The 62,767-nt window shown below is 38.2% G+C and overlaps 11 protein-coding genes across 20 annotated transcripts; 4 read left to right on the top strand and 7 right to left on the bottom strand.

Annotated features, from left to right (window-relative positions):
- The first annotated feature begins 554 nt into the window (after window positions 1-554).
- LOC112170334 (myosin-15) lies at window positions 555-14,152 on the top strand. Of its 5 annotated transcripts, XM_024307588.2 has the most exons (38): window positions 555-940; window positions 1,028-1,174; window positions 1,882-2,027; window positions 2,125-2,281; window positions 2,605-2,663; window positions 3,011-3,167; window positions 3,443-3,592; window positions 3,714-3,850; window positions 4,131-4,277; window positions 4,376-4,477; window positions 4,819-4,876; window positions 4,975-5,076; window positions 5,165-5,202; window positions 5,290-5,416; window positions 5,500-5,673; window positions 6,033-6,164; window positions 6,916-7,025; window positions 7,280-7,340; window positions 7,521-7,698; window positions 7,819-8,024; window positions 8,317-8,436; window positions 9,075-9,173; window positions 9,394-9,615; window positions 9,829-9,968; window positions 10,140-10,254; window positions 10,566-10,613; window positions 10,703-10,792; window positions 10,923-11,093; window positions 11,202-11,348; window positions 11,433-11,600; window positions 11,781-11,915; window positions 12,300-12,370; window positions 12,459-12,558; window positions 12,635-12,691; window positions 12,782-12,838; window positions 12,951-13,031; window positions 13,124-13,206; window positions 13,514-14,152. In XM_024307588.2, exons 1-38 carry the CDS (start codon window positions 821-823, stop codon window positions 13,668-13,670), a joined length of 4,569 nt encoding a protein of 1,522 aa, XP_024163356.1. In that variant the 5' UTR covers window positions 555-820; the 3' UTR covers window positions 13,671-14,152. The 5 variants fall into 5 exon arrangements, 4 of the variants coding, with proteins under 4 accessions (XP_024163356.1, XP_040364124.1, XP_024163357.1 ...); XM_040508190.1 differs by lacking the exon at window positions 12,635-12,691; XM_024307589.1 differs by lacking the exon at window positions 555-940 and having other exon boundaries at window positions 1,041-1,174; window positions 1,846-2,027.
- Window positions 14,153-14,283: 131 nt separating this feature from the next.
- On the bottom strand, window positions 14,284-15,744 carry LOC112170337. The gene is made up of 2 exons (XM_024307596.2): window positions 15,329-15,744; window positions 14,284-14,949 (listed from the first exon to the last, which is right to left on the bottom strand). Exons 1-2 carry the CDS (start codon window positions 15,589-15,591, stop codon window positions 14,496-14,498), a joined length of 717 nt encoding a protein of 238 aa, XP_024163364.1. The 5' UTR covers window positions 15,592-15,744; the 3' UTR covers window positions 14,284-14,495.
- Window positions 15,745-18,078: 2,334 nt separating this feature from the next.
- On the bottom strand, window positions 18,079-20,355 carry LOC112174024 (endoglucanase 16). Its single transcript, XM_024311718.2, has 5 exons — window positions 19,977-20,355; window positions 19,355-19,765; window positions 19,178-19,255; window positions 18,931-19,080; window positions 18,079-18,821 (listed from the first exon to the last, which is right to left on the bottom strand). The coding sequence occupies exons 1-5, from the start codon at window positions 20,184-20,186 to the stop codon at window positions 18,219-18,221; spliced, it is 1,452 nt and encodes a 483-aa protein (XP_024167486.1). The 5' UTR covers window positions 20,187-20,355; the 3' UTR covers window positions 18,079-18,218.
- Window positions 20,356-23,292: 2,937 nt separating this feature from the next.
- LOC112170154 (fatty-acid-binding protein 2) lies at window positions 23,293-27,754 on the bottom strand. Of its 2 annotated transcripts, XM_040509661.1 has the most exons (12): window positions 27,521-27,754; window positions 26,681-26,960; window positions 26,344-26,590; window positions 26,028-26,235; window positions 25,647-25,722; window positions 25,431-25,533; window positions 25,145-25,213; window positions 24,534-24,570; window positions 24,372-24,446; window positions 24,232-24,283; window positions 23,940-23,984; window positions 23,293-23,832 (listed from the first exon to the last, which is right to left on the bottom strand). In XM_040509661.1, exons 2-12 carry the CDS (start codon window positions 26,859-26,861, stop codon window positions 23,735-23,737), a joined length of 1,191 nt encoding a protein of 396 aa, XP_040365595.1. In that variant the 5' UTR covers window positions 26,862-26,960; window positions 27,521-27,754; the 3' UTR covers window positions 23,293-23,734. The 2 variants fall into 2 exon arrangements, with proteins under 2 accessions (XP_040365595.1, XP_024163096.1); XM_024307328.2 differs by having other exon boundaries at window positions 23,355-23,832; window positions 26,344-26,960; window positions 27,521-27,750.
- Window positions 27,755-30,076: 2,322 nt separating this feature from the next.
- On the bottom strand, window positions 30,077-34,831 carry LOC112170155 (guanine nucleotide-binding protein alpha-1 subunit). 3 transcript variants are annotated; one of them, XM_024307330.2, is made up of 14 exons: window positions 34,519-34,829; window positions 33,752-33,927; window positions 33,493-33,565; window positions 33,124-33,161; window positions 32,949-33,038; window positions 32,703-32,774; window positions 32,380-32,487; window positions 32,144-32,245; window positions 31,949-32,004; window positions 31,597-31,731; window positions 31,055-31,148; window positions 30,863-30,922; window positions 30,694-30,773; window positions 30,077-30,424 (listed from the first exon to the last, which is right to left on the bottom strand). In XM_024307330.2, exons 2-14 carry the CDS (start codon window positions 33,836-33,838, stop codon window positions 30,247-30,249), a joined length of 1,173 nt encoding a protein of 390 aa, XP_024163098.1. In that variant the 5' UTR covers window positions 33,839-33,927; window positions 34,519-34,829; the 3' UTR covers window positions 30,077-30,246. The 3 variants fall into 3 exon arrangements, with proteins under 3 accessions (XP_024163098.1, XP_024163102.1, XP_024163100.1); XM_024307334.2 differs by having other exon boundaries at window positions 30,247-30,424; window positions 33,752-33,819; window positions 34,519-34,831; XM_024307332.2 differs by having other exon boundaries at window positions 30,247-30,424; window positions 33,752-33,903; window positions 34,519-34,830.
- Window positions 34,832-35,756: 925 nt separating this feature from the next.
- Window positions 35,757-37,492, bottom strand: LOC112172269 (2-hydroxy-6-oxononadienedioate/2-hydroxy-6-oxononatrienedioate hydrolase 1). Its single transcript, XM_024309546.2, has 4 exons — window positions 36,648-37,492; window positions 36,371-36,469; window positions 36,207-36,274; window positions 35,757-36,112 (listed from the first exon to the last, which is right to left on the bottom strand). Exons 1-4 carry the CDS (start codon window positions 37,293-37,295, stop codon window positions 35,992-35,994), a joined length of 936 nt encoding a protein of 311 aa, XP_024165314.1. The 5' UTR covers window positions 37,296-37,492; the 3' UTR covers window positions 35,757-35,991.
- An 872-nt stretch (window positions 37,493-38,364) lies between these two features.
- Window positions 38,365-41,235, top strand: LOC112170148 (serine/threonine-protein kinase RIPK). 3 transcript variants are annotated; one of them, XM_024307320.2, is made up of 6 exons: window positions 38,365-38,544; window positions 39,289-39,665; window positions 39,798-39,933; window positions 40,018-40,154; window positions 40,448-40,571; window positions 40,662-41,235. In XM_024307320.2, the coding sequence occupies exons 1-6, from the start codon at window positions 38,508-38,510 to the stop codon at window positions 41,093-41,095; spliced, it is 1,245 nt and encodes a 414-aa protein (XP_024163088.1). In that variant the 5' UTR covers window positions 38,365-38,507; the 3' UTR covers window positions 41,096-41,235. The 3 variants fall into 3 exon arrangements, with proteins under 3 accessions (XP_024163088.1, XP_040364295.1, XP_024163089.1); XM_040508361.1 differs by having other exon boundaries at window positions 38,412-38,544; window positions 39,048-39,665; XM_024307321.2 differs by having other exon boundaries at window positions 38,422-38,544; window positions 39,128-39,665.
- A 1,220-nt stretch (window positions 41,236-42,455) lies between these two features.
- LOC112170149 (G-protein coupled receptor 1) lies at window positions 42,456-45,615 on the top strand. Its single transcript, XM_024307322.2, has 9 exons — window positions 42,456-42,638; window positions 42,943-42,974; window positions 43,071-43,240; window positions 43,418-43,512; window positions 44,182-44,283; window positions 44,385-44,441; window positions 44,735-44,878; window positions 44,981-45,051; window positions 45,170-45,615. The coding sequence occupies exons 1-9, from the start codon at window positions 42,456-42,458 to the stop codon at window positions 45,273-45,275; spliced, it is 960 nt and encodes a 319-aa protein (XP_024163090.1). The 3' UTR covers window positions 45,276-45,615.
- A 133-nt stretch (window positions 45,616-45,748) lies between these two features.
- Window positions 45,749-46,472, bottom strand: LOC112170150 (copper transporter 5.1). The gene has a single exon (XM_024307323.2). The coding sequence runs from the start codon at window positions 46,343-46,345 to the stop codon at window positions 45,896-45,898; it is 450 nt and encodes a 149-aa protein (XP_024163091.1). The 5' UTR covers window positions 46,346-46,472; the 3' UTR covers window positions 45,749-45,895.
- Window positions 46,473-49,159: 2,687 nt separating this feature from the next.
- On the bottom strand, window positions 49,160-49,606 carry LOC112171833. Its single transcript, XM_024308949.1, has one exon. It carries the CDS (start codon window positions 49,604-49,606, stop codon window positions 49,160-49,162), a length of 447 nt encoding a protein of 148 aa, XP_024164717.1.
- A 5,027-nt stretch (window positions 49,607-54,633) lies between these two features.
- Window positions 54,634-59,076, top strand: LOC112173227 (polyadenylate-binding protein-interacting protein 7). The gene is made up of 6 exons (XM_024310815.2): window positions 54,634-54,949; window positions 55,539-56,374; window positions 56,633-57,086; window positions 57,188-57,258; window positions 57,665-57,789; window positions 58,357-59,076. Exons 2-6 carry the CDS (start codon window positions 55,616-55,618, stop codon window positions 58,646-58,648), a joined length of 1,701 nt encoding a protein of 566 aa, XP_024166583.1. The 5' UTR covers window positions 54,634-54,949; window positions 55,539-55,615; the 3' UTR covers window positions 58,649-59,076.
- The last annotated feature ends 3,691 nt before the right edge of the window (window positions 59,077-62,767 follow it).

A 62,767-nucleotide genomic window follows, 5' to 3' on the forward strand; every position in this document is an offset into this window, starting at 1 on the left:
ATGCAACTATGTATCTGCCAAGAGAAAACTTGAGTGTCACCCGTTGCACCTAACAAGGCAACAATTCTCATCGTCATTTTCATTGAAAAAGAAAGAGCCATTTCGACAGTCCCATTAAACAGTACTATGCGCTAGTAACAATTCTCTCAAAAATTGGTAACTCCGAAAACACTGTCATCTCCAATGTACAATCGGCAGCAACGACTTTATACAAACAAAAATGCTCTATCAAATTTCTTTTTTTCTTGTTGTTGCCAATGGGAATTTTCTCAAAGTTTCCTCTTTAGATGGAACCCCATAATGACGTGCGAAAGAGGTAATAAATAGGAAACAAAAAAATTACTAAATCCAGCAGACAATGCGAATCTGTACGTTACAAGATTCAAACCCTTCTTCGAACAAATACAAAAAAAGTAGAGTAAAAACGGAAATTTCGTAACGTTCTCCGTTCTAGTAAGTTCTAAGTTAGGTCAGCGCGGCCAAAACTCGCACGTGCCTTGTGGTAGTGGTTTAGCTGCCCAAACAAAATGAACCGCCATTCATATTGAAAACCCTCTCTCTCACTCTCTGGGCGACTATCCCTGGTGACGTGTCCAGTACACTTTCAAAGTGCTGCTTCGCCATTTTGGACTCTCCTACTCTCCACCTGTTAGGGCGGGAACCCAAAATTTTTCACCCAAAAACCTCATTTCCCTTCTCTCTCTTCCCTCTCGCCTTTTGTCTTTCTCTCCTTTCTTTGTTTGTTTGGCCCTCGATTTTTGGCTTCTTCAACCTCGAGAACTCTAGGGTTTTCTCGTTCGGTCCTCTCCGGGAGTCCGCAATGAGTCTCCGGAAGGGCGCCAAGGTCTGGCTCGAGGACCGCGATTCGGCGTGGGTGCCGGCCGAGGTCGCCGACTTCAAAGGCAAGCAAGTCCAGCTCGTCGCCGCCTCCGGGAAGAAGGTCCGGATTTTTTTTTTTTTTGCGTGATTTGTGGAATTGCGGTGTTGACTTGTGAGGTTCTGACTCTGTGTGTGTGTGTGTGTCTAGGTTTTGGCTTCGCCGGAGAAGCTGTTTCCGAGGGACGCCGACGAGGACGAGCATGGGGGAGTGGATGACATGACCAAATTGACGTATTTGAACGAGCCGGGAGTGCTTTACAATCTTCGGAGGAGATATGCTCTCAATGATATATATGTGAGTGAAATTTCTTCATCAATGTAGTGCTACTGGTAGTTAATCAAAGGGCTTTTTGAATTTCTTTCTTGATTGTGGTTAATTCGGTACTAATTTATGATTTCTGGGCTTACTACTTGGTGGAGTGATGGAATCCATGTCCCAATTTCCATGTTAGTCGAGTATTGTAACTAAATGGTACTGTTAAAGTGACAGTGTTTAAGTTTCCTGTCTTAGTTGACAGTGTTTAGTTGCTTGTCAAATGCATTATTAATTGCTTCGCGATGGTTTACACTTGGCAAGCTACTGGTTCTTGTTTAACCCTAGATAAGACTAAGATAATGCTTTCAATCTCATGCATTCTATAAAATGTTAAAGGTATTCCAAATAAGGGCTTGAGTTCACCCTTTGAGAGTTGACAGGGTTTAATTTGACTGCTTAAATGTACAGGCAAGCACGTGTAATGAGTGTGTATAAGACTTGATAATTAACATCCCTTATTTGACTTCTTTGTTTTGGGTTGGGGGTGGGTTAGGATAAAGACGTAGTATTATTATTCGATGCGGAAAGGGCCATATACATAATGTTCATTCATTATTTCAAATGAGATACTATACCATAACGGTTCTTTTTATGTTTCTATTTTAGGAAATGCATTCATATAACCTTTTTTCTCTTTTTCGGGATTGCAGTGACACTCAACATGAATTGTTTTCTTTTGTCGTTAGACATATACAGGGAGCATTTTGATTGCAGTTAATCCATTCACTAAGCTTCCCCATCTATACAATGTACATATGATGGAGCAATATAGGGGAGCTCCTTTTGGCGAGCTAAGTCCCCATGTTTTTGCTGTGGCTGATGCATCTTATAGGTGTGCTAACTTTTTCTTCTTATATGAAAATTGACTGCTGACCTATGTTACGTTGCCATTACATTTAATGACTTAAGCTAGCTTCTTTATAATCCAGAGCAATGACGACTGAGGGTCGAAGCCAATCAATACTTGTCAGTGGTGAAAGTGGAGCTGGGAAAACAGAGACGACAAAACTGATTATGCAGTATCTTACTTATGTAGGAGGCCGAGCTGCTAGTGATGAGAGAACTGTTGAGCAACAAGTTCTTGAAGTAAGATTTCACATTGATTCAAACAGGTTTACTTTACCAACTATTTGCAATCTGGACAAGACTATGCATAATTTTTTATTCTGTCGTAGATAATGGTTTTTCATATTTGCCACTGAATTTTGGCAAAGAAGGTAGGGTTGAGGTATATGGATTCTCTTTTTCAGTTTGGACTTGGGGGGTCTTCTGGTTGGCCTGAAGCCTAGGAAAAGGAGATGATATTTACCTGTACTGAGAAGTTCAATTACCATGGTGTTCTAATAATTTTTTTTTCCCCATCTTGTTGTTGTTATTGTGTCACTGATTTTATTTTATGCATGGTTCAGTCAAATCCCCTGCTGGAGGCTTTTGGGAATGCGAGGACTGTTAGAAATGACAATTCAAGGTGCGGTATATGCTAGTTCTTATCCCACACTCTCGCTAATTTGATTATGCAGAAGCTAGAAATTGCTTGTTACTGTTCAGTGTTATGTTTTAGCTAGAATGCTAGTATGAAGGGAGATGATATAGATTGTCCTTACCCAAACCTTTCTGCCCTCTTGTTATAATGATATTATGTCATCATAAGAACTTCTTGTTTATTGCATTTGAATGAACTACAATAAGGTTGTTATAGTCTGTAGAGTTATTCTTGCAGCTTTATATCATGCATTTTTCTGTTGGATTTATTCAATGTTACTAATATTTAAACTAAAATTAGTTTTATTTGCATTTTCATACTTCTACGAGCAGTCGTTTTGGCAAGTTTGTTGAGATTCAGTTCGATGCAAACGGGAGAATATCTGGAGCTGCAATTAGAACTTACCTGTTGGAAAGATCCCGTGTTGTGCAGATAACAGACCCTGAAAGGAATTACCACTGTTTTTACCAATTGTGCGCATCTGGAAAGGTACTCTCTATCATGTGTGGATGGATTTTTCTCATGATTACCATTGTACATAACAGTATCTAAGCATCTATGTTCATGTATCTGTTTACATTGTGTCTATATACGCATGCATGCATTTATTAGCACTTTTAAGGACTATGGTGCTAATGTTCCTTGCCCCTCAGGTTGTTTCAAGTTGTTCATGTGTTTGCTTATGTCTGTGTCCATGTACATGACGATAGGTCTTGAATTTATCTTCAAGCTTATATTGTTCATTGGTTGTCTTATTTGTCTAGGATGCAGAAAAGTACAAGTTAGGCCATCCAAGCCACTTTCACTACCTGAATCAAAGCAAGACATATGAACTGGATGGAGTGAGCAATGCGGAAGAATATATGAAGACAAGAACAGCAATGGATATTGTTGGCATCAGCCACGAAGAGCAGGTTTATAAACACTGTCCAAGAGGATGGCTTTTTAAAATGAACAGTTTGATTTTCCCCCTTTTGATAGTTTGTTCGTGGATGTTAATGTAAATCATATGTTTTATTTTTATCCAATCAATAGGAAGCAATATTTCGCACCTTGGCTGCAATTCTACATTTGGGAAATGTTGAATTTTCTCCTGGAAAAGAGCACGACTCTTCAGTTCTAAAGGATCAGACATCCAGCTTTCATATGCAGATGGCTGCTAATCTTTTTATGTAAGTGATTTATGTAGCTTGACTTGAACTTTTATCTTTTCTGAACCGGCATTAGCAGATTGATGGGTAATCTGACTAAATGTGATTGTGGGTCTTTTCTTTTAGGATGTTATATTGTTCTTTATAGGTAACCCTTGGAATTTAATATTTAATGAGTAGAGTAACTTAATTGTTAAACTTTTTTTTTTTTTTTGCTATAGGAGCATTCCAAAATATCCAGAACTGTATAATAGGGTGCATTTATTCTTTCATTTTTTAACCTGGCTTCTTTATAAATCAGGTGTGATGAAAACCTCTTGTTAGCAACATTATCTACTCGTACAATCCAAACTCGTGAAGGAATTATTATTAAAGCTCTCGACTGCAATGGTGCTGTTTCTAGTAGAGATGCATTGGCAAAGACTGTTTATGCACGATTGTTTGACTGGTATGCTTTAACTCCCCCCCTTCAGAGCTGTTCTATTTTTATCTGACTCTTTCTAAAGATTTCTTTTTCATTTTCCTTGGAATTTGATATTTTCATAGGCTTGTCGAGAAGATTAACAGGTCTGTTGGGCAAGACTTGAATTCCCAAATGCAGATAGGAGTATTGGACATTTATGGTTTTGAATGCTTTAAAGACAACAGGTGAGATTGTTAAATCGTCTGTGTTGAAATTTAGTTTATGCCATTACTATGCAATTTTGCTTTACTGTTGGAGTAGTCATTAAGTGCCAACACAGTTTTGTGTGGTTTATTATCATGGTACATTGGTACTCTGAACATACTTGACATGTCCAGAAGGTTTATGAGCCTTCACTTCATAAACTTTCATCGAAGGTTGTCTATTAATTGGTGATAGTCACCGACTCATAGTCTTTGCACCTTAATGTTATTCCTTCATCATTTATCATCATTATTATAAGAATTGATTGTCATTATGATTGTTCTTTATTCCTTTGATTAATTAAGGTATCTCTCTTCCACAGTTTTGAGCAATTTTGCATTAATTTTGCAAATGAGAAGCTGCAGCAACATTTTAATGAGGTGTGTGTTTCTGTTTTATGAAATTAATATACTTTTATCTTCTGTTGTTAAGTAAGTTTGTGTTACTAATAATCCCACTTCTCTCACACTTGCTCCAGCATGTATTCAAGATGGAGCAGGAGGAGTATAGCAAAGAGGAAATCGATTGGAGCTACATTGAATTCATAGACAACCAAGATGTTCTAGATTTGATTGAGAAGGTTGCCCTTCTGTCTCTCAAGTTTGGTCAATACCTAATTTCTAGCAATTTATACATGGACCTTAATGTTATCCTACATTGATTTGCAGAAACCTCTTGGGATAATTGCTCTGTTGGATGAAGCTTGGTAATTACACTAAAATTTGGTGCATGTTATACTCTCTTTAGCGGTTCCATGATTTTTGTCCTTATCCTGATTTTCTTTTCTTTGCAGCATGTTCCCGAAATCAACACACCACACATTTTCAACCAGGTTGTTTCAGAGTTTCCGGGACCATCCAAGGTGGGAGAAGGCAAAATTTTCGGAGACGGATTTTACCTTGTCCCATTATGCTGGAAAGGTATATTATTTTCATGACCTATTTGTGCATCTGTTGATCCACATATTTTTACTAACTAGTCTACTAATTCACTACTTCTGTAGGTCACTTATCACACAGATTTCTTTTTGGATAAAAACCGTGATTATGTTGTGGTGGATCATTGCAATCTTTTGTCTTCCTCGAAATGCCCCTTTGTTGCTGATCTTTTCTGCTCACTACCTGAAGAATCTTCAAGATCATCGTACAAGTTTTCTTCTGTAGCCACTAGATTTAAGGTATATTTAATTTTGGGTGTTTCCTTATTTAACATTCATTGGATGCATGACGTAATAAAAGAAATTAAATGGGAGAAGGCTATTACCATAAGAATATTCTCTTTTATTCTCCATATGTGGCTGGCTATAAATTTATTTCAAGAGCTTGCGTCGGATCGATATCTGATTCATAATTAGACAGTTTATTGGAGAAACAAATAGTGTTTTGCTGATTTAGTTTTGAAGTGATCTTTTCTCCAACTGACCTACATCCAACAAAATCGATGATATATTAGAGAATAGATGTGTGTGTGTGTGTGTGTGTTTGTTGAAGTGTTCATGCTGCTAATATTTCCTCCATGTTATTTTGGGATTTCCAGCAACAACTTCAAGCATTGATGGAAACCCTCAATACAACAGAGCCTCATTATGTACGCTGTGTTAAGCCAAACTCATTGAATCGACCGCAGAAATTTGAGAATCTGAGCATCTTACATCAATTACGTTGTGGGGTTAGTACAATCAAAAACTTTTGTTGGGACTGTTGACATACTTATAGATACCAAAGTTGCCTACATAATATTTTTTAAGGTTGTACTTTGAAGATTTTTTTGATGGTTTGAAGGATCTTACACTTTAGCGTTTAGGGTTTAGGGAACCAAGAAAAGGGAAAACAAAAATAGAATCAGCTATTCTTACATTAATAAAGGAAAATGGTGGTCTCTCTCTCTCTCTCTCTGTGAAGCAAGTGTACCCAAAATTTCATTTCAAGTGTAGTATTTGGCTGCTACATCTACATTATGATGTATCAGATATGACATAGATAAACCATGCAAATTGTTATGATGATTCTTGGTTCAGGGATATGGCAGGGGTTATTATTATTTTCTAAAGAAAAACGAGCTTGAGCACAGTGTTTGGTTTTTAAAAGGGATTTGGATGTTAATTTAAGATGTTAAGAGCTGGTACAAAAACAGGATGAAACATGGTTAAGAAAGAAAATATTTAACAAATTTGGTATGTTATTTTATTGTGTTTAATCAAACTGTATCTTAGCGCTTGGACCTGTATGATATGGGTCTTATTATAGCTGTTTGGTGTTACGAATCTGTATCTGGGGAACAAGGAACAAATCTATACCAACCAATTAACTATCATGCACTTGTTGTAGTTTCCCCACTCACTGACTTGGTGCATTTTGTTTTTAATTGATGGCACATTGATAAAGCTGTTTCATCCAATGATTCTCTTATTTGACTTTAGGGTGTTTTAGAGGCTGTTCGGATAAGTCTGGCAGGTTATCCCACACGTAGAACTTACTCAGAGTTTGTAGATCGTTTTGGATTATTAGCTCCTGAATTAATGGACATAAGGTAGATTCATTCATCTTTCTTAATGTTTTCTAATGTTCACTTTATTTGTTTTGGTTGTTCCATTTAGACATCCACATAGTCAAAGCTGGATGATTCTATTTATCTGTTTTTGTTTGTTTTAATTTATAATTTTCTTTTATTCTTCTATTACTTCATTTTTTTATCTTCCAAAAGTTTTTTGCACAATTTTTTTCGCCTTCCCTTATTCTGCATACTAATATCGTAAACTTCTTTGATTTATTATGTCTATGTAGCTATGATGAAAAATCTACAACTGAGAAAATTCTGAAGAATTTGAAGCTTGAGAATTTTCAGGTACTTGTCCTATAATCATGTATCTAGGCTGTTCTCAATTTATTATTGCTCATGCATGTATTCATTTATGTTTGAAAGCATTGTGAGTGGGCATGTATCTGTATGGTGAACACTGTTAATATTTGAAAATTATCATGTGTAGTAAATAATTGACAAGGATCTCTGTTCTTTCTTTTGAAGTTGGGTAGGACCAAAGTGTTTCTTAGGGCTGGTCAAATTGGTGTTTTGGACTCCAGACGCGCTGAGGTCTTGGAAAATGCTGCAAAGCGTATTCAATGTCAGTTGCGAACATTCGTTGCTCGCAGGAATTTTGTTTCAACTCGAGCTGCTGCATTAGCACTTCAAGCTTTTTGTAGAGGTTCTTTCGATTGCTTCTGCCAGATTTCATCAGAAATGCAAAATCTTATTCTTCCTGTCACTTTATTGAGATTTTTTATATATTGATTTTCTATTCTTTTTCTGTTTTTAATGTTTGCAGGATTCCTTGCTAGAGCACTTTATGCTTTAAAACGAGAGACAGCTGCTGCTATTTTCATACAGAAACATGTCCGAAGGTGGCTATTGAGGCATGCGTATGTTGAATTATATTCAGCTGCTGTTACCATACAGTCCAATATTCGTGGTTTTTCAACCCGCCAAAGATTTGTGCATGGAAAAAAACATAAAGCTGCAACTATGATACAGGTAAACAAATTTCCTGTGTTATAATTTGCCTTGTGCAGAGTAGTAATATTATTTAAGGTTGTGAAAGTGGCGTTATAAGTGCAGCCTCTGCAATGTTTGGTGTGCTTTTAATCTTTGGTGCACTTGTCTTGGGTTGGGGGAAAATTGTTAGTAATAGCAGCATGCTGTTACTTATAGAGTTGTGTTCTATTCATACATTCATATATGTCTTCTGTGTAATGTCATCTGGCTGGCTTCTGCTTCATATGCCATCATAGCTTGGTTTTATTTTGACATAATATAAATTTGTTAGGCTCGGTGGAGGATGCGCAAGGTTCGCTCAGCTTTCCAACACCATCAAGCTTCTATTGTAGCAATACAATGTCTTTGGAGGCGGAAGTTGGCTAAGAGAGAGCTTCGAAAGCTTAAACAGGTGAGTGAAATTACATTGCTTCTCTTACATACAAATATGCATAAAAGGTATCTAATGCAGCAGCCACAATTTGGTTAGAAAAGAAATATCCTCTTTGGAAGCCGAAGACTGAGCCCCTTTTTTGGTCCAAAGGGAAGTCTCGGTGGTAGTTTAAGGGTCTTGCAAGTCATTTTTCAGTTATATGAAGAGTATTTATGAGTCTAGTAATTCAGAGTGTATTTAAGTATTAAGGTGAGTACTCAAGAGTCTTGAGTGTGTCTTTATGTCTATTTAAGTCTATTTATGTCTTTTATTTAAGGGTCTTATTATTATTAAGTCTTTAATTGAGTCTTCTGGTGTTCTAGGAGTCAAAGGGTAATGTATTTTAAGCTTGTAAATATGGCTACCTATTGTAAACCCAAATCAGATTGGAATGAAATAAACTCAAGTTGTTGAAAGGGTTGGTGCCTGGTTTTCTCCCTAACCTCCCTCGACTATTTTTCCCTTGTACAGCTAGAAACCCTCCGTTTCTTCTAAAACCTTTCTGCTCTCTTAATCTCTCGACATTCCCCAACCCACCATAATCATACTTTCACCAACTGTTGCTCTGTTCTGCATCAGTATCGCAACACCATTAATTTTTCATTTACTATTTGCAGCTGGCAAATGAAAGTGGTGCCTTACGTTTAGCTAAGACTAAACTTGAGAAGCAATTGGAAGATCTCACTTGGCGATTGCAGCTTGAGAAAAGAATGCGGGTATATTTTTCTTCTGTGCAAATTGTTCATTCCAATACTTCGTGTAGTACTGGCAATGAAGGTACTTTTTACCTTAAAAAATGTTGGAAGGCGCTGTTTTTCGTATAAACAATTAGTATTATCTTGACTCTGTCTCACCCAAATTTAACTATATGACAAACTACTGTGCTCATATGGATACTTGAAGTTCCTTTCTTATTGCAAGCTTTATGGAATGCAGGTTTCTAATGAAGAAGCTAAGTCAGCAGAAATTTTAAGGCTTCAGACAGTGGTGGAATCTTTGAACCTTGAGTTAGAGGCATCAAACCTGGCAACAATTAATGAGTGCAACAAGAATGCAGTGCTACAGAATCAATTGGAACTGTCAGGGAAAGAAAAATCTTCTTTGGAAAGAGAACTCAAGGATATGGCTGAATTGAGAAAGGAAAATGCACTTTTAAAAGTGAGGGATGCGATGCTTATTGAATTTTATTTTTTGAAAATTTTCTAGTTTAATTAGATAATTGAAATTATGAAACATGAACTACTCTGTGGATGCTTAAACCTCCTTGCTTAACTTCTTCCTGTTAAAAATTTGATCACAGAGCATTTTGGACCATTTTATGGGTTTGCAGTGTGTATTCCTTGAAAAATTGCTTAACTATTTTGTTTGCAGAGTTCTTTGGATGCTTTGGATAAGAAGAATTCTGATATGGAGAATGAGCTTTGCAAGGCTCAGAAAAACAGTAATGACACCATTCAAAAGCTGCAGGAATTTGAACACAAGTGTTATGATCTCCAACAGAATGTAAACAGGTGTTTTTTTAGAAATTCATGACTTACTCCAATTCTTCTCATTATGTATATAATTCTAGATATTGATTTTAAATATGTATTTTTCTGTAAATATATTTTTTTCTTTTCAGTTTCTGCATCTGTTATGCTCTTATATCTTAATTTGTGCTTACTAATTTTTTTAATTTACAGTCTTAAGGAGAAACTCTCGGTTTTAGAGGATGAGAATCACATCATGCGACAAAAATCCCTTGCTGTGTCTCCAAAGAGCAATCGACGTGGTTATGAAAAGGCATCAGTTCCCGAGGTAATATATGCAGATTAAATGTTTTCACCTACAGAACTTTCTTTTTTCTAAGTGCCTGCATTGCAAACATCCCATTATTTTCAATTTCTCCTTGTAAACACTACAATGATTGGAATTGCCAGCATCCCACTGTTTAAGTTTTGAGAACAGTGGCAAAATAATGAACTTATCATTTGCTTACCTATATTTTCTGTCTTGTCACTAGTGTGCAACTTTTGTCCATAAGATTTTCTCTTGGTAGTAAAGTGCTTTTTCATTTGTATATTAGAGCCATGAGTTTTTCTAAGATTATTGTTTTTAAATGGTAACAGAAGAACTCTGGTGCACTTGTTCCCCACACTGATCGAAAGCCTGAATTTGTAAGACATGATATCTCTCTCCCAATCTCTCTCTCTCTAATTGTTGTAACAAACATCTTTCTTCTAAATGTATGATATATCTGATGCAGGAGTCACCCACACCTTCAAAACTTATAACACCCTTTTCACATGGCCTGTCCGAATCACGGCGAACAAAGTTAGCAGTGGAGAGGCACCAGGTTGTAACTCTTATTGTTTCTTGGGCCTGATATTCATCTTTTGGAATTCACGGTCATCTTGTTACTGATTGTAATTAGCGTTATCTTCAATACTGTAATTGTGTTTAGCACCTTGCTTTGATGTGTACAGGAGAACTATGAATTCCTATCAAGGTGTATTAAAGAGGATATTGGGTTTAAAGACAGTAAACCATCGGCGGCTTGTATCATATACAAATGCCTTCTTCAGTGGCATGCTTTTGAGTCTGAGCGGACAGTTATTTTTGATCATATAATTGAGGGGATAAATGATGTTCTGAGGGTAACTATCTTCTATCTAGTTAATTTGTGCTTATGTTTTGGATGTTTTCTCATACCTGAAATACATAACGTTCGAGAACTTCAATTTTTGTTATTTTTATTGTTTCAGGTTGGGGATGAGAACATTACCTTGCCATATTGGCTATCCAATGCCTCAGCACTTCTATGTCTACTGCAGAGGAATTTAAGACCAAATGGTTTCCCAGCAACTCAGCGTTCAGCTGGGTCTTCCAGTTTAGCTCTTAGGATTGCGCATGTAAGTTGCAATTAAATGTGGGCTCACTGAATTTTTCGTTGTTCATTTAATCTCGTTGGTAAATTTCATATTGCATTTTCACAGGGACTGACATCACCATTTAAACAAGGAGATGGTATGTCACATTTAGAAGCAAGATATCCAGCTATACTGTTCAAACAACAGCTTACTGCTTGTGTAGAAAAAATATTTGGCTTGATGCGTGACAGTTTGAAGAAGGAGTTGGCTCCACTATTGGGATCATGCATTCAGGTGACTTGGGCTAATCTGTTTCTAATTCAAATTATAGGGGCATAATCACTGTATTCATTTTATTTTTCTATTGTTAGCACCAGTCCAGAATCTATATCCATGTTTAGTGTGCTCATTCAGTGGTACAGTGGTTTTGTCTTTTTTTATTTTTGATCCTTGGCTATTCATATTATTTGTTAGGCACCCAAAGCTGCACGAGTTCATGCTGGGAAGTCTAGATCACCTGGTAATGCTCCTCAACAATTGACTGGGAGTCAGTGGGACAACATAATCAAGTTTCTGGATAACCTTATGATTCGATTACGTGGAAATCATGTATGTGGGCTAGATTTTTCTCATTCATTTATATAGCACTTTTGTTGCTTTGAATCTATATATCTCATGCTTTACCACTTTTTCTCATTCATGTTAACCCAAGCTATATATAGAGTTGAGTAAGACTTGCTAGTCATCAGATGATTTTATTGATATATGTCATCTATGATGGAGTCAACTCTTTATTGTTTACGCGCCAAGTTTAGGGTCCTATCATATGTCATCTAATTGTTGTTGAAGAAGCTTAAAAAATATTTGCTGCACCCTTGATGAGTGAAACACCAGGTTTTACTCCTGGGCGTGAGTGTTTAAAAGTTGCAATTGAATGCTGTTTCGTTTTGACCTTTTATTTTGATTCTGACCTAAGCGTTATACTTTATTCAGGTACCTTCATTTTTCATTCGTAAGCTAATTACACAGGTCTTTTCGTTCATCAATATGTCACTTTTCAACAGGCAAGAGTTTACTGCTATTTCTGTTTTTATATTGCTTGTTTAGTTAATTTCCAATGATTTATTGATTCCTCCTTTTTTCCCTTGGTAGTCTGCTTCTGCGACGTGAGTGTTGCACATTTTCGAATGGAGAATATGTAAAATCAGGTCTAGCTGAACTGGAGAAGTGGATTGTCAACACAGGGGATGAGGCAAGTAAAATTCCATGTTGCAAGAATTTTCTGTTTAAGTAGTTTATACTTTGCTCTGAATCTTCGATCGGTGTAGTTTGTAGGAACCTCCTGGCACGAGCTAAATTATATTAGGCAAGCTGTTGGTTTTCTGGTATATGAGCTAAAACTTTTCCTTTGACATATTAAAATCCATGATCTATCAGAATTCAGGAACCTTTTCTGCTTGTTGCAATTGGTATAGGTGATTCATCAGAAGAGGAGAAAATCTCTGGATGAGATTAGGCAGGACCTTTGTCCGGTATGATTCTTTTGCTTGTGAATGTCTCAATTTTATGCTGTCCTATCATTCTCAGTGTGGACAACCTTCAAACTCACAAACTGAACGTATCGTGGTGGTGATCATTGTACAGGCATTGACAATTAGGCAAATCTATCGAATTAGTACCATGTACTGGGATGACAAATATGGCACACAGAGTGTGTCCAATGAGGCATGTTTGCATACTTGGTTCCTTGTTTCATAAATCTGTGATTATGGACCCATTTTTATTTCTCTCTTTTAACATTATCTTGCTGCTGGCAGGTGGTTGCCCAAATGAGGGAGCTTTTGAACAAGGACAACCAGAATCTAACCTCCAATTCATTCCTATTGGATGATGATCTAAGGTAATCTGCTTTGCATTGGGATATTGGGTGTAATTATGTTCACAACAAAATCATGCTTCCTGTACGATTCAAAATCGAATGGCAGAACTTTTTACCTTAAATATTTTTCTCCTTGAACATTTTTAAACCATGGGCATGAAGCTGATTTTACATACACTTGCTTCACATTTGGGTTTTTGCCATCTTAAGTTAGAACTGGATCCTTTTGACTTTCTGAATTTCTCATCTTACTTTGCATGCATTGCAGATGCTTTTCTTCTTGTCTCTCATATTTTGGTTTTCTAAACTTTTGATTTTCTAATTGCAGCATTCCATTCTCTACGGAAGATATTGACAAGGCAATCCCGCTTATTGATCCTTCAGATATCGAAATTCCATCTTCCTTGTCTGGTTATTCTTGTGTTCAGTTTCTTGTCCAGCACCAGAATGAAATAGTCCGTTCGTCCCAAGTAGTTGCTGCATAAGCTTGTTCTGAATTTGATGAGTAAAACAGTGCTTCCTTTGAAGTTATAAGGTGTAGGGAACAGTGGCTTCTCTCCTCCCAGACAAGACATGGAGCAGTAGTCATCTAAGTATTAGTGGCTTCTCTCCACCCAGACAAGACTTGGAGCAGTAGTCATCTAAATATTAGAGGGTGACTCCGTTCATTGCTCTAATTTGTTATTAGTGTTCCGGGGGTTCATCAGGCCTGATGAATTCATTTCCCTTCAATCATTTGTAGGTTTAGGACTGGTTGATTGAAATTAGGTTGAATTATATCTTATTAGGTTCTTTATTCTTTTTTTTTTTCCTTTGTTTTTGGGGGGAGGGTTGTGGATAGTTGAACTTCGCCTAAGGTGACACTTTGTACCCTTGGAATCTGGTTCATGTTGTATTATAGTGTCAATGTAAATTCTTTTGTACATTTAGCGGTGGCCATTGAGGAATTTGATTCATTGTTGTGATACATGAACTGGAATTTTAACTAGTCTTTTATAGCATTACTTTGGAAAACCATCATTAGATTGTAACCAAAAAGGAAAGAAAACCAGCATAAGATATGTGTAATAGAAGATGAGGTTTCTGGCACTGGCATCAAAGCATCAAACCACCGATATTGGCACTTCATATTTGTAACAATATACATGGATTGCATATTCTTCCCTGTGGGTTTTACTAGTTAAGTATATGTACAAACTAACAATGAAAGTTCTAGGGTTACATTTTCAAACAAGATTAGATCAGATACTACTCAACTCTAAAGCAAACGATGCTTTGTGATATGGGCAAGAACGGTGTGGCGTTTCAAGTCAGGGCTGCAAATTTGGTTTTGAAGGAAAGAAGCGAGAAGTGGTATTTACAGCTGCAGAAGTGGCACATTCTTGCAAATCAGCCAAGGATAATGATCGCCAAGCAACGTGATTTCCGAGTTTATTGAAGGATGGAGGAGTAAGGGAGCTTGAATTGGAATCACCACTTGTACTGGGACTGGTTTCCGAGCTGCACATTGCCACGGCCAAAGCCAAGGTGCTTTGACTTGCGGTGATTGTTCTCTTTGAGGAGGACTTTGATATCCCACCCCTACAACTCAGTGGGGAATTCCGATTCTTGTCCCAGAAGAGATTCGAAGCGAGCAGGTTCCTGCGTTTCCTGGTATAGGCATTATCTGGCTTCGCAATCTCTTTAATGGAGGAAGAAGTTGAAACATCTGCCAGACTCGTGAAGGACTTGGATTTGTAGTTATAGAACTTGGAGATGCCTCTCCTGCAAAACCACCATTTAGTCATATGAATATCAATCAATAGGGCACTCATCCAACCAAGATAGTAGTAATTGATTTGCAATATATTGATCACCATGTGCTTTGGTATACAAAATCAACAATCTAGCTATCAACTACGAACAGATTCCTAGCGAAAAAGTCCTTTATCTTCAACCATAATCTCAACAAAATCGAAAAATGTGTAGATTCTTGTGGAACACTACAGCCTATTTGCCTTCAAAGTTCAAATTAATGTTCACAAATATTTAATTTAGAACAACAATACATAACGACACGAATTTTCTACCCCATGATTCAAGGAAAAATGATATAAAACAAAACAAAAATCGCAGAAAAAGAAAATGGAAGTTCGGTTCTAACCTGATAGGCAAAACCTCCTCCAAAGCCTCCATCATATCCAAAGGACCATTATACGAGCTCTGAGCCTCGTCATTTTCCTCGTCGCCTTCGTCCGACAACCCGTCGCTGTTCTTCCCAATCGACGTCGACGAGGAAGACGCAACGGCCGGAGCTCTATCCTCTCCCGGCGACGACTCGAATATCAAGCCAAAAGACATGGCCCCACCGTGCATGAAGCCAGACGAGGGCGCGACATCACCGATCCTATCCAATGCGATCGACATGAATGAATGCAAATCCGAATCCAAATCCGAATCCAAATCCAGGCAAATAAGGTTTGGTTGTGAATATATATAAACTACCGAGAGAAATGAGAAGCAGATCCAGAGAGAGCAACCTACATTGTCCTTATCTATCTATCTATTTAATCCACCATTTTATATATATATATATATATATATATATATATATATATATAGGTACTGTAATTACTTAATCTATTTATAGCTAAGATGATTAAGATTAAGTGGCTAGGCCATTGATTATAGAGTTGATTAGAGGATAATGCACCTGGAAATAATAATATTTTATTTTTATTTTGGTAGCTGTTAAAGCCAGAACACTCGGCCTTATCCTCATTACGAGAAAGCGTCCCATTACCAACTGGATGTACGTCCCACTACTTATCACGAGCTGTTATCATCTGCTTCGCAACCTCATTCTACTCATAACGGCTTTCTTTTTTCCTGTTTTTATTTTTAGCTGTTTCTATAAAAATCAGCACAACGACAAATAACGATCTGGATATAATGTAAATAATGGTCTGACTACTTCTACAGATAAACAGAAAAATGTAAGATACTTCGTTCTGGTTATTTTTACAGATAAACATAAGCATAAAAATACAAGAAACTTCAGACGTTTTAAATAATAACCTCGTAATCAATCTAAATAGAATGTAAATAACGACACTATTTATTTACACGCTTATGATAATAATAATTTTTTTTTTTTTAAGAAATAATTAGTTCTAAATTCACATAATCAAGTTCGTAGTAGTCATCATTCGCTGAGTGATAAGTCCATAATTTGTAATTTATTTGTAATTCTTAATTAGAAGAATATATGATTCATTTTGTGCATAGGACTTTTGTAGCCAAAAAAGATCGTGCCACGACTTTTTTCTAATGGGTTGAGAAATTGAGTCCACCAAAGTGAAGAGGTAGGTGATCACAACCAAATCCCATGTTTTTTATAAATTCAGGGGCGTTATTCCGAAATACCTGCTCGAACTGCCAACAGTTTTTGGTGAGGAACTATTTTGCCACGTGGAACCTATAATTAAGCACCCACGTTGAGAAATGAGGTCGGTTCTGGTCGGGTGGATAACGTGGCAATAAGAAAGGTCACTGATCCTCGTGAATGGTGAGGCTTATCCAAAATGAGTAGGACCCAACAAGGTAAACCAGCCTTACGGTATTTCGGATAAGATCTTTGTCTCCCCAACTGGGTTACACTGAGCCTGCTCTAGTTTTAACTTTAATCAAGTTCTGATCATTAGGTTTGATTGAAAACAAATCTTGCGATGCTTCGGAATATCTGATACAATAGCTCGTCAACTGATTGATATAGTGTTATTTATTCCGAAACATAATATAAAAAATTTATTTAAAAAAAACAGAAAAAAGATTTAGCCTATCTAACTCTTACATTGAACCCATGATAATTAGTTAATCACAATGTCAAAATTATAACTTACTAACAGTTCTATAACTCTTAAAATAGACTTAATGTTTATCATCTAATTTGAAATTAAAATAGTAAGTGGTCGGCTAACACGTGTCACTGTGTCATTGTGGCAAGGAGATAATCAATTATTCAATTTTATCTTGAATTCTTGATGATTTCAGCTTGGTGTGGCATCTAGGCGATGCTTAAGCAATGATGGCAACGTGTGGCTAATGTAAGTTAAGAAGAAAACTGGGGTACTGCGTACACATTATGTTGGGTGTGTACGTATTAATATCACGATTTTGTAAAGAAGATATTGATTCCATTAATTAATTAGTGTAATGAGAGGTTAAGAGTTATGTCCAACGTTACAAAATCATTTCTGTGGTTTAGCATGGTACACACATTGGGGGTCTCGTGGTCTAAACAATGTTTAATAACATTATGAGCTCACAACACTAGTTGGAATTCCATCTGGGCGGTCCTGGAAATTAACACTAAACTTAATTAATGTTAGTAAACTATAAGGGTGAAGAAAACAAGACAGAAACTTTGTGGGAAATTTTCTGATATTACTTCATTGAATTAAACTGATTACAAGAGTGCACATTTATACAAGGGGGAAAGACAAGCAACCATACTTTTATCCTCAACTAAGCCCATAACTATGTTTAACAACCCTATCTTAACAACTAAGGTAAGGCATGAACAGTATAAATTAATGTACAAACCAGTAAACTAAGCCATACTGCTACTGCCAATAAAGGGTCGTATTAGTTGACATTTTAAACCACAAGAATGATCATTTCCAATTAGATGATTGTTGTCATATTCATCATTGTGGTTCGGACCAAGACTAGTCAAACCACATAAACAAACAATTTATAATGGAAAACCATGAGCTAGGTTGTTAATTAGTAACTCTTAGCCCTTACTCAAAAGTTTGACGAATTTCATATATATTGATTACATAAATGTTCACTTGGTCGCCAATGACTAAGTGAACACTACTCTACATATAATCAGTACTATAAAGCATGTAAGCGCGCAACTGCAAATTTTAGATAGGTATACATAAATTTGCGTCAATTTACAGCGATTGTGGTGAATTCTTATTCGAATGTCACTGTCAAAAAAATGCTGGCCATAGTCTGTACTATATATACATTTAATTCGTTCATCACGCAATAGACTTGGTTGCGAGCTTTGCCAAGACCCCAACCGCTAGTGAATTGACGTAGGTGCATGGCTCAGTCATCGCAGACTCCCACCGCTTGTCGTTGAACTTATCGTCCTTGTCAGGCCCTCCCAAGATGGCACCGGTCAGCTCGTTAGGGTTTGGTGTATCCTTGTTGTACCAGTACACGAAGCTCATGGGGCAGCTGACCTGGCTGGTATCAGCCCCCACGGGAATCGACGCACCCCGGTGGTGCGCCTGTGTCGGGGGGTTGCTGCCGAAGCCAACCATGTAGGATTTGCCGTTAGGGTTGTTGCCTAGCAATAGGTCGATTTGTTTCTTAGCGAAGGCCATAAGGTGGGTGCTATCGAACTGTTTATCGGAACATATGACCTTTTGGTTGTGTCGGGCTAGAATGTCGCTGTAGACGCTGAACACCATGGCGGTCCCGGTGACATATTGAGAGTTGGCCCCGTCTCTGAGGTGGACCATACCGGCCGGAGTGGTGTGGACTTGCATGTATGGACTCTCGGGGAGGTTCGAGCAAATGTAGCTGTCTGCTTGGTTCTTGTAGTTTTCTAGTTCCTTTTCGCCCTCAAAGAACAGCTGCAACAATATTTGGAAATTTTCACAATTTTTTTAATTTTTAATAATAGACTTGAAGATTACACGATATTAGTGCCTCAGTAAAAAGTGGAGAAAATTAATTAATTACCTTGGAGACAAGGACTTGAGCTCCAGCATACTTAAGATCCCAGCTAAACTCAGCCACGGTAGCGGGAATGGCCTCTTCGTGTATGTAAGTTAAGTACTCTGGTCTTTTGGTGGCCATATACAACCATGTCGCTGCCCACAATAGCTCGTCCTACAACCACATATTCCAAAACAGGTAAGAAAATTAGATGAGGATCGATTTTGTCATATAAGATTTTGATTTTGTTAGGTAGATTTTCGATCGTTACATTGTAGCCGGAGAAGGAGCAGTAGAAAGGGCACTCTCCGTCGTAAGTTCCTTTATGAGTTTTGGCCATTTGGAAGAGCTACAAGAAAGGGGAAAAATTAGAAGTAGGTCGAAAACTCGACAACCTAGCTTGAAATAAATTAATTGATTAAACTGAAACATATGGATGTATATATACCAGCTTGGCTTTGTTGAGGAGACGACGAGCATAGACCTGATCAGTGGATCTGAACGCGATGGAAGCAGCAGCCATTGCAGCTGAGGTTTCACCTGCAATTTCTGATCCGGGAGTGTTCTCATCGATCCTATACACAGTTCTTGGTGTCCTCATCTCTTCTGGTCGAACCCAACATTGATGGTCTAGATTGGGGTCTCCTACTTGAACGTACAACTTGTGTTTGGAAATAGCTTTGAAAAAGTAATCGGTTCCCCATTTAATGCCGTCCATGACATTTTGCAATTCGCCCGTAGCCTTTAGCTCCGAATTGTATTGGATGGCGGCCCACGACAGGGTTGTGATCGTAAAAGCCATCGGAAGTCCGTACTTGACATTGTCGCCGGCATCATAATATCCCCCAGAAAGGTCCACCTGTGACCAAAATTGACAAATTAAAAACACAGCCACCAAAACTAAAACTCGATACAAATTCATGTGATTCAACTGACCCTAATGATTAAGGGTCATGCATACATGCATGCATGAGTATACCAAAATTTTGGTGGGAAATGCACATATGAAGTCTTTTTTATCATGAAAAGAACGCCACACGTGATCGGCATAGATAGAGAGATGTACGTACATTTACTAGTTTTCCATCGTCGAGGGCGGAGTCTCCTCTCCATTTTGGTCTGTGATTAGGAGGGAGCTTCCCTGACCTTTGTGCCTCAAGGAAGATGATGGACTTGGTTAGCGCATCCTTGTAATTCAAATCAGCATTTACACAGAGGAGGAGTCCTTCAAAGAGTGCGAGCCACACAACAATGATCGCCGAGGGTTTACCCACATGCATGATGTTCCTATAGATTAAACCTTTTTTTTTCTTTCTTTTTTCAGAATAATCTATAGATGTAGATTAAACTTGGCGATGATGGAAATGCAGAAAACCTCGCTTCTTTAATAGTCGAGCAACTAGGGAGAGGGAGAGGAAAAAAAGGTTGGATTTCTGTTTGGACGGCCGTTAATTTTATTTCTTGGGATACTAATTAACAGAATGATGGTGGCGGAGGGATCGGAGTTTAATCAACGGAAGCCATTTTTGGGAGGAGGAAGGAGCTTAAACGTGGGGTGGGAATTGAAGAAAGCATTTGGACTACAGGTTTACTAATAACCGTTTCATGCCTATATCTACCTCTTTTCTGTACTTGAATTTGACGGTAGATATTTACCGGACTAATATTGAGACACCCAGAATAGTAAAACGATCGAGCAAAAAAGTAACCATTCTTAGAAAACCAAAACGTGATGTAGTGTGACCCGCCAAATCAAAAACTACTCGGTAAATGCAAAAGCCATTGACCACACCCAAGACAAGCTACAAACACCACTTTGATTTGTCTTTGATTCTCATTAGTGGTGATTTCAGTTGGGTTTGGTTAAAGTAGAGGAAACCATAATAGCTTTTGTTAGGTCGATCTCTATGTTCAAAACTTCAAATTCTTTCTAAAGAAAGATCAATCCCCAACCTCAGTATTAACAAAACCATGACTCAAAAGCTATCGACCACACCCAAAAGCTATGGAGACGTTTTTTGGACCAAAACGTTCAAATTAATGACAAAGCTTCTACTTTGATTTGTCTTCGATTCTCTGCAATGATAGTTCTAGATAAGAAATCATGCAACACATATTCATAGAACCAGTGGCGGAACCAGGATCCAAAACCTGTATAGGCTAATTAGCAATCAGTTAAATTAGACTAATTTCTCTATAATTTATATATATATATATATATATGTGGTACAATGACTATAGCTCACAGCTTTCTGTATAATGACGATAGCCCATAAGAAACCAAGCAGTATCAGCAGAGGTATTAAGAGTAAGTAATTCATTCCACAATTCAAGAAACTGTTTTTCCTTTTGAGGATACATGTATAAAAATGTAATGTACTAGCGATCAACATTTTTAGGATTAGAGAAGCAGAAAAATGAATATAACGAGAATGTTCAAGAACAAGTGAAATACTATAATTTATTTCATTCCAAAGTAATATCAAGCCACCACATTGCCCATCCGTTGGAATACAACAAGCATTACCAAAAGGAAGCTTAGAAACTAGCTTATCTAAAGCATCCGTATCGAGTCTAGTATCCATTAAACATAAAACATCAAGAGCAACTAAAGAAGAGAGAAAGGTTACTTGAGGGAGAAAACCTGGCCGTGAACAACCATGACAATTCCAACTTAGGATTGTCATTCTAAACTATTGAAAGAAGAAGGTTCTGCATTGGATTCTTTAACAAAGTCTCTGCCTCGTTTACAAGGACTTATGAAGAAAGATCCAAAATAAGGAGTCACATAATCTTGACTAGAGGTATGTAAATTTATGCTAGAGTTGAATCCGGTAAAACAAGTACACCATAAGCCTAAGCTTGTAATATGCAGATTAACAAAATCAAGAACAAACACTCAAACAGAGAGCCAATAAAATTAATTGAGCAAAAGTAAAAAACAAACCTGGCCTTCACGAACTCATAGCTACAATTAAACATTAATTGATAATTATCCAAGCAGAAAGAGAGAGCACAGTGACCAATTGTATAGGTAAGAACTTGAACCCAACTCACCGTCATAAGTAAAACCTAATTGAAGGCAAGGGGGCAAGGGGGCATCTGCAATCCTCAAAGCCAAAGAGACGCGGAGCCATCAAGGAGTAGAAATAACCTCAACCCAAATGGATATCGAAGAGATTCTCTGGACCAGTGATGCGTCTGATTCCAAAAACCCCAATTTTCCTTTGTTGCCATGCCATATTGTCTTGGTCTCCTCCGCGAAAAAACTGATGATCGAGAGATTTATGATTTGGTTCTTCAAATTGAAAATCTCTGAGATAGAATTGATTGAAACCCAGCCAGGGATCTTTCCATTTGATCACCAAAGCTACCCAGAATCCCTAAGTTTGTGGGTTCAAGTCGAGTAGCTCCAGTCTCCGGATAGGTTTTTTTTTTTTCTTTCCTTTGGTTATGGGCTGAGAGAAAATATACATATACTTAAGGGTTTTTGGGTCAAATTCTTGTCTAGGCTGCAGCCCAGACAACCTACCATGTAGTTCCGCCCCTGCATAGAACTATTGACGATCAATTCCCAACCCTAACATTGGTGAAAGCTGAAACCATACTGACTAAACTCAAGAGCTATTGAGCCCAAATCACAAATTATTGACTAGATGCAAAAGCTATTGCCCACGCCCAAAATGTTCAGATGACGAATGAGCTTCTCTCGATTCTCCTCCATGATATATAGTTACCTAGTTAGATAGCAGTTGGGTTTCGTCATCGATAGGTTTTCCTATAAATGAAATAACTCTCGGCAAATGTTTAGGTATCTGTCAACAAAAAATAGTTGGTAAAGATTCTTTTTGGTTACATTAGAGGGGAATCCAACTATTCCAACCTCTAACCTAGCCTAATCCTTATCCAATCCCCAACTCCCCCTCACCAGTTCGGTAAAGATACTGTCGGCGATCGTTCGTTGAAGGTTGTTGTCTAAATGAGATATATCTCTGACGAAAATTTGTTAACATAACTTTACATTTCTGCCTATGAATATTTCGTCAATAAAAGTCATTCATTAAATAAAATATCTTTAAAAGGTTTATGCCAAGTAAGAACTCATCGGAATAAGTTGTTCTCTAACAAAAATTTGTCAATTTAGGTTTTTCACCAAGATGTCGAAGAAGGTTGTTTTACTAAAGGTTTTTCCTGCCGTTTAGTGGTCGATAAAGATTATTAATCTCTAAAACAAAATATCTAAAGGGGAGTGAACTCCCTATTTTACAATCTACACTCCATATTTCTTTTTTTAGTATCTTAAATTTTATCTTTTTTGTTGAGTTTATTGTAAAAGTGATGTTGAAATACTAAAAAAAAAAAAAAGATAGAATGTGAATTGTAAAATAAAAAAGTAAATTTCACTCCCCTATCCAATAGGTACCAATGAATACGTTTAAGCTACATTGGACTGTTAATTTGTTTGGGCTTTATATTGGACTAGAAATGTCAGGTAGCCGCTGTCTTCAAGATTTTGAAACCAATCAAATTGCTACACTTTGGAATGAGGGAAGAACCGCATTATCCTACTTCGTTAAAATTACAACAGGAATCTGATAGGGATTGCCTATCTAACTTATGTAAATCCCCATATAATGGCTGCAAAGAATTGCAGACTGGTAAGCGAATGATCACACTCCGAAAGGCCCAAGAGGCCCAAAGAATGCGCGCTCACTTATGCCTTGTAATGCTTTTCGGCTATGACATCTTTGTCCTCCTGAGCAGTTCATCTCCTCAACAAACCACTTGCCCCTAAAAAAAGTGAGGCAATGGCAATAAATGGACTAGTTCAGCAACGCCTAATGATACTAGCAACATTTCTGCCAATCTCTTCTTTTGTCTGCTCTGACACAGGACCATCTCCCAGGTACATGTCAAAGAAGGCCCCTGAGAGAAAAATTGTGCATCAAATATTTATCCCAAAAACAATTTCACGAGACGCGTGTTGAAATACTAGAGAAATGGAAGGGGAAAACGGAAAGAGATTCACTTACTGCACAGTTCCTTGCTTTGGACTGCTCCAATCTGATTATCTCCAACTGCAAAATCAATTTTCCATCAATTTTGTATGAATAAATCAATCAAGAGTAAAACATGACACAAATCTGTTATAGACATCATCCAGCTGAAAATATGAAGCAGCAAGCAATGTACAGCACAAGAGCAACTAGAAAACAGAAATGAACTGGAAAGAGGGGTTATAAGGCTTTGAAACTGTATCCTTTATGCTTAAATTGACGCATGGCAGATGTACTGGTATAAACAATCTAATCAATCACCGCTTACTTTTAGTAATCAATTTTCCATCAGCTGTTCGTTGAAAATCAATTGTTGTTCCCTGATATATTCAAAAGAGTTGACGTAAGAATAATTTACTCCAAAATCACTAGATAACATGGAAAAGAATAAGAATAATATAATATTACCGCTGGCAATGGAATATCTTGTGTGAAGTTTGAACCAAATGTTGTTATGCAACGATAGTCAGTCTCTGGGTTTGTCTAACAAAAGTGAACAAAAATGACAAGAATTAGTAAATACAATATCAAAAAGTACAAAATACAGAATGAGCGAAGAATATGATTTACCTTCACTAATCGGGCTCGAAGGGATTTCTCAAAGGCACTGCATTCAATTATAACCAAAAGCACATAAGCAGGAATGACGTAAAGTATATTCTAAAAGAAAAAAAAATGACAAACAGTAAACATTAAGCATATTAAACACAGCAAGGAAGGAATAAAGATAACTCAGCTGAAGCTCAGCTTGGTATACACAGAAACTTGGAGAATCAGTTTTTGGCTTTAGATCGTGAAAGAATTTAGAATTTATAAAACATTGTAGGCTTGTAGCTCATATATCTATGGCCTAAAATTTCCCAAACGAATCCCCCATTTCAAGGTAACCCCATCAAAGCCACTACAAAATATTGAGCTAACACAATATTAATCTAAACGGTATCGTAGCATTAATAATAAAAAAACAAGAGAAGCTAAGCTATGCACACTCAGCTAACCAAGCTATTGATACCAGGAATAGAAAATCTTCCATGAGGGAAAAAAAAATCCCTTGTATCCAAGAATTTTAATTAGCTGTTAGAAATTATAAAGAGAAATCACACAATTGTTCCGAGTCTCAAACAAGATAGCATACACATTTAAATATCCAAGATTATGTCGAGAACAGGAATATAACTTACTCTCTCACAGTATTGATTTTCATGCCATTGCAACTAACCACAAGCCTAACTGTCATATCAATATCTTCCCTGCAGGCCAAAAAAAATGCAGTAGAAAGTTCATCAAATCCAGGAAACACAGCTCAGCCATAATAAGTAATTGAACAACTTGGCCAAAACCACTTATATGCCAACCCGGCTTCGAAATAAAATAGGGGGAAAAAAGACGGTAGACAAACACTTTCAACAATATAAATGTAAATGAAAAACAGAAGAAATTTTTTTTGAGCAAGACAGTTGTCAATACCTGAGAAGGTCCTGATAAAAATCATGGCGTTTGTTTAGTTCATCAGCCGAAACAGAAGCATATTTTGGACCCAATTTCTTGCAAACAGAGTAAGGATGAATATCTATATAAAAAAAAATTAAAAAAACAAATGAAAGACCACATAAGATAATGGATGTGAAAAATAGTCCAGATTGGAAGAAACTCAAAAAATGAGTGGAACTACTAATAACTTACAAAAGCCAAACGCATAGAGCTTCAGAGATTTTATTCTAATTATTGTCATTGTTCTGGATCCAGTCCCCACAAGGACCTGAAATGGATTTACAAAATATCAACATTAAATATATTTCAAAAATGTGAACTTTATATACAAGCTGCCTTTGCCTATTGCAGAAAAGTAGAATGCTAGCTCTCAACCTTATGCTTCCATTTACTGATCATGCTTCCATGAAAGTAAAACATGCCCAACACATGAAATTAATAAGTAAAGCCATTGCAAATTAATACACTACACCATCTATAAACAAGAGAAATGAACTACGAGAAAACTAAACAAGTAAAAAAATTTAACAAACCCCACCACCTAAAGCAACAGAAAAACTCCGAAGTGCTAACCTCTGAACTTAAACTGGAATTGTTCCCTGCTCTTAAAATATTGTCCAAAACCATAGGGAACTCAATGCCAGTTCTAGGCTCCACTGCATGTATTCTCCAGTCCAAATTGGGAAGAGGTAGACCAGCACATCCTTGGCGTCCAACCTCACAAGGCCTTTGATCCATAACGTCAGTGTTTGCTGATGAAACAGCTAACATGTTTGAAGATCTGGTAGAAATTACCAAAGAAGAGAATTTTCTAATCAACATAAAAAACAGAGCCAGGAGAATTTTTGCTCTTCAATCCACCCCTTTTGTGAAAGATATAGTGACTTACAAGTTGCCAAAAGGTGGTACAAGAGCAGTAGCTAACGAGAGCAAGGAATATGAATATCGCCTTTCAGCTTCTCTTTGTAGGAATTGCATAACAAAAGCCGATATCTTACCAAAATCCATGGGGTTATTACATTCTCCTTTTGGCCCAAAACTGAAGTGAAATCCTTTGAATTTTTGTCTACTTGAAGTAATGTGTTTTACTTGTGCAGAAGAACTGGAGGTTCCAGGTTCAAAACCATCCAAGTTACCTGCTATTACCCTAGTAGCATTTGTACTGGTCCCAGAAGAGAACATCACTAGTAAAGCACCAGCAAACTTTGAAATATGATTAAACGCACCTTCAAGAGCTAAGCTTCCAGGCACATGAAAGCATCTACAATGGTGCAATGAATTGTCCATAAATGAACTAACATGTGAAAACACATGACCCCCAAAACTATGCAAAATCAGAGGCTCCAGCGGAAAGTTGTACGAAGACCCGTCATCAAAATCCCCAAACCAAAACCAATTATTCTTCATGCTTTTGCTATGTCCTATAATTCTACCCAGATTGGCTCTTGAAGCTTCCTCAACTGAGAAATTGGGTTTATGACATCAATCCAGACAGATAGAATACACCTGCACAAAGCCAAAAAGTTTTTGTCATTTAAGATCGAAAGAACATAACTAAACAAGGCTATATAAAACAGAACAGAACAGGACAAAAAATAAGCACCAGCTTATAAACGGTGCTTTTGAGGTTAACTCTAGCTCAAAATAAGTTCTATATTGATTGGTCTATAATCCAATTTACTTGGACACTAAATGGGTTCATAATTCAAACCCAAAATGACAAATTCCACAACACACAAGACCAATTTGCCATTACTATCTTCCCAACCACCAAAGACCCCTTCTTTCCTCAAACCCAAAATAATATGATCATGCAACAAAACCTGACAGCTCTCTGTTTTATAAATCAGGGATCACATGGATCAAATTAGTGCCCCTTTTACGTCCTCCAAAAGAATCAAACAAAATTGAAAAGAAAAAACCAGAAAAAGGAAGCAAATGCATGAAATGTAAAAGCCACTTTCTTCTGGCATTTCACTTTTTTGCTTTCTTGCTCTGATTCCTTTTCCTCAACCACGACACAGAAAACAAAGGCAAACCCAGAAAAGAAAACGAGAATAACAAACCTGGGATCAAAGCCAAATTGGGTTTTCACGGCGAGATCAAGGATTCTTCTTCTGCATTAGAAGAAGAAGCTGGGTTCTCTTTGTCTGCGTGCATGTACGTTTCAGAGAGAGAGAGGAATATGCTTTGGGGTGCCAAACGCGATCAAGTCACAGTTGATTCAAGAGCCTTCTTTCTTCTGGGGTCAAAATTGGAAACACACAGAAACAAAAAAGAAAACCAATTTTTCTCCCAAACTCTGTGAATTAGGTCCTTTTTTTCCTTGCCCAATTTTTTTCAGGTGGGCGGCGAATAAAAATATGGGGTTGAAATGACGGTTTTGACCTTGAATCTTAGTTGGGTGAGTTGTGTCCTTTTTTCGGTGTCTCTGGGACACGTGTGGTCAAATCCCAGTCGGCAGGGTTGAAGGCATAGGAAGGGAGAGGGACAGATACTCGATGCCATAAAATGTGTCTAATAAGAATTGTTACTTACTAGGGCTGATGTCATCGAAAGTTGGATCTTTTGTAAATTTTTTCTTTAGTATACTAATGCAGCATAGATATAATCAATTTAATTCTTTTTGACAATAGTTAAATAACAAATTGAGAGATGAGGGAGTAAACGTGTGAAATTGAAAAAACATGGACTGAACTGTTTTTTCCCTGAAAGTTCAGGGAGTAAATAATATTTAACCCTTAATTTAATTCTTATGAACGGTTTAGGTTGCAAGAGTTGATTCATTTATTGGTTTGATTGGATTAGTGGATGACAGCTAATAAGAATTGCAATAATTGTGAAGTTGGTTAATTGATACTATAATTAACTTGTTGTAAAAATGATATACTCATAAAAACTTAAAAATTGAACAATTAAGATGCTTATATGTGATCAAATAATCGATAAAAAAAAACTCCTTATGACCAAATAAAAGAAATTTCTTAATACAAAAGCTCTCTATTATGAAGTTCTACTCAACCATCACATAGTTTTTAAATGACCATGAGGTTTATGATGACTGAAAGCAAATGTATAACGTTACTCTTTAATATATTAGTGCTTCTCTAAAAATATATTTTCTTTTCGTGCCACTCCGAGCAAAGAAAACACACTTGGGGTTGGGTTTCAAAGTTTCAACAATGGTACATAACTTACATGAGAAAAGTATTGGCCAAAAGAAAAGCATGCAAAAAATACCTGTCAGATTTGATGGTTGGACTTTGACCGATGGGGAGTGAGTAAATCATGTTTGACAAGTACCTACCGCATATGGACCGACTTATTTATTTAATTTTTTTTTTTTTTGACAAATCGAAAATCATTCATTCATTCAACCAAAAAGCAATATATTGGGGAGGACCTGACCACAACCCCAACCCGCAGTTACAGAAACCATCAGGCCAAAAGGCTCAAACTCTAACCGCCAAACGCCCATGTCCAGAGCTACCTTGAGACATATTACCCGAAAGTTCCAATAAAACCTCGTAATCAACAGCAAAAACGACAGCATCCTCTTCAACACCGTGTCCAAAAGTACTAGACCACGTGTAAAGGATCGCATGTCAGCGACTCGACAACAAAGGCAAACCAGAATAGAACCAAATCGTCCACGGGAATGACACCATATAAATGGCATACCACCTAGACCTAATCCAAGCTCAAAGGAGTAGGAACTCAACCCTATCTCCGATAAGTAGGGACATATTAACACAGAACCAACCAACAACAGAACTGAAATTAAACAACTAAAGCCTGAAAAACTGAAAACAAAACAACACCAGCATGGCCCAAAAGCAAAGGCCCAGCCCAACTACCTTTTCCCCCAACAGAGAGATTGTGCCGTCGACAACCATTCCTGCCACCGAAGAACTCCATCGTCCCAACTCCTCAACCTCACCTCACCTCGCCGCCTCACTGCATCCCTACGCTGCCACTCTGCCTAGCCAAATTGCAGACAGACCCGATACCCTGTTAAAAGCCTTAACTAGATCCAAACCCAAGAACGAAACAGATCCCAAAAGGAATCGACCCTGTCGAGTTTCGATCTCCACCGCCACAACTCAGATCTTCGAGTCAGAAACGCCAAATCCCACCGCCGGAAAGAACCAGCATGTCGCGGCACCACTCTCTCCCTCGCCCCTGTTTCGAGAGGGACAGAACGATCTGCCTAACCCGGAAACAACACCCCATCCTCCATCCCTGGATCGCACCTCTGCTCAAAAAGCACGCCCTTATTCAGAAACAACATCCTCTCCTGGGTTGGAAACGCTGCGACGCAATCGCCGGTAGCGTTCAGCCGGGAGAGAAAACACTCCTTTTTTTTTTTTTTTTTCCTCCCACACGTTCTTTTTTCCTAAGTTTAAGTTTTTGATATTGACAGACTTATTTAGTTAAAACATAAAATTTCGGCAAAGACCGATTTATCACCGACCACGCTATATGTGCCGACGACGACTGGTTTTAAGACCGGTATATTCTCTGAAGTTCAAGTCAGTCATGAGTTTAGACTCTTTATATATTCTGTTTCCGAAATGTACGTCGGAACTAGCGTCGCTCTTTATTGAAAAGAAAAATACCCGTGAAAAGATTAACAATCATTCATTTATATATCTTAAAAGATCTGTCTCGACACTCATAATCGGAACACGATTTAATGGAAAATTAAATGCTAATAATCAAGGAATATGAGCGCTCAAAATGTGAAAATACAATCTTTTATGGCCCAGAAAAATGGTCCGTCCCTCTCTGGTCACAACAAACCTGCCTCGAACAGATTTCTCCGTCTTAAGGTCTCATCCACAAGCTTGAAAGTCTTCTTCACCAACTTTTGATCAAGGGCAGTAGTTCTATAGATCTTAAACACGCGGTCCACACGATCCGGGGTGGTGCTCTGAAAATACAATTCCTCAAATTTTTTCTTCACAAACCTGAAAGCAAACATGTACAATGGTTATTAGACCTATAGCAACAGTAGGTCCAGGCAGGCTTAGAACACTAATAATTGAGCAGGTTCGGCCACACGTTGAGTGTCTCCATTTTAGTTTCTCTATAATGAAAACGGTTGAGCTTTAGTGAAGCTTTCAGCCAGCTATAGATCCAATTTTGACCACAGATTGGACAAGAAACAGTTTGCAGAGCTATGGTAGTTCTGTTCCTTCCATTTTAAGCAAAGGACCACAAAGATGCAGACACTTACTCGTATGCATGTTCAATTTCTTGTTTTCCTGTAGAAACTGGCTGGTAATCTTTGAACCACTCACACACATTAAGTGGCACCTACACAATGAATCATCAAGTATCAACAACCCATACAAATGTGAGCTTGCTGCTAACGAATAACTGCATACTGATCTACTGACTCTTACCTTTAGAACCTTCTTCTCGAATATATCGAACTTGTTTAGAAATAGCATGAAGGACGTTTTCTGCATCCAAAAGCAAAAATGAAAACAAAGCATTCAATGTAAAAAAGCCAAACTTTTAGAGAAAGGAATTTCCAGTCGCACATGCGACACACACACACACACACACAGAGGACAACTTGGAAGAAAAGAAACCTCAAAACAAGGTTGCTTCAGGACCCAGTCAAAAAGTTCCTTTGTTTCCATCATTCGATTCTTGCTTTCATCTTCAAAGAGTGTTTGATCATAACTGTAACACAATTTTCAAAACAGGACTAATTTAGCTTGACAGTGGTATTTGACATGCTTATGCTGACATACTACATGCAAGAAAATAGGGGTGGCAATTGCATACTCAAGACCGAAAACTGTTTCATACGTCCCTTTTACTTTCCCTACTGCAATTAATGGAATAGTGTACATAAAACAACTTTCAGTGACAGCAATGGAAGTTAACATGAATTAATTTCCTTATTGAGTTATTTTCATGTTAACAAGGATCTTGGGGACTTTCTTAAGAGGTACTTTCCTGCTTTGACCCATTAACAAAGAAAACAAAATGGCAACCACAAGCAAGATATGGGCATATTGCTCTGAAAGAATGGCTGCTGATGATTAGTCAAGAACCGGGATCAATTGCTACGATCATGCATGCGTATGAGGATGTAATAGTAATGTGAAAGCAAGGAGGATCTTACTCGCTAACAGCAGCACAAAATATAACAGCTGTAACACCTTCAAAAAGATGGATCCATTTCCTCCTCTCGTTTCTCTGGCCTCCAACATCAAAGAGTCTATATACTTCACCACTTTTCTTGTTTTCGCCAACAGGGCTGCCAATCAAAATTATCGCTGAGTTGTCTGATTGTACTTTGAACCATATAAATGAGTTGCAGTATCATAAGAATATTTCTGAAAGAAATTCATCGTGAACTAAACTATATCCTTAGAGCATCCTCAAGTTGCTTTCATCCTTTGTATTTTTGAATAATGGCTGATTAAGGACGAATGGATGGCATGATTAAACACATAGAAATAAGAAATAATTACCTGAACTGGATCTCTACAACACCAGTTGTACGAACTCTTGCATAAAGAACATCTTCCTGCAATATCAAACATGCCAACTTTCTGAGAGAACAGTTGTACCTTTTCCACAGTGTAAACAGTAACCAACAGATATATCAACTCCTGCACCTTCTTCAGTTCAAGAAACAATCAGTTACTAGAGTGAACTGTACATACCTTGGTTGGAATGTAATTTGTGTCAGCTAATCTTTGTAGATTTTCCATGAAATAGTTGGCACAATCAGGAACTTGGAGCTCATTACCACGAGTATATGTTTCCTACAATTGCATGAATGGGATACTTCACTTAAAGCATTGGACAGAAGACCGAAGCTGTGCTAAGCACAATTGTTTAAGCACTAGGAATGATGTCAAACAATTGGAATATATCAGGTACAAGAAGTTACAGCTACCTGAATTGCTGCATCTTTCCAAAGAGTCTCTATCTCCTGTGCAAGCTCTTTAGTTAGACGTGGATAATCCAATCTGCCCCCTATTTTTGATAGTTTCTCTCCAATTTCCTGATAAAAGGAACCAAACTTTTTACTTAGCAAACAAGCACTTCTCTTCAAACACGGTATGAGCAAGCAGGAATCTTAAAAGGACAAAATTCATAAATTGGCTGTAAGGATAAATCATATGTTAAAAACAGTGAAACTTTCACCATTTGTACAGTAAATAAAAAGATAAAACCTGATAAGGCAGTTTAGTAAACTATGAAATGATGAGATCAAACCTGATTTTCACTAGATATTTCATATGTTTCACTGTCATTCTGAGCGAGCTCCTTTGACCCATCATACAATATCTGTTCAACCACATCATGCATACATTAAATACAGGACTAACATTCATCTTCTTTTGCACCAAAGAAGAGTGCTTGCAGGAAAACAATGCTTTCTGCTATAAAGAGCTCACACTAATATTCTTTGTATTATGCAGAAAGGGAAATAACCAACACACCCTTTCAAGTATTGCGTACTTTTATGGTCTGATACACATTGGCATGTATGACTGATATGTAGCTCTTGAGTTCTGCATCATCGAAGCCGGTTTGAAACAAAAGCTTTATCTGCAAATAAACCATATTTAATATTTTTGTTTTAGTAAACAAAATTTATAAAATCTTAAACCGAGAAACATATACAATATCTTACCTGCTTGAAGATTGTGGACTTCCCTGACTCCCCAGCACCTTAAAACAATAGAATGATCACATTACTTATAGAACAAAGTTTAGCCTTTACTACGGATTTTAAAAAAATAAATATATCTAAACTGGAACGTGAGAAAGGAAAAGGTACGAATGTAGTTTTTATATGTGGAAAACATTACATATAAATTTATGTTTATTACTATACCTATAAATTTATGTTTATTACTAGCAATAGCATTAGAAGATAAAACAGTACTTGACACCTCTTGGTCATAAAGATTCTAGTTTTCAACCATAGCAAACTCAAACTGTTGAGAACATGATGTTCTGCATGCAAATCTTAAAAAGGCAAGCAGAACATTATATATACCTAGTAGGAGAAGTTTCTGGATATGTTTTTCAGCCTTCGTTTCTTGTTCAATTCTCCTTTCAATTTCTGCAGTCTGGATGCAAGGCATCAAAAATAAATTAGATGCTGATAAAAGATTCAAAGAACGATAATTAAAACATCATCGACCTGAAAGAATCTTGTTCGAAACAAATGAAATATTTAAAAAAAAAATGCAAAGCTGCTCTGGCAACACTTGATCAATGAGATAACAAAATTTGAATTATCATGCAGAATCCACCTGTGCATTCTCTTCATTGTCCGCTTCATTGTAATGCTGGTTTTTGCTGCAGAGTGAGCCCATATTTTCTAATACAATAGACAGCATAGAAGATGCACAAGTCAAGCTCAATACCGTCTTATATGTATCTCCAATTCCCTTCTGTAATGTTCCTACATAATGTGTTTCAAAAGCACCTAATCACAAAGCTAAATATATCAAGGAGCAATAAAGATAATCTCACACTACTTCCCTGAATAGAAAAACCATTGGCCCCGGAACAAAACATTACAAGTAAAAAGCACAGTGCCTGGGCATGAATTCGTTATGAGCTAAAGTGATAGAGTTTCTATTGATTCTAAGTTGGGCAGACAACAAAAACATGATGCAAACCACAAAATACTAGTTAATCAGTGAGGCTCAGATTCGTATTGGCTTTTCACACTTCCTATAAATTTAGTAATACATATTAATTAATATGTAGAATTTGCCCATCTTCCAGAAGGAAAAGTAGCCCAGTATACAAAATCAGTAAATAGACAAACCCAAAACGCTATTCCATCAACCCAGTTCCTAATTCTTGACAATATAATTTTCCCATCAACTACAAAAAAAAAAACTCATAGTTCCAGAAATATTAGGACTAGCCCATGAAACAAAATCACTAAATAAACAAGCCCAGTAACTCAATCAAGAAACAAAAGAGAATCCAAAACCTCTTGATCTAGCAACAACACCAGAGATCTGTTGAGAACCTGAAATGAGCTATTGTAAGTAAGAAAGTTTACCTGCAGAGAAAAGAAAAGAAAATTGAATCGCCCGAGGAGGAGTTGTGTGTTGAAACTTCGGATACTGGGGTAGGGTTATATACAAAAACCAATGCAGGGTGTTTGAGAGTCCGTGTGTATATATAAGTGTGTGGATAGTTGGGAAGAAATCGAAATGGGGGTGTTGGCTAAATCTGGAAATAAGAAGAAGAAAAGAAAGAAAGTAAACAAAGAGCGCCGAAAGCTGCAAGAGCCAGCCTATTGTTTCTTCTTGGCTATTCACTTTCAGTCAAAGATGGAGAAAGAAAAGACAGGACCCCAAAATAAAAAAATGAAACTATATTTATTTATATACTTGTTTGAAAAAAAAAATATATTAGAATAATAATATTATCTTCTTGGGACAATCCACGGTCTGTGTCTGAGACTATATACGCTTTTGACTGCCTTACGTACTGATGAGTCTTCTAGTTCTTGGGGTGCATCTGCCCAAAACAATGCCAGGTTGTGCCACCATATGGTGGGTCATCTGCTCCTCCTTCCCCTACTCCCCATCTTTGTCTCTGTCTCTGTCTCTGTCCTCCCAAACACTGGCGGTGATGACAGTTTACCTTCCGGGCCTTTCCATGTTCTTCAATGTGATTCCTTTTCTCGACTCACCTTAATTAGGGACGAATTTAAGAACCTTTTTTTGTTTCATGTAATAAGATAATCAGTTTGACAACGGATTTAAAGTTTGGAGGATTTATTGAACAATTTATCACGACAGTTGCACACTCGATGACATTTTTTGCTCTTGCATTCTCCATCACATCGTCCATCCTCTTACGTAAAGATGGGTTACTCCAATGGTTGTTTTAACAACTTTAGTTATTGCTCCTAACAAATCTTCCACAAATCTTCTATTTTTTTTTTTTCCTCAGAGAACATAATCCACGAAAATTGTGAATAATGGTAACACGGGATGTTACTGGTTGGTCAATATCTTCAATTAGTAGTCCAAAAAGGACTTGATCATATTTTTACAATCATTTATCTTATGAAAATTCTAGATTAACTATCATTATATAAGTTGAAAGGCAAATCTAGCATTGAAAAATCCGGAGCATCCCGTACTCCAAATTACGTTAACAAGTTCAGATTTCATATTTTTAATAAATACTTATGAAATATGTAAATTGTAATTAAAATCTCAACCAAGTTAATTTTTTTTTTATCTCAAAAAAAAGAATCTCAATCAAGTTACCAAAGACAAAGAATGAAATAATTAGAAACTATAAATTCCTTCAAAAAAAATTAGAAACAATAAATAGATATCAGCCCAACTTATACTACGAGCCGATAAGACAGTCCAACCGAGCTTAGAAAAGGAATCTAATACCAGTCCAGCTCGGAAAATGGATATAATACCAGCGCAGCACACCCATTCAAATCCACAGCCCAGCCCAAAACCTCCCTATCCCCCAATGTCCCAGCCTAACAGCAAGTTACAGTTCAGACTCGGTCCTTGCACAAGAAGCTTTGTACAATGTTGTTGAACTGTACAGCATCTTCAATCTGGGGAATGTGTGATGTGTTCTTGATCACCTCCAGTCTCGCTTTCGTCCCCAGAAGCCTGCAATCACAAGAAGCGAAATAACAAGTAACATGATAACATACATCTCGAAGCAATTAAATTGATCAAACACAAATCGAAAAATAGTACATACTGCTTCAGCTCAGTAGCCATCTCCAGAGGAAATATCTGGTCGTTTTCTCCCCACACTATCAAAACCTCCTACATTATACAGCCCAAGTAGCAACTTAGCATTGCAAATCAAAATCAAAATCACTGTTAGTTACTTAAACCATAGAATTACCGGGTTGCTAATACCTTATCATGAAGAGGAGATATGTTTGCTTTGTCATCTCTTCCAATTGTCACTCCCTTCAAAAGTTCCATCTTCTCCTTCCTTTTATCCGAGTACAATTTCTACATTTGTAAACAAATCCAATCAATACAATTCGGATGAATCTCGAAATAATATACCGACATATGAAGTAGACATTTTTCATCGGAGAATTTTTACTGCTGTAGAAAAGATGATCTTATCACATGAAAAGGGATAATGTAATGTTGATTCGACCTCTATGAAAATACATATATATACCTGTACGAAGTCATTCATGAAAAATTGGGGGATCATGTCAAGTTTCTTGGACATGGCGAGAGCCATCAACTTGTGGAGCTGCGCGGCGGTGGCCGGAAGCATAAGGTCCTCAATTTTGTCGACGTCGGCTCTGTTGAGCAATGCCTCGCTATCTCTCCGTCTCATGTTGACCCCTGAGCTGGCGATCACCACCTTCTCGACTCTCTCCGGCCACGTCCTGGCCAAGTGATACGCCACGAACCCGCCGTAGCTGGTCCCCACCACGCTGAACCTCTCCACGCCCAGCTTCTCGAGCAGCTTCGCCACCGAGGCCGCCTGAAACGTTTCGGCCCGGTTCGGTGACGTGGTGGTCGAGCCGCCGAAGAAGACCAGATCGGGGACGTAGACGTTGAATATGGGAGAGAAGAACTGGACCTGCTTCCGCCACTGCCACATGGCGGCAGGTCCGAAGCCGTGGATGAGGACCAAGGAGGGCTTTTGGTTTTGTTTGGGGTTTGTTTGGTAATTCGGGTTGGGGCCCCAGAAGTGGAGGGTGGTGTCGTCGTCGATCTTCATAGACTGCTGCGAGAGGCCGGAGGCGGCGAGGCAGCGGCGGACGTAGATGCCCCATAGGGTTACGGGGCTGAGGAACGAGGGCAGAATCGTCATTTTATGATCAGTGGAGGAAGAAGACTGTATGGGAAAGTGATATACGAACAATGGTCTCCTGTTTTTGCGTTTGGTTTTTCTGTCTCTTTTACCCTAATTTTGGAAACAAAGAATGAAATGCGTGTGGGCGTGAGAATTGATATACTTAATTTACAGATGGGGGTTGGTTTCGGTAGATGTGCCCAACTTTCACCAATCTCTTGCTTTTTCTATAATTGGGCTGCCAAGTGGTTAGTGTTTATAAACTGTGTAAACAGTACAGTACACATCTTCCGATTCCATGAACGACACCAAACTTTGTTTTTCGTACATATACCCACACCAAACTTTGTCAAGCTAGCTAACTGCATGTGAATAGTAATTCCAAACAACATGAGCGGACAGATGCAATCCACAATATGATCGTTTTACAACAGCGATGATGATCTAATGGTAGAAATTGTTAATACCGACCCTTTTTTTATTTCTTTTTGAAGAAGAAGAAGAAGAACTGCTATGCCAATTGTTCAGCATACATTAATTGCATGTCATTGGTGTTGAATGTACATCAACAACTAGCTGCTGTAATAATATTATGAGGGTAAAGGCTGAGCCTCTCAGCTTAATCGGTTCCAAATCCCATTATAGACAAATTTTTTTAACAAGCAGCCGCTATAAGACAACCAGAAGACAGAAGTTTAGGGCTGCTTCGTTCCAAGTTGAAGTCAATAGCCCACGCTATCTTCTACTAATAATAGTTAGTAAGAAATTAAGGGTTGAACTTCGTGTTCAATGAAATTGAAATGAGGTCACGTACTATTGTACTAAGCTATACATAAGAGCCCACGTAGCTAGCTAACAGTACTTTTCTCGTATCCCACCAACTATGATTTGGATCGATGGAAAAAGAATTGATCCTTCACGATCCAACGACCATTCATATTCTTCCGATTATTGCACAAGCAGAGACTAAAACCTTGCCTGATGATCACTTGCTAGGTTAATTTACTATTAGGAGAAGGTTGAAAGCTAGGGGTTACCAAATTTTTATCCTCTATAATTATGCTTTAACTTAAACCCTTGTTATTTTTAGTGTGACATGTATTGCTATATAATGCATATGCTATGTGCCAAGTTCTCCAAACTATGCAAAATGCCCGCAAGGCGTTGGACGAAATTCCTCAGAGAACATTGGCAGAGTGCTCAAGCTAGCTGATCTCACTGGTGTGCGCTATGCTTGTGTCGTTGATTCGAGGCCGGCAAATCAAAGGTAAACCCTACATACTCAAATCATATTTCAATTCCTGTCATGCTTATAATCACCAAGGGAATTTGTTGTTTTATGTATTATGGTCATATTTGAGCTTTCCAGTTTAGCCAAAAGACAAGCTTAGGTTTACACATTCTAGGAGCTTTCCTTGTTGCCATTGACGAAAGAGAGTCTTGAGAATTCTATCCAAATAAGCCAGTGGGTGTTCGGTGTTCTTCCAGTGGCAACATGCCAAAATCTGATCTTGACCTCTTAACACCACTAGTCTACTATTCAAAATATCATTCAGCATAGCCTTACCTACCCCAGAAATGAGACATTAGGCCAATAAACAAGTAGCCATAGAATCATAGATTCTGTATATCAATATATATCCCTTTATTTTCCTTAGTGGATTGCCTCGATAGTTATTGGTTTTTGTGTGTGTATGTGTGTGTGGGGCTAACTATTGAAATAGGAGCATTTTATAAATTCATCTATTACTCGTTTGGTGCTTCATGTAGTTTGTATAGCCAAGAAAAGTCAAGAGTTAGGCAAGTCATTCGCTGTACAAATTGTATTTGAAAAATGGAGGGTGTTGCAGGACCCCAGAGAATACACATATATATGTATGGTTGGTGAGAAAATGAATGATGAGGCTAGGTCTCTCATCCTCAGCCTTCTTGGAAATCCTACATAATTTCCATCTCGTCTAGAAGACGTTGGTTAATTTTCTGGACCGTCTCATTCTCAATATGACTGCAGAGAAGATGTCATGGAAATGTATCCTCCCAGTCTGTTGTTCCAAAAGTAGTGATGCGGATTCCACAAGACAAGTTCAAGATAAGCGAACCCCTTTTCTGCAGCAAAGGCTGTCCATGTCGGATGTAATTAGCGATCCCAGCTATGCAGATGATCTCTCCAATTCTTTTTCCGGCCTAAACCTCCACGTGTTTTCACTAGCGGAGCTTAAAGTTGCAACAAACAACTTTTCATGGAGTAATTTGCTTGGTGAAGGCGGCTTTGGACCGGTTTACAAGGGGTTTGTTGATGACAATCTTAGGCCTGGAAAATTGAAGGCTCAGCCTGTAGCCGTCAAACTATTAGACTTGGATGGCTTTCAAGGCCATAGGGAGTGGCTGGTATGTTCTTTTAGCTCTTACACACTCTGTGTTTCAAATGTCGAGTAATGTTCATGTTCTAATTTCTAAGTAGCTAGTGTGGGATTAAAATAGTACTTTTGAGTGATTGTATGTGCTTCTCTTATCGTATAGGCAGAACTTGTTTTTCTTGGACAGCTGAGGCATCCCAATATTGTTAAGCTGATCGGATATTGTTGCGAAGAGGAGCATAGGCTTTTGGTATACGAATACATAGCCAGAGGAAGCTTGGAAGATCAACTCTTCAGAAGTGAGTTTCTTATTTCCATTTTTCTTGACATTTATATTAATCAGCTGCCAACTCTTCTAGTATTAATCGATCAGAGGCTTTTAGGATATTCTGCTGCTCTTCCATGGTCAACCAGAATGAAAATCGCAGTTGGGGCGGCTAAGGGCCTAGCATTCCTGCATGAAGATCATAGGCCTGTCATATTCAGGGATTTTAAAACTTCAAATGTTCTGCTAGACTCTGTAAGTTTTGTTCTGAGCTCTCCTTCTCTGGGTCCCGTTCCCCTGGTCAGCTGCTGACCAGGGATTTTGTGCTCAACTACCGTCCGATTGACCGTCCGATTTCAATCGGACAGTTAATATGTATTATCTCTGAAAAATTTAAATACATATCAACCGTCCGATTGAAATCGGACGGTAGTTGAGCACAAAATCCCTGGTCAGCTGCTGACCAGGGGAACATCTCTGATTTCTCTGACTCTATACATGGCATGTAATACAAGGAAACCAAGTAACATTTACACTTCATATTTTAGGATTATACAGCAAAACTTTCGGATTTTGGGTTAGCAAAGGATGGCCCAGAAGGAGAAGAAACTCATGTGGTAACACGTATACTAGGGACTCAAGGGTATGCAGCCCCTGAATACGTAAGGACAGGTAATTCCAATTCAATTCAAGCTAGCTGCTTAGGCACAACATGAAAACTCATGAATTTAAATTAATCAAATTTGACACGTTCGACTTCAGGTCACTTAACAACCAAGAGCGATGTGTATAGCTTTGGAGTAGTTCTATTAGAGCTGTTGACAGGTAAAAGGTCACTAGACAGAACCCGCCGGAGCCGTGAACAATGCCTTGTAGAATGGGCGAGGCCTCTGTTGAAGGACCCAAGAAAGCTTAACCGGATCATAGACCCGAGATTGGAGGGACAGTATTCCAGCAAAGGGGCTAGAAAGGCAGCTACATTGGCTTATACTTGCTTGAGCAACAACCCGAAGTCGAGGCCTATGATGACGGATGTGGTTATGATCTTGGAGTCTCTTCAGGGCTTCAACGAAGCGTTAACCTATCAACCATTTGTTTATGTCGCACCAAATGAAGAAAAGGACTGCAATGAAGATAAGGGAAAGTACCATTGCGGATACACCCTAAAAGAAGCTCTCAAGACGGAATTGATTTGACACATTATCTTGGTATATGTGGGGAATTTGTAAGTACTCATAATAGTGGTATGCCATTGTATTTTCTGAACTATAAAATGATGGAAAAGAATGAAGCATAGATGATATCGTATGGTAATGATTAAGATACACTTGACTGAGAATAGACCAAAAACCTACCGGATGTCTCAATCAATAAGGCAGCTCCTGATGATGTTAGTAATGACTGGAATTTCAAGTTTCAATCACCACCAACCCACAGGCCACAGGGCTTGAAATTTCTTCCCAGGTAGGCCCTAACTTCATTAGGTTTTTAGTGTTCACTCGAATATTTTTTTTTTTAAAAAAAAAAAAACATGTCGATCTTGTTGTTTGGCTCATATGTGGATGTACCAACCTTCTGGCGTACGCAAGATGTTTCTTCTCTGAGTGAAGGATTGAAAATGAAGATTGAAGAATTGGTTGCTTAACAACCATATAAAGTATTAATTATGAGATAAATGTTTCACATGGACCATAAAGGGATGAGTCGCACCAAATTAAAGTTGGCATATTCCCCTCTAGCACGTAACATAGATTCTCATCAAGTGGAAGTTGTAGTAGAGTTAAGTTTTCATGTACACTTCATATATTAGGTATTTTTAGGTGCGTTTTTTCAGAAAAACGAATGTTTCAAAAATTTTAAGAGAAAAAATTACATCAAAAGACTCTAACTAGATCTTCAAGCAAGTGATATTCACATTAAGGAGATAGCAAAGTTATCATCGACAAAGTTTGTATCACGACATATAGATAATTATAGTAATTTATTTTAAATGTGCTTTAAATCAAAAACTAGCTTCCTCTACCAAAAGGAAAAAGAAAACAACTATCTTCGTCATGTTGCCATGACCATAAGATGGGAGACGATTGGAAACTAATAAGGAGATAACGAGTTTTGGACCAACACTTTTATCAGAAGAGATTCAAAAGCACTGATGTGCACTTGCAGTGCCAACGAAAACAGACGGCTGGATAACATTGTACTTTTTTATTATTAAAAAAAATTTACTCCAAATATCAATAATTAAGATCACCTAATAGGCCTCTGGGCGACTTACACTTCCGATGCATAGAATAATTTACGCACTTTACATATGTAATTAATAAATCTAATCAAATGCTCTAAAATTGTTGCAAATTTTGTTCTCAAGACTCGAACCCGGGAAAAGGGAAGTAAAACAATGCAGCGCAGAGTAAACGTTTCCAAGTTTTTGACCACTCGACCGAAACGACACGCCGTCGCGTTTCTATATTCCCCGGAAACCAAAACCAAAACCAACCGACGCCCGATTCGAGACCATTGGCGCGATTCGATCATAATTGCAGCGGACAAGAGAAAATGGCGTCGACGGGGCAAGTCGCCGGAGGCCTGACGTCGTACGATCGCCAAGTTTTGACTGCGGTCAATGCCGGAGCGGCCAGCCTCTCCTTCGTCGGCTCCGGCTTCATCGTCCTCTGCTACGTCCTCTTCAAAGAGCTCCGCAAGTTCTCCTTCAAGCTCGTCTTCTACCTCGCTCTCTCCGTAAGCCTCTCTCTTCTCTCCTTATCTTACTTTTACTTCCGATAATCGAAATCGCGTGTCTTGTTAGATCTCATGGCTCCCTCTCTGGTTCTCTGCTGCGTTCTAGTTTTAGAAACTTTGAGCTCTCGGAAATTGAGCATTTGATTACTTAAAATTTGTTTAGAAAGATGTAATTTGGTGACTTGTGCTTGAAGGATTTGATATAGCTTCAAAATTCGCTCCACTTGAAATTTGGAAATTGTTCGGTTTTTGTTTAGGGTGAGAGTAAAGCATGTGCTCATGTGTTGCATGTTTTGGAATGCAGGACATGCTTTGTAGCTTCTTCAGCATGGTTGGGTATGCTTCAATTCGCAGACACTAGTGTGAGGTGATAGATTGTTTATCTGATTCTTGCTGTTAAGTGACGGAGAGTGAGTCTCTCTTATATTGCAGGGATCCATCCAGAGGATTTTTCTGTTACTCGCATGGCTACAGCACTCATTTCTTCTGTGTTGCGTCGTTCCTGTGGACTACGACAATTGCTTTTACTCTTCACCGTACTGTTGTTAAGCACAAAACTGATGTGGAAGATTTGGAGGCAATGTTTCATTTGTATGTTTGGGGTATGACCTTTTTATGTGTTCCCAGAAGGATATTTCTGATTTTAATTCCATTGTGAGAGAGGGTAGTGTGGTTTCAATTGACACTTTCTATTTTTATGCTCGGTTTTCTTTCTCCTGGTATGCATTGGCTATATTTGATGTATGAAGCTGATAAGCAGTGCACTTGCATTTTTACAGGGACTTCACTAGTTGTGACAGTTGTGCGATCTATAGGTAATAACCATAGTCACCTAGGTACATGGTGTTGGTCGCAGTCTGGGCGTACAGGAAAGGTAATTACATAGTACTTATTGGCTAGGAGAATATTGCGCGATGGCTGAATGTTTCTTTAGGTTTCCGGTCTATGGGATTTTCTGTAGCTCTTCTGCAATTAGTTGGTTTTATTAGAACTCCTCCAACTCATGCGTGGGTTACATGCTTTATTACTCTATTGCAATAGGCCTATATGTCTATTATCAATATTATGTATTCTATAAATGAAGTGGAGGATATTGAGAAATTGTGGATTATGTTTTGGAGAATATGTTTATTGTCAAAGCTGCTGTCACCAGAAACATAATTGTGGATTATGTTTTGGATAATGAAGTACATCTGTACCCTACTTATGAGTACATTAGCTATTACCTGCACAAATGATATCTACACTTTGGACTAAGTTGATCCTGAAATTTATTAGTCAATGTCCAAGCTCTGCTCCCCGTAGCTGAGTTTCATTAAATCTTGATACACACACACATATACACGTTGGAAATGATGCTTTAGCTTTTTCAAACCTTACATATTAACAGTTCAATTGTATATACCTTCCAAATTTCAGTCGTGTTTATCAAATCTAAATAAAGTCAGTATCGAGCAATTGGCCCAGTTAGATTTCTGACTATGGCCGTCTGATTACCTGTATCTTTCTAATTGTCTTCTACTTTTTCAACCCTTTCTTACAGGCACTTCACTTTGTAACCTTTTATATGCCACTCTGGGGTGCAATTCTTTACAATGGTTTTACATACTTTCAAGTCATACGCATGCTGAACAATGCAAGGCGTGTATGTATTCCAGTTGTCAACTTTTTTTTTTTTTTCCTCACACATAATTCCCACTCACTTTTACTATTATTGAGATCATCCTTCTGATGTGAAAATTACAGATGGCAGGTAGCATATCCGACCGCCCTTACCAATCAGATGCCAGAGCAGAAACAAAGGTATGATGTGTTCCAAATGGCTTCCTAGGGTCAGTTCAGAAGTTCCCATGGCATAGGAAAATATGAAAATTGCATATGCAAAATAGAGATTTACTGTTTGTGTAGCTTTTTTGCTAGAAGCCTATGTTTCATGCATCTTATGTCATTTATGCGAACTCCTATGGCACATTCAGTATTACATTGAAGATAATAGAGCAATCTTAGTGGTTTGATAATCATCTGTGTCTAAATGAAAAGAATTCTAGTTGGAACTGCTCTTTTCAGTAATGATAGTGTTGTACTTCCTTCAACAGGCTTTGAACAGGTGGGGGTACTACCCACTCATCCTGATAGGATCATGGGCTTTTGGCACCATCAACCGCATTCATGACTTTATTGAACCGGATCATAAAATATTTTGGCTCTCAGTTCTTGATGTTGGGACAGCGGCACTTATGGTAATTCACTAATTTTCAATGGCGATAATTGTAATTTTTTATAGTAATGTACTGTCAACATATTATGGTACTGAATTTGGTTATATTTATCTACTTGTCCAGGGTCTGTTCAATTCAATAGCCTATGGCTTGAATTCCTCAGTTCGACGGGCAATACAAGAAAGATTGGATCTGTAAGTTGCAATTGCTTGTTGTTTTTCCATGTTCAGTATCTCAAGGACCTGTATGCAATATCTGATTTGTTTTGCATTCCTCTTAATGGAATGGTTTTCTTGGAAATCTTGTAATCAGGTTCTGGCCAGACAGGCTTCGAAGATGGTTCCCCAACAGTTCAAGGCCTAGAAACCAACATGAAGAGAGTGAACTAGCATCACTAAAGATTCAAGATCAGCACTAGCTTCCTTTTCGCTGCTCTTGTCAATTCTTTCATCCTTTTCTCACCATGTATGACCGTTGATGGAATGGAGAAACAAAAAGGAACAAACCCACTGACTTGCATCAATTGCGAAGTCCGCCAAGTGCTCCCGTGATTAACAACATATCCATACTCTATTTGTTCCGTCATGAGTTTGATTTGAAGCAGCGTGTTAGATGTAGCCATAGATCAGTTGTGTCGTTTGTAGAAGTTGTGATTATTAGATGGATGATCCCAGTAACAATAGGAAACTGTACACTTCATTTGTAGAGAGAGACAGGAGCACTCTTTAGTTAGAAATCTATTATTCTATTTGTGATTTTGTCCCAGCCTTTCATTTACAGTTCCAAAAATAACCAGGCCCGTTCTTCTGGAGAAGATGTAAATAGTCACCATCACAATTTGGTGTTTTTCAACTTTCTCTTCCCCCAATGAAGAATGACGCAGTGCTCCTCTGCTTACCAATCACGCATATAATTCCACAATTTTTACAGAATCCCCGAAAGGGCAAGATACAAAGCACAGTAGTAAATTCAGATTCATAAAACAAGAGAAATTGCAATTGCAAATCTTCGATTTCGATCTAAAAAATATAATATAGTCTAAGCACAAGCACAGGGATTTTCAACCGCAGCCGAAACTTCCTCATCTCCACTCCTGAAAAACAAATACCCGATCGCCAACCCCAAAACGATCGCCACGAAAACGCCGCCGTTGTACGACATCACCGCCAGCATCAGCATGTACCCGATCGCAGAATTCACGGCGAAGATCACGGCTCCGGCCAACTTAACCACAGAGAACTTCCCTCCTCCGGCGGGCTTGGCTCGCAGGAGCGGAGTCTCGATCGGATCGGACCCCGCCGCCGCCGCCGCCTTCCCGGCCGAAGACACGAGCCTGAGGCGCACGCGCAGGCCCTCGAGGTACTGGTAGAACGCCGGGACGATGAGGCAGGCGAGGAGCGTGAGGGCGTAGCCGAGCCACGTGGTGGTGCTCCACGAGTCGAACAGGAGCGTCACCTGCTTGCTCCAGTAGAAGGTCATGTGCATCATCTTGGCTCCGCCGGAGTTTGTAGAGAGAGAAAGAAGCAGAGGTCAAAATTCCGGTGGTGATGAAGTTTGAAGGAGACTTGTGAAGACAGAAATAATGATATTTCTTCTATTCTCTCTTTTGATAAATTGGTTGGTCTGGACCGTGTAGTACACGCTGTACTAACTTTTTTAAGTTGAGTACGACGGAAGGCCATGTACACAAAAAGCGTAAATGCCCTCCGGGGATTCAGTTAATTACCGTTTTGTCCCCGCGGGAAAAGCTGGAATTGGCTTTTGGTTCTTGGACTTTGTTGATTGTGTTTGGAGGGGGGTGGGTTCGGTAGTTGAAAGATTCGGGACAGCTCGGTTTGATCGAAAAGTGATTTTGACTGGTTGTTGTTACTTGTTGGAGAAGGATTAGTGGGCTGGGCCCAGAAAAGAAAGAGGCTAAATTTGGTAATGGCAGTTTTGTGGATATGGGAAGTTGGGGTGGGACCGGAAGGAAATTCGCAAAATGCAGTACGAGCGATTAAGGACCCTGCTGCAGGACGGCACAACTATACAGTACAAAGCCCATGCAACGGACACGTGCCTGTCAATCTCAATGATTAAGGCACAGGTTTCTTTTCTTTTTTTTCTTCAGGAGATCTCTCCATAAACCATCAACCGTCCACTTTTTTATTTTCTGCACCCTCTCTTCTGCTCTGATTTAGATCTAAATCGACAGGCTAAGAATCGAGGTCCGTCTATTTTAATTTTAGAAATTCTATTAAGAAAGTTTTTTTTTAAAAATTACAAACCGTTTACTCTATATGTTCACCGTCTCTCTCTTTTGCTCAAATTTAGATTGACAAGCTTAAAAGTTGAGAATAGAGGAAATTCTTTTCTTTTCTTTTTTTTAACAAAGCTCGCTCTATAAACCACAAGTTTTTCTCTATGTGTGTTTTCCGCCCTTTCTCTTTTGCCCGTATCTAAATTGGCAATGTTAACAGCTAAGGATGATCCATCATCGTCTGTATATTTGATCACAGTAACTCTAATATTGATATCTAAATGTTCCCAAAACTATATATGAATGATATTATGAACAATATGAAGACTCAGTATCCTTTCTAGACAGAGAATTGGAGCTCTTCTAGTCTCCGCCATCTATAGGTGCTCGATCAAAGTTCTGAAGCTACTTGATAGGCAAACATTGGGATATAGTCAGGAGCAGAACAAAAGTGGGATTGTTCAGCAACAGGAAGTCTTCGACTGGATGAGACTATTAATTTTTATTTCTTTAGTCTGTCAATAACTCATACAATAAAAACTCTATATAAACCGATTAAACTTTGCAGTTTGGCGATTTGCATAGACACCCTACCAATACTCGTGGTCCAATGCACTCTTATAAACTTAACTACCAAGACCCAAAATCAAAAGAAAAATTAAAACAGGTGGTGATGGATTTTAAATGTTTTTAAAATAGTAATTATCGAATTTTATTGGCAAAATTTAAGAGACAAAAGATGTTAAAATTTTGAGGAAAAAAAATATACTATTTGTCTTTAATTATATTACAACATGAATTGATCAAAGAGTATCAAAATATTAAGGCTACTATTTGATAAGAGCGCAAAACCCTAGGGGCGGCGGCAATCCTAGACCGAATTGATCGCTCTCGTCCAGTGGCGACCCCGGCATCTTGGCTAGCCTTTGGCCTCGCCGACGCTGCACGGTCTGCTACTAGATGGAGATGAAAGCTATCGTTTCGAGGAGCTTCTTTTGAGGGGTCTTGTTTGAGGTTTTTTGTAGGTTGGCTCGGGATGAAGGCTTGGCTTGAAATCTCTATATGCGGTGGCTATGTAGGCGGAATCGGGACCTCGGTTTGCTGCTGGATCAACCACCTTCTGCGAAGGGTTAACTTTTTGCGGCGGCGGGGATTGCAAGCTTTTGGATCAGGGCGCATCGTGGTGCTGCCAGGTGTGGCGACGTGATTCTGGGTGATTTGGGCTGTGACGATGATTCGTTGCGGTGGGATCATGGCAGAACAGGCGGGGCATGGTCGGCGGAGCAGGCGCAGCGCTGCATCTATTCTATGCCCAGGCGTGTGTGGAGATGAAGGTTGGGCCTGGGCCCGGTCAGACTTGCTGGGCTTTTTGCATGGGCCTCTTTGGATCTTCCTTGAACTGAATATGTTGGGCTAGGGTTTTTCCCTAGGCCCATCCCTATGTTAATTAGTTTGTCTAGTTACAAAAATTTCCTTTGTTTTAGGAACCTAAGCACCTTATGTCTCTTTAGCATCTTTGGAGTAGTACCGAAGGAGGATATCCACTATTTCTATGTATTTGAATGTACAATGAGTAGTACTATATGTACATACCACTTGTGGGTACTACCACTAGCTTCTTGTCTGTCTATAAATGACAGAGAAAAAGTATGTAACGGCTTATTCTAGCTTGTGAAGAATATACTATTTCGCCTCCGTGGCATTACAACTCAAAAATAAAAAAAATTCAATTATATACAGCGATAAAGAACCCACCATTATTAAAATCAAAATCTTATATATTATGATCTTGTAGCACTAATTAGTATTTGGGCTTCGAAAGCTTTTAAGAAACTCGAGTCCTCGATTAAAAAAATCTTTTAGATTTGTTTACTGACAAAGGCAGGGAAGTTAGAACTTCATCATCCACCCCCTCAATCACAATACACATGTCACTAACCCATTCAAAATCAGAATCACTACACCAAATACTAACTTTTCACTTTTAACTAGTCCACCCTGTAAAATTACCCTAGCTAGCTACCACGACTACCATATTAAGCTAGCTAGACCCTGTAATTCAATCAGTCTAGACCCTTCTCTCCTAGAGTCGCAAAGCAGCTCTTCGACCTCAAAAGACGGTGATCAAACGCCCCGCGACCGGAACCCGTCCCGGTCCTCCTCGGCGAGTCCAAAGTCCGCCGCAGGAGCTGCATCACCTTCGAGATCAACAAGTCCTTCTCCTCCTCCTCGTCCTCCGCCGCGGAAGAATCCACACTCCTCCTCGGAGACGTCGACCGAAAGTTCTCGTAAAACTTGACGTGACGCCTGATGGCCTCGTCGGCGGTGATCTTCCTCTGCAACTTCATCCCATCTTCCTCGATCGCCGTCGTGCAAAGCCCGCAGATCCAACGGCCATGGTGCTTCTCCCTTTCCCGCGCTATATATCCCGGCGTGCACTCCTCCTCTAACCCGCAGCAGTGACACGTCACCATCTCCACCTCATCGGCACCAGCTGCAGACTCCTCCATCGGAGATATGATGCTGAGATTTTTTTTTTTTTTTTACAGTTTCGGGAGTACTTAGGAACGATTGGAATGTTGAAATTTGAGAAAATTCGGGGAGTTAAATTTCACGTTACGGCGAGATTACCTCTCTGATTTCTAGCTTTCTATGAAGCACCCTGATTTATTTATAGCAAATATATCCAAGATCCAACTTCTCCTGTTAACTACGTATCAAAAAAAAACTTCTCCTGTTAACTGTTAAGATTCGATTTTCTGGTTAATCATATTCCTACTTGGAATGGGGGACCCTTAAAAATTCTTTACCCGATTTTGTTTGGACACTGTCGTTACCCGTATGTGCTTGGGATTTATAATATTTCCCTTACTATCTGGGATACGTGTAGCGTTGAAATTGGCTATAGTTGGTTACCTGTCTTCTAATTTTTCATGCAATTATGGTTAATTGCCCCCGGGTGGACGTATGCCATTTGCATCCTAGCTTGTGTGTTTTTAGGCAAGTTTTGCCAACCGCGATATAGTTGATTAAGCCTAATTAGGGAAACAATTCAACTGTTTAGCTTTCGCCGGTTTGGCTTTAAGGTCACGGCAAAAGCTAAACACTTGAATTGTATGTTGGTTAAAACTAAATAAAGCAGCAACTTAAGTGTCACTTGTTGCTTAGTAATTATTTGTAATTAGATAAATGTAATACATATGTTTTACGTCGACTAGTGAAATTAACTACGGCATTTATCCACATAGAGATGAATATTTCGCTTAAGTATTGTTAAATTTTTATTTGAGTACATGATTTATTAACACAAAAAGAATGTGGAATGCAAGTAAGCTCCGCATCAAGGTTCATGTGACCAAAATGTTTTTTTATATTAAATGTCTAATAATTCAATTAATTGGATATGCAGTTGTAATTGATAATCTATAGGATATCATGTTATATTTTTTCACGCAATTTTATCAAAACGCATTATATTTTCATGCATATCAAACCTCATTATTTTGATTAAGCCTAATTAATGGAGCAATTTAAATGTGTTTACTGTTTGTGTGTGTGTGTGAAGGGTTGTTTGCTGTTTAGCTTGAGTTTAGTCTCAAACGTCCACATTTAGTTGTAGCTATTCTTTATTTGTAAAGAGATTTAAACTGCTCACACCCTCTGGGTGTGGAAAAGTGGGTGGTTATCAGTTTAAAAATGGGCAGTTAATATATATTTTTATTGTTTTAGTGTTTTGACGATTATGTCCTGTAGAATGAAAATTGTGCTTTGTTTTTTAATATTTTAAGGGTATTTTAGTACATTTTTTTAGTTTTGGCTAACAAAGCCTATTCTATTAATATTAGTATAGATTAATAAAACTTATTAAGGGCTACACATGGATTGGGTTGAATTGGTTTTGACTCCAAACCGTCTCTATGCCAAAATGAGCAATTTACGCATTTTGAACAACCTGTCATCGAAAAAATTAAGCTTAATCCAATTCAAAAAAAAATGGTTTGGTTTGGTCGGTTAAGTGGTTTTAACCTATATAATATTAACATGTTGTTTATGAAAAATTTCATAGTAAAATTCAATCAAAACCCAAAGTCTATAATAGATTCAAAGTGATTCACTTATTTCATGACTTATTAGCCATCAGTACTAGCTTAATATGGTCCAATCCAAAAAAAGATGGTTTGGTTTGGTCAGTTAAGTGGTTTTAACCTATATAATATTAACATGTTGTTTATGAAAAATTTCATAGTAAAATTCAATCAAAACCCAAAATCTATAATAGATTCAAAGTGATTCACTTATTTCATGACTTATTAGCTATCAGTACTAACTTAATATGGTAGTATTAGAGGTTAGAGAATGAAAGATTGAGAGATGTGATGTGAAAGGATCAAAGTAATTGTAGAGATTCTATATTAGGGTTTTAGGTATTTGGGGTTTGGATTCAATATGGTAGTATATCATTTGAGAATAGAGTTATAAATGAAGATTTATAACTTATATAGAACAGACTAGACAAATGAATATATATTTATTACGTATATAAACTGGAAACTTTTTTCCTATTATATTTCAAACATACTGGTCGGGTTGGGTTCCGCTGTTAAAGTATAAGATAAACCAAACCAACCCAACTCATAAACAGTTTGGTTGGATATTTAATTGACTTTTAATTTTTAAAATATAAAAACTTTAACTAAACCATATTTAATGGTCAGTTTCGACCAATTTATATAGTGCTTTGCACCCCCCAAAACTTATCATTTACTTGTAGCTATTCATTGTTTGCAATTAGATTCAATATAAATCAATAAAACTTATTCGCGTGGCTCAAGTCATGTGCCGCTGGTCAATTTACAATATTATGGCAAGTTTACTATCGAGATAATAAATGAATGAGATAAACTCATGTGCTAGTAACACATTTAATTACTTAAAATTTGTATAAATCAAAGGAAAAAGATTTCAGTGCCTGACTTTCCCTTCATTTATTAACACAAATAGAATCCGATTGCAAGCGGGTCCATAAAAAAGTTAATAAATTCCCTCTTTTTTTTTTTTTTTGATGGAAAAATAAATTCCCTCATTTTGATGATGTGAAGAGATAAAGGCAATCGACTTTGGCACTACTCGGAGCAAAACGTAGGGTTTGGAAAACAGAGGGGCGGGGTTGTGGCTTGTCCAACGGCGTCCCAACATCGATGATGGCTTTTGCTTGCGTCGGTGTGTGGTGAACGTTGCCGGACAGGGTGCTAGGATGGTCGGCTCTCCCTTGGTGGAGCGATCTGAGTCTTTTGGCTTGAGAGGATTTAGGCGACGGCAGCAGATTTCTCTTTTCCTTCATACGACAGCGGTTGGTGGATGGGCATGCTTCACGCTGGGGTGGAAAGGGGCAGAAAGGTTGAGAGTCAAAGGTTGGTTGTGGGTAGCAGTTCCAGGCCTGCGGTGGCGATGTAGATTGCTCTCTCTTTCATGTTTTTTCGGTCTTTTGCGTTGTAAATGTTCCAGGCTTGGTCCACTTTTTGGCTGGAGACGATGCAGAGAGCGGCGGTGGAAGGCCACACGGTAGGCTTGGGTGTCTGCAAGGGGGTGAGCCGGTGTGGATGGGCTCGGTGCAGCGGTTTACTAGTGGTTGGGGTCCAACGTCGAGGAAATTGGAAGCATGTTGCGGTGGCCGAATTCTTTGTTTTATTAGGTTTTTAGGTTTTGGCTTTTGGTTAGTTCTAATAAGTCTCTCCTCAATTGAGCGAGGGTTTGAGTGTATTGGTTTCATGGTTGTGCCATTGCTATGGTGTTTTTCCTGTGAACGAGTTGGCTCAACTCTGGTTTACTTTTGTTGTCAATTTGCCGACGAGCGATCATTTACAAGTGGTCTGGTACTTTTTTGATACGGTGTTGAAGAGGACGACGTCTTCTGTGCTGCTGACTACGGGGTATTACAGGGACTTTCGGGATCACATGCTCAAAGTAGCCTTGGAAATAGGTGTTTTGTGGTTAGAGTTTGGGTCCATTGGCCTGATGGTATCTGTAACCGCGGTTTTTTTTGGGGTATTGGTTTATGTCTCCTCCAATGTATGCGTTTTGGTTGATTGAATGAAAGTTCTATCTCATTCTCAAGAAAAAAAAAAAAAGGCAATCGACTTTGCATAAGAAGAAATACTCTTACTCAAATAAATTCTAACAGATTCTATTTTTTTTTAGTAAATTAAAACACCGAAATATTGCAATTGCCACAGTGTAGGTGAACTATCAGCTTCAATGCCTGCACAGTTGCAACTGTCCCTATTTACACCATAGAGAATTAGCTTCTAGTTATGGACCAACCAATACCGAGCCAAAAATCAAACATAGCTTTAAAAAGCAGTTTGTAAGAGACATTTTGGTAAAGCAGTTAAGTTCCATATGTAACCTTCACCAAATGTGTCGGTATCAACTTTACTACACTAACCCCCCCTACATTCAATTTGGGGTTGTCCTCTATGATAATGATGTGTCATAATCCCACTAGACATTTGATTAATTTGACATGTACTCCTTTGTCCTTAAATTTGCATGCGGAATGCTTTTAAACTTATGTTGAATAAGGTTCCATTAATACAGTACACTCATAAGAAATTATGGAATGGTGCCATCATGTCACTTGATTTTTTCACATCGTCTCTTCGTGTAGTCAAAAAAGCTATGAACTATATGTCGTCTTCAATATTTTAATAATTCCTTTTCATATAATAAAAGAAACGTTAATTTCATTTATAAAAAGTAAAATTACATATGACATCTCACCCCAAACGATAGTCTACAAAAAAAATTTACTAAGTAATTTCATATGCAACAATGGTGATAATACAACTAGGAAATATTAGAGATTATGAGATTGAAATATACAAGTGAACTCAAGATCTAACACTTTCCGTGACATAGCTTAAAATAAAAAAACTATGTTCTCTAAATTTAGACAACAATCTAGAATTCTAGATTCAACAACTTAAACTTTGCTCGTAGCGGTTGATTATTTGTATCAAATAGCAACACAAGCTGGGCTAATTTCACGCCATTTGACTTAGAATGAGGTCAACTTGACCTATCAAGAAAATCAAATGCATTGAGCAAAAACATAAAAATTCAGGAGATGTTATATCCAAATAACACCACCAGTTACGGTGTTTCTCTGAACTTCTTTGCTTGAAATTTCAGCCAAAGGAGCAATGAGCAAACGACCATTGAATGTATGCCAATACGGTGTTTCTCTGGACTTCTTATTACGTTATTTTATGAATTGTATTTTTAAAAAGTAGATATTTTGCCCAAAAAAAAACAAAAAATTGTGATGATAAAGGAATAAGTGAATCACTAACGACTAGAATATTCCCCAGCAAAAAGAAAAAGACTAGAACATAAAAATGAAAAATAAACCACTAAAATATTCAGCCCAAAAAAATGCCGTGCTCAGCCATCCCCGTCTCAAATCCCAATTACCCCAAATAAATCTTACTATAATGCCAATTTGGACAGGAGAGAGAGAGAGAGAGAGAGAAGGTTTGGGGTCAAATCGAGTGGCCAAGGGATTGAATCGTCTTTTCTGTTTTTGTGTGGTGGTGGTGTTGGTATTACCCCTTTACAGGGTTTCAAACAAAAAAGCTCACAGAGACACATAGAGAAGGAAGAAGAAGAAGAAGAAGAAGATATCAAGATAGAGAGCCCTGAAAGCTCTAGATAATACTGCAACACACACAAGCAGCTCCTTCAAGCTCAAACGTAAAAGCATCAAATCTCTGATTCTCTTTCGCTTTCCTTTCACTATATTTCTAAGCTCGGCTTATACCAGCTCATGGATCCCTTCGATTTGGTGCGAAAAGGTATTGCTCCGCTTCGGATCTTCCACTTGGCTTTGGGATTGGTTTTGGTTTATCTTCGTTTTGGATTTTGTGCGTGGTTTTGTGATTTTTGGCGTTGAATTTGATGAGATCTATTGAATTTGATTGGTTTTATGGCTGCGGATTTGGTTTCTGAGCTGCTCTTGTTGTTTTGAGCTTGATTTTGTTTGGATTTTCTGTGGAAATTGGACTTGTTTTAATGAAGTTGGGAATTAAATTTTTCTGTTACCGTATCTAGCTTTGTTTGTTTGAAAATTATTATGTATTTTTTTGTTTCAACTTCGGGGGGTTTAATCGGATTTGAAACTTTGTTTCTGTGGAGTTTGGCTTTGCACAGAATCTTGAAAAATGATTTGGTTTTCGGATAATTGTACTGGTGAGGAAAGAATAAAAGGAATTTCGAAAGTGCTTTTGAAATTTGGTTTCATTTTTGCTCTTGTTTTTCATGTGCTCTTTCAGTTGAATTATGGGGAAAGACTTCTGATTCGGTGAATTGCGAGTCGGTTTGCTTTGAAATTGAAGTTCTTGGTCAATGGACTAATGATAGTGCTTCACTGGAACTGTTTTGCAGGGTTTGGTTGATGCTTGATGAAAGCTGTGCTCCTCTTTAATTCAGAGCTTATCGAGTTGTATCTAATTCAGTAAATAATGAGCTTGTCCAAGAAAGGATCCTTTACGAATGACACAAAGCTAGGCGCTGCTGCAAGCAAGGCAACTACTTTAAATCCAAATGCAGCAGAGTTTGTTCCCTTTTCCCTCAGATCTCCTTCATCTGGAAGCACCAGCACACCTCAGGCATTTTCTTCATCTCGAACCTTTGGAAAAGCAGTATTAGATCGAACAGAGTCTTCCACCTCGAATAATTCTGATGACGAGGCCCACCAATATTGGCGCCACCAGCTCCCTGATGATATCACCCCTGACTTTAAGGTCATGGGAGAAGATGAGTCACCAGGTCTTGGAAACATCTCTTTGGCGGGATTGTCCTTGCATGATGACAGTGAAGCAACACACTTTCCTGCTTCTACAGGCAGTGGATACTTATATAATGACATTAATGGTAATAGCTTTTCTGAAAAGTTAAGAGTTGCTACATCCCCCTATGGGGATGATCTTTCCTCGCCCAGTTTCATGCACATGTCAACCAAGCCTTGGGATAAGCAGATTCTGAATAGCAATCAGCTTGTTAGCAATGGTCATGAGGGGTCTCTTTATGATGGCATTTCTAGACATGGATTCATGAATGATATATTGGGTGAGCAACCAGTTGTTGATGATAGCGAAATTAACCCTGCCGATTTTTTGGCTTCACAGTTCCCCGGGTTTTCCTCTCAGAGCCTTGCAGAAGTTTACTTAGCCAATGGTGGTGACTTAAACCTGACTATTGAGATGTTGACTCAGTTGGAGGTATACTTTTATTTTGTTAATGCATTCATCTTTAGGGAACTTTCATGCCTTTTTCTAGATTGAAGATGTTGGGATGGGGAATGCTGGTTTGTTGATGTTATATACTTGCAATTTTCTAGTTTTGCTGTTAGTTCAAACGTGGTCAGAAAATATTTGTTTGTCTAAACTACATGATGTCATTTAAAATTTTTCTTTTGCTATTTGTTGTTTTCATTACTGCGAATTGATGTGATAGTGCATGTTTGTTTTGAATTGTAGCTTCAAGTTGATGGTGGTTTTAATGAAAATATGAATCCAAAGACCTTGTCAGCTCCTGATCTTAGTTCAATGGACTTTCCTGCACTAACTCCAACAGATGGTCAGCATGGTCATCCAAAATATGTTGGAGACGATGATTTCCAGCAAAGTGGCAATCCATATCGAACTTCTGACAAGGACAGCATGCTGATGTTTAAGTCTAGCTCATCCATTCCGTCTAGAGGTTCAATAGATTTTGCTTCAGCTGTCAGGAAATTGGCGACTCAGGATTCTGGTGGATGGAAGTATGAGAGGAATGGGTCTGCTGATGCTGCTATTGGCTCAAGTAGAGCTTCCCATCTTGTAAATAGCACTTACAATACTGGGCATGGAAGAGCCATCTACAGTGATAGGTCGCAGACTCGTGGTTCAGCTCGGACTGCTCCTGTTTGGCTTGAAACTGGAGATGCTGTTGGTAATGTTCCTTGGTCAACCAAATTACTTCTGTTTATGTCCATTCAGTTGTGGAACAAATCCCTTATCGATTTATACTTGCTTTAACATTTGAGATGACAGCAAATATGTATACCGATCTGCGGGAGGAAGCTCGTGATCATGCACGCCTACGGAATGCATACTTTGAGCAGGTTTGTCCTTTCAAGTGGTATTTTCCTGTAAAACCTCAGTCACCCTTTCCATTTATTTCTAGCTTTACATTAACATTGAAGCCGCAACTTGGCGTGAAAAAAAAAAAAAAAATCATGCAGCATGTATAAGTCTGGACTGATTTGATTTAAAATCTTTTTGGCCAAGCTTGATGTGAATACGAAAAAGGAAAATGCACAGACAAGGAACAAATTGCAGTGGCACATGGCTGGTGAACACCTGATATTGGTTTTAAGGCATAAACCTTTTAGCCAATATGGGGGGTAAACTCCCATACCACTGTGCGACTGCAGTTTCATCAATTTCTTTCTACTATGCATGCTGTGGGCTGAGCCAAATAATACTTGTGAAATAAATACTTTCCTGATTGTTTGTATTTAAAAACAGGCACGACAAGCATACCTTGTTGGAAACAAGGCTCTAGCAAAGGAACTGAGTGTTAAAGGGCAGCTGCACAACATGCATATGAAGGCAGCTCATGGAAAAGCTCAAGAATCTATATATCGCCAGAGGTTTGTTGTCCTCCACTATTTGTGGTTGGTCTGTGCCATAGAGGATGTCCTGAGTATTTACTTTGTTTTTGCCTTTGTGTTACTCATAATCATCTCCAAAGGAGATGGCTAAATGCTGTTCCTGGCATATTTGCATTTTTCCGTCACCTGTTTTGAATTATATTTGTTCAACTGTGAGGGATTGAAACTCCTTTGTTCTGTTTTTGAATCTCTGTCCTGTTCTCTCTCATGGACTCGCTACAAGTTGATTGGGTTTTCTTTTTGTCTTCTCTGCCTTCAAGAAATCCGTTTCAGATTAAACCCATAGATGAGCTTCTATGTCACTGCTTATAGTTTTGAACTCTCCGAGAATGAGATGCATTCCAGCTGCCTCCTGTTCTGGGCCTTGTCTGAGACAGCCTGGAACAAGCGTCTAGCTTGATGAAGCTACTTATTTTCATACAGAGCATGAGTTTGATAATTGACAACAGTGTCGGATACTATTGGGGTTCACCCTAATAAACTTAATTGTAATCTTTATTGGTTAAGTTAATTGTTGCCTTTCTTGCTTTTCTCCATTGTTTTCAGGAACCCAGAAATGCAATTCAATGGAAGACAGGAGAGGATGATAGACCTGCATGGACTTCACGTAAGTGAAGCTCTTCATAGGCTCAAGCATGAGCTGAGCATATTGAGGAACACTGCTAGAGCAGCAGAGACGGGTCTTCAGGTTTATATATGTGTTGGAACAGGCCACCACACCCGGGGTTCACGCACTCCAGCGAGGCTTCCAGTTGCTGTACAGCGTTACCTACTGGAAGAAGAGGGGCTCAACTACAATGAGCCACAGCCAGGGCTGCTTCGAGTTCTGATGTACTGAGCCAGGAAGATAGTATTTTGACAGAGGGAAATCCACGAAGTCATAGTGATCGTAGCCATTCTTGTATCTGTGTATATGGGAAGCAATCAAGATTAGTCCAGTCTGAAAAAAGGAAAGGAAAAAAAATGGAAGAGAGATGAAGAAGTTAGAGGGAAAAAAAAGATGGAAAAAAAAGAAGTGGAGAAGTGTATCATTAAGTTCGACCAGTAGGCAGAAGTGATCCTACCTTAGCAGACGTCTTGCAAAGTTCTTTTTTGTATCTTAAAATTTTCATTTCTTTGTTAATTCCTTTTTGATTCTCAGATGTAACTGATAGAATTGAATTAGGAAAAACTACACCCACCTCCTTGACCAAACTCTAAAACACAAAAAACTCCACTACATTTGTTTTTAGACACTTAAGGACATTTTGTCTTTAGCAAGTTTCACTTTCTCTTCAAGTTTTTATCTTTCCTTTCAGTAAAAAGAAAATTGACGGAGCGTAGTGGGCCCATGCTTTTGAATTTGTTTGTTTAACCATATTGCAGGTATAAATCCATCCTCTATACTCGAAGGTAAACGGTTATTTTTACCATTCATAATTTCGATTGTTGATAGACTTGAGTTGATTGCTATCTGCAAAATTACTACTAAGGAATTGCAAAAGGAGAGAGAGAAATTGAGAAAATTAAAAACCTATAGAGATAATCTTAGTAGAGATTCTCCCAATTACTGGGATATTATCTACAGACTACAGACTAGAATCTATAGAATAGAAGAGGAGATAGATAATCTCTTAGAAGTTCTGGAAGAGGAACAAAAACCTCTTGATTATTTGAGCATTGGTTAGATCCGCAAACAACTGGTATCAGAGCTTGTAAAATAGCTCAAAGGAGAACCCCTCCTTAATGGGGACAATGTCAGAATTGTTATTAGAGAAAATAAATTCTCTATTGAAATCTTCTGATGAGAAATATCAGAAGTTGTTACTAGAAATATCTAGATGTCAAACTCATCTAGAAAAATTACCTGCTATAATCCACCAATTGGAAAGATTGGAAAACAAACTGGATTATATCAAAGAACTTCCAAAAACGGAAGAAGAAAAACTGACAGTCGTCAGTAGAAAAATCAATGAACAGCAAAAAACGCTGGAATCTATGAAAAATATACTGAAGGACAAGAAAGGGCCTACAGTAAAAAAGAAAACTAATGGATTCAAACCATTAGAAAAACCAGACACAAATCGTGTTCCAAACATGATTTTTCTGGAACCATCTACTAGTCAGACTAGTATACGGTATGAAAACCCGGAAAAAAGAGAAATGAAGATGTTAAGCATCTTTGGGAAAAAGAAGGGAGTACAGCTCCTAAATGCTGAAGAATTCGAATTCAACGAAATCGAACAAGAGGTAAAAAATTCCTCAATCCCAAAGTTAGATTTTAAACAAATCTACAAAAGGGGAAAGTTTGATTTAATGGATAGCCATTATTTTAAACTTCTAGAAATTACAACTCCAGCTACAGCAGGAGGAGAGACTGATCTTCTATTGATCACTCCTTCAGAAGTTGCTAGAGCTCAAGCAAAAAAATATCAATTTATGCATATTGGAGCAGTCCAAGTAGGCATAAATCTGCTTGCACGTGAAGGCATAAACTGTTCGGTCCTATGTGTTCTACAAGACAATAGGTTAACAGACTTCCAAGCTAGTTTGTTGGGAACACTCGAAGCATCCTTATGTGATCAAGTAGCGTATTTCAACTGCTTCCCCAACTTCACCACCAGCTTGAAAGATGCAGCTCATTGTCTACGACTGAGGGTCAAGACAGATGGCATATCTATGAAAGAAGATATGCAAGAACTTGCTATAGTATATAGAATATACTATAAATTGATGAGTACTACAGTAGCCCCTAAGACAAGGATAACAAATATCCCAGGTCTTACTACTGGATTCCTCACCAATCAGAAGAACCATTCACAACAGATCCACAAAGTTACTTGGAATGAAGTAACTTTTCCTCTCGAATGGAAATTATCCGGTCCAAAAAAACAGCCGGAAAGAGCAAAAGCAAAGATCTACGAGAGTAGAAAGACTGGAGAAATTAGTCTTAATTTTGACAATCACAGAAAAAGTGATGTCTGTCCTGAGAATCTCAGGATAAACAAGAACAATCTTTTGAGAAGAAGCTACAGCACTAGAGAAGCTAGTGTCAGTGGTATAAAACCTACTATTGAAGAGCCAATTTCTGAAGAAGAATTAGAAGCTGATCTGAACAGACCAGTCCATATGTTCAGAACTAAGAAGCTCTATGATCTTTATGAAGAAGCTGAGAATTGCGAAAATCCTGAACGATTAGAAAAACTAATCGAAGAAATGAAAGAATACAAATTCAGAAAGACAAGAAAAGTCTTTCCTTATCAAGATATTGAAATGGAAGAAGGAGAAAGCTCCAGAACTTTCATTAGCAGAGAAAAAAAAGAAATAAAACTCCCATTTCAGAAAGCCCCCACGGGTAAAAAAGGAGAAAGAAATTCCCAAAGATTTGTTCCAGAGGACAATCTGCCTAGAGTTCCTATCACGAACTATGGCATATGGTTAAATCTAGACAAGAGTCTAGACAAAAGAAAAACTATTGACCAATGGGTAGACAGCCTGATGATGGCTTCAGCACTCACCCTTGGCAAATTTGAAGCACCAGATCTGCAGGTGTACTATGAAACTACTCTCACTGGAGTAGCAAAAAAGTACTACCTATCTTTCAAAGAAACTGCCAGAGGAAGAGACTGGCTGGAAGAAATCAAAAATTCAAAATCTCCGTATGATTTTGCAGTACCACTGTACGATCAGTTCTGTGGAGATCTTTCAAATCTGAGTGAAAAAGCCAAAGAAACGGCAAAATCGAATATCTATGCTCTCAAAATCTGTGACATGAGATATTTCGAAGAATACTTGAATGAGTTTCAAGAGTACTACTGTACAATTGGTGAACTAGAGAATACTGATCTAGTTAATCTGTTGCACAGAAAACTCCCTGAACCATGGAGAACAGCTGTGAGAGAAAGCATAGCTGAAAAACCAATTGAAAGATTTTCAGTTGGAGGAATTGCCGACAGAATCCGGCAATTACTGAAAGAGCAGTGCAAAGCCAATCTTAGAGCTAAGATGGCCAAGAAACAACTCAAAGGAGTTGAAAATTTCTGTTATGGAATATTAGATATGCCCACAAACTGGGGATGCCATGACTCCAAATTCCACAGAAAGAAGAAAAAAGAAAAATATTACTCTAAAAAATTTAAAAAGAGTAATCAGAAAAAGAATTGGAAATTCAAGAGAAGTTCCAATTACAAAAAGCAACAGGATGAAGATCCTAAAAAGAAATTCTTCAAAAAGAAGAATACTCATCAGCAGCATAAACAGCCTAGCAAGAAAGCTTGCAGATGTTGGTTGTGTAAAGCTGAAGGACACTATGCAAATGAATGCCCGGAAAAGGGTAAAAGATCTACTAAGGCTCTCTTTGAAGAATATGAGCAAATAGTAGAGGTAGCAAACATGAAAGGCTACGAAATAGCCTATTCTGATGATGAAGATGACGACAGGTCAGTCTACTCTGCCTGGTCTGGAGAAGAAGAAAGTTCATCAGAAGAGTCTGAGATTGATTCTGAAGTAGAGTACTTCGAATCTAGACAACTGAATGTTTTGAGAATAAAAAACTGGGAAGAAAGCAAGACAGAATCCTTCATGTCTTCTTATCAGGTGAACCCTGGTACATTCGTTTGTGACTACTGCTTTTGTCACGAAAAGAATGGTCTCCCAATGTTTTGTGAAGAGTCTAAGAAGACTTATCACAAAGAATGCTTCATAGCTGAAGCGAGAAGAAAAACCAAGAATGGTCTTGTCAGCCAATTGGTTAAGCAAGAATATGAAGAGTATTTTGCCGAGCAAAAGGCAAAAGAAATTGAAACTCTTTTCCAAGAAACCATGGAACCATCTTCCTCGAAAAAGGAAGAAATCGTCGATAAAGAAAAAGTCGATGAAGATCTTGAACTGGTTGAAATACCAGAAAATGTAGAACTGGTGAAACCACCAGAAACTGTTCATCTCTTAGAAAGACAAGAGGCTACTGACACATGGGATC

This window comes from Rosa chinensis, chromosome 6 (genome assembly GCF_002994745.2).
Source record: "Rosa chinensis cultivar Old Blush chromosome 6, RchiOBHm-V2, whole genome shotgun sequence".
NCBI lineage: Eukaryota > Viridiplantae > Streptophyta > Magnoliopsida > Rosales > Rosaceae > Rosa > Rosa chinensis.

Coding starts and splice junctions, on each gene's coding strand:
- LOC112170334 (XM_024307588.2), top strand. CDS start 821: ATGAGTCTCCGGAAGGGCGCCAAGGTCTGGCTCGAGGACCGCGATTCG. Junction 941..1,027: donor TCGCCGCCTCCGGGAAGAAG/GTCCGGATTTTT, acceptor GTGTGTGTCTAG/GTTTTGGCTTCGCCGGAGAA. Junction 4,877..4,974: donor TGCAGCAACATTTTAATGAG/GTGTGTGTTTCT, acceptor CACTTGCTCCAG/CATGTATTCAAGATGGAGCA.
- LOC112170337 (XM_024307596.2), bottom strand. CDS start 15,591: ATGTCGATCGCATTGGATAGGATCGGTGATGTCGCGCCCTCGTCTGGC. Junction 14,950..15,328: donor GAGGAGGTTTTGCCTATCAG/GTTAGAACCGAA, acceptor GTGGTTTTGCAG/GAGAGGCATCTCCAAGTTCT.
- LOC112174024 (XM_024311718.2), bottom strand. CDS start 20,186: ATGCATGTGGGTAAACCCTCGGCGATCATTGTTGTGTGGCTCGCACTC. Junction 19,766..19,976: donor ACGATGGAAAACTAGTAAAT/GTACGTACATCT, acceptor TTTTGGTCACAG/GTGGACCTTTCTGGGGGATA. Junction 19,081..19,177: donor GCTCCTTCTCCGGCTACAAT/GTAACGATCGAA, acceptor ATGTGGTTGTAG/GACGAGCTATTGTGGGCAGC.
- LOC112170154 (XM_024307328.2), bottom strand. CDS start 26,861: ATGAAGAATAATTGGTTTTGGTTTGGGGATTTTGATGACGGGTCTTCG. Junction 24,447..24,533: donor TTCGAGCCCGATTAGTGAAG/GTAAATCATATT, acceptor CACTTTTGTTAG/ACAAACCCAGAGACTGACTA. Junction 23,833..23,939: donor CCAAAGCAAGGAACTGTGCA/GTAAGTGAATCT, acceptor TTTTTCTCTCAG/GGGCCTTCTTTGACATGTAC.
- LOC112170155 (XM_024307330.2), bottom strand. CDS start 33,838: ATGCTGTCTATTGTATTAGAAAATATGGGCTCACTCTGCAGCAAAAAC. Junction 32,775..32,948: donor ATGTGTATCAGACCATAAAA/GTACGCAATACT, acceptor GTGGTTGAACAG/ATATTGTATGATGGGTCAAA. Junction 32,246..32,379: donor GGAAAGATGCAGCAATTCAG/GTAGCTGTAACT, acceptor ATGCAATTGTAG/GAAACATATACTCGTGGTAA.
- LOC112172269 (XM_024309546.2), bottom strand. CDS start 37,295: ATGACGATTCTGCCCTCGTTCCTCAGCCCCGTAACCCTATGGGGCATC. Junction 36,275..36,370: donor TATCTCCTCTTCATGATAAG/GTATTAGCAACC, acceptor TGTATAATGTAG/GAGGTTTTGATAGTGTGGGG. Junction 36,113..36,206: donor ATGGCTACTGAGCTGAAGCA/GTATGTACTATT, acceptor TTGTGATTGCAG/GCTTCTGGGGACGAAAGCGA.
- LOC112170148 (XM_024307320.2), top strand. CDS start 38,508: ATGCTTGTGTCGTTGATTCGAGGCCGGCAAATCAAAG. Junction 39,666..39,797: donor AAGGCCATAGGGAGTGGCTG/GTATGTTCTTTT, acceptor CTTATCGTATAG/GCAGAACTTGTTTTTCTTGG. Junction 40,155..40,447: donor CAAATGTTCTGCTAGACTCT/GTAAGTTTTGTT, acceptor TTCATATTTTAG/GATTATACAGCAAAACTTTC.
- LOC112170149 (XM_024307322.2), top strand. CDS start 42,456: ATGGCGTCGACGGGGCAAGTCGCCGGAGGCCTGACGTCGTACGATCGC. Junction 43,241..43,417: donor GTTTCATTTGTATGTTTGGG/GTATGACCTTTT, acceptor GCATTTTTACAG/GGACTTCACTAGTTGTGACA. Junction 45,052..45,169: donor ATACAAGAAAGATTGGATCT/GTAAGTTGCAAT, acceptor TCTTGTAATCAG/GTTCTGGCCAGACAGGCTTC.
- LOC112170150 (XM_024307323.2), bottom strand. CDS start 46,345: ATGATGCACATGACCTTCTACTGGAGCAAGCAGGTGACGCTCCTGTTC.
- LOC112171833 (XM_024308949.1), bottom strand. CDS start 49,606: ATGGAGGAGTCTGCAGCTGGTGCCGATGAGGTGGAGATGGTGACGTGT.
- LOC112173227 (XM_024310815.2), top strand. CDS start 55,616: ATGAGCTTGTCCAAGAAAGGATCCTTTACGAATGACACAAAGCTAGGC. Junction 57,259..57,664: donor GGAATGCATACTTTGAGCAG/GTTTGTCCTTTC, acceptor ATTTAAAAACAG/GCACGACAAGCATACCTTGT. Junction 57,790..58,356: donor GAATCTATATATCGCCAGAG/GTTTGTTGTCCT, acceptor CATTGTTTTCAG/GAACCCAGAAATGCAATTCA.